Source organism: Sander vitreus, chromosome 22 (assembly GCF_031162955.1).
Source record: "Sander vitreus isolate 19-12246 chromosome 22, sanVit1, whole genome shotgun sequence".
Lineage (NCBI taxonomy): Eukaryota > Metazoa > Chordata > Actinopteri > Perciformes > Percidae > Sander > Sander vitreus.
Window position 1 is genome coordinate 13,324,692 of NC_135876.1, and position 50,616 is coordinate 13,375,307.

At 40.0% G+C, this 50,616-nt stretch overlaps 1 protein-coding gene across 2 annotated transcripts; it reads right to left on the reverse strand.

Moving 5' to 3' along the window:
* Window positions 1–40,643: 40,643 nt before the first annotated feature.
* socs6a (suppressor of cytokine signaling 6a) lies at window positions 40,644–46,685 on the reverse strand. Of its 2 annotated transcripts, none has more exons than XM_078280436.1 (4): window positions 46,482–46,685; window positions 46,306–46,323; window positions 45,772–45,841; window positions 40,644–44,714 (listed from the first exon to the last, which is right to left on the reverse strand). In XM_078280436.1, exon 4 carries the CDS (start codon window positions 44,586–44,588, stop codon window positions 42,975–42,977), a length of 1,614 nt encoding a protein of 537 aa, XP_078136562.1. In that variant the 5' UTR covers window positions 44,589–44,714; window positions 45,772–45,841; window positions 46,306–46,323; window positions 46,482–46,685; the 3' UTR covers window positions 40,644–42,974. The 2 variants fall into 2 exon arrangements, with proteins under 2 accessions (XP_078136562.1, XP_078136563.1); XM_078280437.1 differs by having other exon boundaries at window positions 46,294–46,323.
* Window positions 46,686–50,616: the final 3,931 nt, after the last annotated feature.

A 50,616-nucleotide genomic window follows, 5' to 3' on the forward strand; every position in this document is an offset into this window, starting at 1 on the left:
TGTGTGTGTGTGTGTGTGCGCGTGTGCGCGTGTGCGTGTGTAAAAGAAGAAAGAGAGAGTGCGTTAGTTCAGGCTTTACTGATCCCAGCCAGTCAACTTCTTCTCCGCTAGCCAGAGCCTCGTTTGCTCCAGCCTGATGATTGATTCTAGTTTGGGGCCATGCCTATGGGCCTTATTAAATCAAAATGTAAACTCACTCCTAAAACAAATTGCAGGGAAAATGCCAGTAGCCAGCTCCCCCTTAGGGGTGGACCTGGATAACTCTGACAAGTTAAGAACCCAATGAGCTTTCCAGAGCTCTCCTCACCTGCTCACACAGCTTGGCTATATTTCCTCGGAATAACGGAGAAATTGAGGATGTCTTCCTCTCTCTCTTTTTGTCTGTCTTTATAATTCATTGTACTGTGTAATGGATCATTCCATTACATCCAAATTAAAAACTAAAAGGGAAATCATAACGATGCCTAGAAGGGCACTTGGAGAGCATAGACCTTCGCCAAGGAATGTTCTATCTCACAAGTGTGAATTCAGGAACTCATTTTTACAATTATTTCGACACCACGTGAATGCAACACAAATCCCCTATATTAACGAAAGTGAAAAAAAAACAAAAAAACTTGTGTATCCACCCTTTGATTCCATAATCCTGCTGACGGACAAACAAACCAACAAACAGACAAACTGAACTGGAAACATTTCTCCTCCTCCTTGGCGGTGGTAAAATTAATTTGATGCTTTGCAAGAGGGTGTCGCGTTGCGTTGTGGCGAAAGTTTCCAGGTTCTGCAGTCTTGTCCGACAATACTGTTTTTCGTGGGAGCACTCTGGCGATAGTGCCACTTTGCCAGACCTGTTTCAATTACAGTGGCCTCGCCACAAAACATACATACATTCTTGTCATAAAGAGGATTACCTCCAAACTGAAAAACACCAATATCTAAATCCAGTCAAATCATGATATTCTATCATATTTCTATATTGGTGGATGGATGTCAAGAAATGCTATGCAGGCATTCATGATCCCCAGAGAATAAACCCTTCTGACTTAAGTGACCCTCTGAATTGTGCCCATAGCGCCAGCAGCAGGATGACATTTTTGGGTTTTAATGAAATGTTTTAAGGATGGATTGACATGTAATGTCTCCCATTGAAGCAGCCTCCCAGGACCAGCAAAGTGCAGATTTGGCAACATTTGTCGAAGTAAAATACATTTTAGCTGCTTAGACAGTTACATGCCTTGTGTATGACCCCCCACACCTCTTTGTTACCTTGCAAGAGGGTGTTGCATTGCGTTGTGGCGAAAGTTTCCAGGTTCTGCAGTCTTGTCCGACAACACTGTTTGTTTGTTTTTTGTGGGAGCACTCTGGCGAAAGTCTCGCTTTGCCAGACCCTCCTCCACAGCGCTGCAGAGGAAGGTCAGGCTAGTCCACACAGCATTCCGGGATGCTGGTTTATTGGCATTTCTTTAAACCAATCACAATTGTCATGGGCGGCGCTAAGCACCGGGCAGAGCCACGGTGCCTCTGCAAAATAGCCTCGGGAAGGAACTTGTTTTGGTGGAACATGTGTACCTTCAAAAGTTGTTTTAGTCGTACAACAGAAAACTCAGATTGGATAGATAGTTTAGCTAGCTGTCTGGATTTACCGTCAAAATTCCAACACAAAGAAAGCGGGTGGTAACGGACATCAAGTCGAAAAGTTACAAAGATATTTCCGGTGGCAATGGAACAATCCTGGAAATGGAACGTCGTGGATAAGGACTACTCTGGCGACACAACGCAGTGTTATCATTAAAATTAATGATGGGCTGTATTTCTTCATGTAGTTATGCATAAATAAAAAATAGTTCATTCCCTTCCTTATACAGCCTACTAATGTTTTCTTGCTGAGAGGCAGATGAAAAGATTGATACCAATTTCATATCTGTGCATTCAATATGAAGCTACAGTACAACCAGCAGACATTAGCTTAGCATAGCAAAAAGACTGGAAACAGGGGGAAACAGCCGGGCTCAGTCCTAGACTAACAGTCCTGTTAACAAAAATATAAAAATATATGAAAAATACCTTTTATATCCTTTACATGCTGATCTGATTTGACATTGCATTATGCTACTGTAGATGAATGTCCAGTTACATTTGTTAGTGTACACTCAGTTGCACATGCAAATGCAAACACACACACACACACACACACACACGGGCTGTCACCATCCCTCACTGAGCATAGCAGGGTTCTGAAAGGGCAACTTGGCTGGCCATCTGGCCTGCATATCATCAGAGGTTATTGTGTCGACATCATCATTACTGAACACATTGCTGTTTAGCAAAGGTTATCGAGAATCTGCACAATTATCTGTTGCAACACATGTAAAAAAAAACAAAAAAAAACAAGGCTATGCAATAGCAATAGTGACATCACTGTGGGAAAGCATCCAGTTATCATGATAAAAATGTGGATATTTTGGTAATACAAAGCCGCAAGTGGTTTATTAATACAAACATTCTGTTCCATATCCCACAATAACTGTTTTTAATCCAACTTTAAGTAATACATTTATTTTTTATTTCAGTTTTTAACAAATGCATTAGACTCTTGTGCATTATTTATTTCTAAAACATCCACATTCTTTAAATTCACTGAAATAAGAAACCACAACATTCAAATTAGCTAAGATTTTACCATTTCCAAAAGGTAACACTAAATTAACATTTATGCTGCCAACTATTTTTGCATCATCACACTAAATTGAATTCAAACAAATTTGGTTCCTGATGTCCAGACTTTTCAAGACATTTCCCAGTTCATAATCTCTAATGTGGACACTAACACAAACACTGATTAGTAAATGGGCTGTGTTGGGATGCATGATTAATGATGAAGAAGCTAGATATACTGTACTTGTGGAGGGGGAAAACCCTTTTTAACACCAATCTAATTTAATTTCTCCAACAGGAGCATGGAATAATCGTTTAGTTGCTGCTCTCATTTTAAAACTGTCAAAGCAACCGCAAACATGTTTGAGCTAATCACAACATTCACATGATGAGCAAAGATGTTGCTGAAGCTGTTATATATACACACACACACACACACACACACACACACACACTTAACAGTACACACAAGTCCTTCAGCAGGCTCCATTCCTGTCTGTCTTCTCACAGTAACATCATCAGAAATGAGAACCTTCAGGCTTAAACAATGAAGGGGTGGTGATGAGAAGAAGAAGAAGAAGGAGAAGAAGGAGAAGAAGGAGAGAGAGAGAGAGAGAGAGAGAGAGAGAGAGAGAGAGAGAGAGAGAGCGAGCGAGAGAGAGCGAGAGAGAGAGAGAGATATTCTTTGAGTTGTGGTATTGATATTCACACTTGGAGGCAGAGCTAAATGTGATTCCTCATTAGGCTGCAGTAAGGCTTTTTCCAGGTACAGGCATGCACCGTTGAGCTGTAGCCACTTAACACCTGATTAAAACATGCAAACAATCCCTGTGGTGTTATGGGATCTGTGATAAAGCTACTCCCCCATAATAGCATTAGCCATGTTGAAGTGCAAAGTAAAATGTCTCTTGTCTTTGCTATGTTGCTTCATTATTTTAAATGAACCAGTTGGGAATCCTTTGCCATATATTTAATTTCGCAACACTGTAATTACAAGTCCATAAAAGAGCTTTTGTTTTCTTAAGTCTTGGTTTGAATGCACTATGAAGACTTTGCTCACTTTACAATAGAGATCATACTTGCATTTTAGCCACTTCATTCCATTATTTCCCTAACTTTGTCCAAAAAAAGAAGATTTGTTAGATAAAATGTTTCAGGTTTCACCAACTAACAGAAATACCTGAATCTTGGAACTTCTAACTTGGAATAAGTCAGGTTACTAGTCTGCTAACAGTAGCATTGTGTGTTCATCACTTGTAATCAGCTCATACAGAAAGACTCACAACTGATTACCAGCACTTGAAAGGATCACTCACCTACATGTCTTACTTAGACAACAAAAGTCCTTCTGGCCCTCAGAGTCTGTCAAACCACATTTGGTCACACTGAATAAGACCACCACCAGGGAAAATGGGCAATATTTCAAATGGCAATGTGTCAGCCACCATTTCATCTGCAGCTACATATCTATCTCTGTATTGTTCTTTCATTGACATGTAGCACTTTTCTGTTATACAGTTTATATTATCACTGTCCCATGGGTTTAAAGTATAGCCTCTTATTGGCCACTTGGGGCACATTTCATATTTTGTTTGCCATTTGTTTCTGGTATTTACTCACCACTGACATCAGTAGACAACCTGTTTCAATTATAGTGGCTTTGCCACAAAACATACATACATTCTTGTCATAAAGAAGATTACCTCAAAACTGAAAAACACCAATATCTAAATCCAGTCAAATCACATTTGTTTTTGTGTCACCTATTTAGTATCTTTCTTCCAAATATTTTCTATATTGTATTCTATTATAATTCTATATTGTTGGATAAATGTCAAGAAATGCAATGCAGGCATTCATGATCCCCAGAGAATAAACCCTTCTGACTTAAGTGACCCTCTGAATTTTGCCCATAGCGCCAGCAGCAGGTTGACATTTTTGGGTTTTAATGAAATGTTTTAAGGATGGATTGACATTGTAATGTCTCCCATGGAAGCAGCCTCCCAGATCAGCAAGGTGCAACATTTGGCAACATTTGTCCAAGTAAAATACATTTTAGCTGCTTAGACAGTTACATGCCTTGTGTATGACCCCCACACCTCTTTGTTAGACTGTGTGGAAATGGATGTGGCCTAATATAAAACTGGCCAGAAGTTAGTGCCCATCAACGTAAAGCTCAATTCTAATGGAACTATTCAGCGAGCCTGCAAGAACAGCAGGACCCCCGAGACGCCCAAACCCTCTACAGTCCTGTGGATGAAATTTGGTTAATTTGGGTCCTTATCAGTATTGATTGTAAACTGAGCTGTTTTTTTTGAAGATCAGCACCAAACATGTCAATAGTGTCTTGGAAAGCATTACAAACATGCCTGCCAAATGTTGCAATTTGGACCAAGTGAGGAGCTGTGCTGACACTCTACTTTTTTTTCCAGTAGTCAATTGCACCATCCTTGAGACATGATATCAGGCCAACAAAACAGTCAGCCAAGTATTTGTATATTTGCAATAATCTATAAGCGTCCAAAACTGTAGCTGTCAATCACTTTCATAATATATCAGTTCTATAAAAAGCCCCTCACCACCTTTAACCCCTTTCTTGGCTGCTTGCTGTGGAATTCAATAAATGTTTTCACACCCCTTATCCCAATATTCCCAGTGGATATACAGATTATATCAGCAATCTTTTTTATATGTACATATTAGGCCTCTTTTAATGATCCCTGCCCCACTTCTTACATCCGGTGCACCTGCCTCATTTACATCCCTTTGATTTTAAAAATGAAATACTACTACAACCAAAATGCCTTTTGACTTCACTGAAAAGTGTGATTTTGATCATAAGTCTGAACTTTAAAATCTCTGCTCACGACATAGAATGATACAATTGGGACCTTCAGCACATATTCTCAAATGACATGATGTCAAATGAAGATGTTTGTCCACAAGTTACTTTATATGACTTAATCCTATGACAGTGTCATTTGTATATGTATTTACATGAAGATATGCTTTTATATCAATACACATACCAATACAGTAACAAAAGCTGCTGAAATCATTGCAAATAAAAGTTTCTAGTGCAGCCAAACAAACACGGACATGTTCGGTAGCCTGAATGCACGGAGGCTGGTAATGATGTGCTAACCAACTCCAACTTCCCACGTCAGGCCATAAACAAGCGCAAGGTATGTTTGAACCTGTTGCATCCAGCTGTTGGTTGCATGTATTTGTGGAGACAGTAATCAGCATGAGAGTTCTTACAGTTGAGAAAATCTCAGTGTCTCAGGCTTTAGCCTACATAATACACTGCAAGTCTCATGGACACATTTCATTCTGGTCAACTGAGGATTTCAGTGTAGAAATGGACTCTTCTGCAGTTGCTACAGTGGACTGCAGTAATAACAAAATTATAACACACTATGGTTATTTTAAATCAAACCGAACCAAATGTAAGTGCAGATAAGACTTTCGTGTGCATATTCTTTCATATCTTAGTTGTACTTAATCACTCCCACAAGGATCTTAATTGGACAGATTCCAACTAAGAACTAAACCCTGAACTTGTTCATTTGTTTATCTGATCAGTGACCCGTTCTGTTCCTTTGGTGCACTGAGAGGGAAATAACCACAGGATGGTGACTGCGTAGTTTGACTAAACAATCTCCAACCCTGTTCTGGGAGACAGCTCCACCTACAGCCACACTAGTAACAGTAAGTGGATGAATTGGTTTAATGCAACTGGCCGGAAGTGAAGTCACTTGAGTGCTAGAAAACAAAGCATCGTTCATACCGGCCTCAGCTTCTCATAATGAGCAATGGGGCCACATGAACGCAAAGGTTTTGGCTAAAGAGTGGGGCTCTGTTAAAAAAAGTGATGTCACATACTATACAGTTGTGGGGTTGTTTGCTCATGTTGCCAGCTGCCAATTAAAACTGAATCAAACCTCACCCACACAGTCTAGATGAAGCAAATTAGTGGAGTTTTGGAGTGTATACAGCTTTTAATAATAAATATGATCAAATAAATATTAACTAATGATGATTTTTTTCCAAACTTCAAACTTTGAATAGTCATGAATATTAAACTTTATAAAGAAATACTTTTCAGGGGCTTTGACACTCTACAGCAAATAGTGCCCACTAGTTGTAGATTTCATTCTCCACCGATGTATCATTGCACTCTTACTCTACTCAGTTAAAAAATAAAATTAAAAAAACAATCAAAATCAACGCATCAGAACCAGTGATATTGTCTTTTTCATTCCATGTATTTTGTGTCCTTGTCAAAACCTGGCACCTATGTACATGATACACAATTCAACTCAAGAGAATGTATTATGCTAGTAGCAGCTAAAGTAGCCCCAAGCTGCTAGCCTCAAGCAGAGATGAGGAGCGGGCTACAGAGTTCTCATAAGATCACTGCTTTTTAACTCCACACTCCCAGATTCTTTATTCTTGTTTTAAAACTTGCAGTTTTTAGCCCCAACTGAGATTACCTCAAGTGACATCACTTCATGCAGCTCCCTCTGGAGCTACAACAGGCTTTATACAATTGTTTTCACGTATATATTAGTACTACACACCTAACACCTGCAAAAACAATTTGATGTGTAAAAATCTGTGGAGTTCTCCTTTAACCACAGAATATGTGTGGGTGTGCACACAATGGCTGCTGTACATCTGGTTTCTTCTTCGGCTTTTCAACTGTTGTTGTAGTGAGACAGTTCTGTTGTCCATCCCATCTCATGCCACCCTATTCTGTATGTCCTACCCTAGGGTTCATGGTACCTTCCCATTGGCCCACATACTTCACACACTTGTCTGCCAATCAGTATGACTACATCTGCAGAACAGATGTAATTGTGGCACAAAGTTATAACAGCAACGAAACACAAATCTAATGAAATCTTGCCTTCATGTTGTGTATCTGATACACGTCTGTAGTATGGGCAGTATACAGTATCTTCATATTTTATGTTCTGCTCTAGCATGATTTATGTCAGTCAGTGAAGTTGAGAAAAAGTTCTCTCCATGTACTGCCGTTATCCTTTAATTAGAGATTGGTGTGGTGATGAAAATTTGATTTAAATTCAACTTCCTGTCTTTTATTAGGAACACAAAGAAACTTGGAACACGAGGCAGATGGAAGTGGCTTATGTCTCCTTGGTAGCACACTGAGATGAAGCCAGGATGGCAGCCAAAAACAAACACACACACACACACACACACACACACACACACACACACACACACACACACACACACACACACATAAAACACATTTGCACACACACACATGTGCACACAAACACAGTTGATATTTCACCCCTTGCATCTGCCAATTACGAACTAGATTCGTTTTTGAAGAAAACATACACAAGTCCAATCTTAGCAGTGTTCCATACACATACTGTGAGTCAGTAGTGCAAAACACAACAGCAGAGCACCCCCCAGGTGAAATCCCAGAATATCGACTGGGTGATTCAACTCTTTAGAGTCGTTTGGCTTTCTCTTTTTTCCCCCCTTTTTTTATCTTTTGTAAACACCCAGTGAAAAACCTTCACTCAGATATCCTCCCTTTCTCGTTGAAATAATCCTCTCTATGACAGCTCAAATTCATTGTGCGTGGATGACAACAGTGCAGGGTCCATTGAGAAAACCTCAGTATCTGATTCCCATGTAGCAAACAGCTTGAGGGTGGCATGGCCTTGAGGCTTTCCTCTGTCCCTCTGTCCGGGTTCGGAGACAATCTTTTGATCTGCGGAGGAAGGCTACCACATGCTAAGAAAAACTCATGCTACGCTAGGTGTGCATTCCTTTCATGCTGGACCAGAGGGGAATTTGATAAGCATTGAATTGTGAGTCTCTGTGCTACTCAGCTGTGATGTGCTCGCTATCCATGTCAGACACTTTCCTGATCCTTGTGTTCTATACCTTTAAGAATGCAGTACATTAGATTAAAAAAAAACTTTGGGCAGGAAATACACTGTTTGAGTTGTCATGCCCTCTCCTCTGCCTCAAAGCTGTTTCCTACCTTTGTTCTTTCTCATCTGCGGTGAAACTCCCAGCAGTGCAAACTTTGCTGAATTCTTGTTTATATTAGAAGCTGCAATATCTTACCCCACTCTGAGAATACATTTGCAGGAAATAATCCAATCACGTTCCATTTCCGTGGTACGTTTTATTGTTATCTGTTGTTTCCTTGTATACAAAAGCCATTAATTTCATTTTTTTTCCCCTTCCAAGATGATGTCTGGCTTTATTAAATGGATTTTATGAAACTCAGCTGGGAAAGAGAGACAGAGACACTGCTGAAACAGCTTATAAATATGTGCAACGTGCTCGCTGTGATGTAAAATTTGCAAAGTTAGAGGATCTGGTGCAAGAGCGACAATGACAGTGAATGCAGTATGTCACAGAGAGAGGGAGAAAGAATAACGGGGAGCTAAAGGAGTGCAACACAGGGGATGGGGGACAGAGTCGAGGGGGTCCAGACAAACAGCTTTCATTAATTCCATTTGTTTCTGTAAAAGGGTGTGATAGTGTGACCTTTGCAGGATCCAACCCAGCTCCATCATTTTTACTCATTATGCAAGAGCTGATAAGATCCAGGCTGACACCTGTCTCCTCAGGGGGCGATTAAACAATAAATGAATCCTCTGAAATTTTGTAAACTAACTATCTGTGTTGGTAAGTGAAGAGTAAAAAATAAAAAACAACAGGATGGGAAAAAAGACTGAGAAGCTAATAAGACTTGAGGGCATTTCAAGAACCCATAACAGCTGCCATTAGCCTTAATAGTGTGAGTTTCAATTAAGGCGAAGAGCAGTCCTGTTTGGCAAAACAAAAAAGATTTTATTCAGTGTTAACCTGGGCTACAATCCTGCTGTTTTAGCAACAATAAAAGATAGTCAGTGTAGTACATGATATTGAAGGATCTATTGAAACTCAACAGAGTATAACAGTCTACTACTCTATGATCTGTTTCTATGATTGACAGGTGTTAGGACCTATAGCACTTGATAGGAGCAAAGTATGTCTTAGTTACCATACACGTTATCTCTTTCAAATGTGAATGCAGCAATGCCTTTTCAAAGATATTTTTCAGCTCACTTCATTAATTCAAGCACGACGTTAATTAGGCAATAGATTTTTATATAAGAGACTTTCATGCTGCTGCAGCATGATGCACAAATATTCTGCTATCACTGGTGAATTTTAATCAGCTACAATGCAGCAGTTTTAAAACAACTGGCAAACTGTAAGGCTAGACTATATGCAATGTTTACAGAACCCTTAGATCATACCACATGGCACATCCCCATACAGACTTTCCCAGTGGGAATATAATGGAAGATATGGCCGATGGAAGATGTCAGTATAGTACACTCTACTGGGAGGTGCCACCTAATGGGTGTATATTCCCACTACTTGCAATAAGATGTGGCTGATTATGTGATCTCAGAACATTTTCAGTAAAATAAGCCAGTCTTGCCCCGAGGCTTAGGGGTAAGTCACCAACCATGAATGGTTAGGTTAGGTTGAACGTGAGACAGCTCTACCATGAAAAGTACCTGACACAGTAATTTTTCTGCCCATTTCTCTATTTAGGCTATTTTGGAGGATATTTTTGTTTGACGGAATAGTTCAGAAATATAAGACAATATGCATATGCTTATATATGCTTTCTTGTCGAGTGTTAGATCTATACAACTAATATGAAGCTAGAAGAAGGTTAGCTTAGCTTAGCATAAAGACTGGAAACAGGTAGCCTGGCTGTATGTGTGTGTGTTTGGGTGCTTCCAGTCTTTGTGCTATGCTAGGATGCAAGGCTAACCACCTGTTTTAATTACCTGTCAACAAGAAAGCAAATAAGCGTATTTCCCAAAACATCCTGAGTCCTTCCAGATCTTTGTTGCAGAACACTTTGTTCCAATCGATTTCCTGTGAACTTGGTCTTTGCCTCTCTGAGCCATTAAAACTGAGGAGAGGAAGTGATGTTCCAAACACTTACTGTACAAACAATCCTGTGTGGCTCCCACCGTAGGAGTTGAATAGAAGGCCATGTCACACCCCTTCTCCAGGCGTCTGGGCACCCGCTTGAAACGCATAAACTTTCACATTAGAGCCTAATAAGGGAGAGCAGCAGTAGCTTCTGCACCCTGCCAGTATCTTTCATGTGCCCAATTACTGACAGATCCCCAAAATCATATTCACCTTTTACCACCTTTAATTAGTTCTGTATCACTACTGCTTTTTCTGGATGTCTACTCCGGGCCCAATATACTCCTGTCAGCATGCTGTGAGATGACTGCATTAATCAGAAGCCGATAATCCCCGAAGATGCATAAGCATTTACAATTAACTCACGCGCTGGATTCTGGGGGGTTTCTGTCGTTGTGGGTTATCTACACTCAGCATTGTCATCACGGGCAAAAGTGCAGAAGAGACTTTAAAGTTGAATGGAATATAGAAACAGACAATAGGGAACAAGCACTGAACAGCAGAGGAACTGAAGTGAAAGGTTTTTGTTGGTATGCAAAAGATGACTGTGATACTAAAGCAAAGACAGCTATGGTTTCTTCTTTCTTCTGTTGGCTTTTGTATGATTTGTCAGATTGACAAAATATTTACAAGAAAGAGGATTTATAAAGCATCCCTTTGAATTGTTTACTGCACATCACTTAACACCTCTGCAGAGCATGTTTATTAGGGAGAATCCTGACAGCTGTTATGGATTCAAAGGGTAGGGGGAGTCAAACATGTGATAGAGCTGACATGTTTTTAATTCTACATTACCATCTTCCTGGTGGAGCCAAACAGGCTTGCCATTAGACATTCATTATATTGATCGTGCAGTGGCGTCGAGCCTCGTAGGAAAATGAGGTTTCTCTCCTTCTTGCCTGTCAGCTAATTATTGAAAACAAGATTTGCTTCTGATTAAGGAAGCAGATCGCTGTCGCTGCAGACACATTGACATGCACAAAACACCTGAGGTTGGTGGAGGGAGGTGGGTGGATATGGTTGGGGCAAGGTCTTTTCTCCTTAAGCCTATTAAAGAAACAGATGCCTGATTTTACAAGGTTTGCTTTAACAAGATGGATTAAATAGGACCATATGTCTGGATTACTTTTCTCCCATTTATAGACGCAGAATTAGTGCAAATATTTATGTAACGTCATGGCTTTGTTTGCATTCCCAGCTCTAACCCACTGACAAAGAGGTTATCTTTGCTTTCTGGGCTTTTTTTTGCCGACAGTGGAAACTGATTGAGAATCACTGACACTTTTCCAACGCTTTCCTTTGTCTCTCTGTACATGGCACACAAAACAAACACCATAAACCTTTCATGTTCAGTGCAAAGATCATGATTTCCTTGTTAATGAGTGAATGGTTGTTTTTTTTGGTGTCCTAAAATCAGCCTCACCTTCTGTCCTTTGACCTGTCCAAATGTAAATGTCAGTCCTCTCCATCAACGCCGCTCACCAGAAATAAACAGGTGACCTTTTCCAGCGCCTACCTGTAATCACTTATGGTGAGTGTCAAAATAACAGAAGAGGGGTAAAAGAAAACAAAAGAGGAGGACAATCTTGTGCACACATTGTTGACTAGTCCCCCTTTAAAACAAGAACAAATTCAAGATTACTAGACATCAACGGTCAATGATGTTTCATGTTCATATCTACAACATATTTCTTGGATATATCATGGAGAACATTGGCTTATGTGTAATAGCATCACACTATCCATATAAAGGTTTTCCCATCTCATATCAGCCCAGGCTGTATATGATGAATCAGTAATGGAGGAATTTGATGCTAGTTTGCCCTGCGGAGCTCGTCTTCCCCTTTGACCCAATGCCATAAACGGCCTCCAGTCCCAGGAGGACGAAAGTAATTGCTCATTTTGTAGATACAACACCTTGTGACCAAGTCGCTACTTAATAATTTACATGTCTTCCTGGTGGGCCTTCCCCATGAATCGCACAGCGATATTGAAATACGACAGAGAGGTTGAAAAACTCCCCTCTGAGATGTCTTTGAAAATGCACAGAATTGTTTTCTTTTCATTTTAAGACAATAAGAGTGAGTAAAGTGTATCAGACAAGAATGCATATTTTTCTTGTCTGTTGTAGAGAGTGGCGGGGGGTGATTTTGCTGTGATGTAGTGAGGGGTATAGGCCGTAGCCGAAGGTAGAATGCCAGAATGCACAATGTGGAGCTGTGGAGTAATTGATCTGCGTTGCTGTCTTTTCTCGGTTTCGCTGCAATATTTCTGGATCACACACTGTTGTACAAGCCTTTGATCAACATGCTGAATCATTACATGTAATTCTCCAGCTGAGTCATAAATCACATATAGCATGGAAGACGGAGTTAATGTTTTTTTCTTTTGTTTCACCACACCAAATTTTTAAATGTGACTCCTCACTGTCGTCATTTCGTGCTCAAAAATAGGTTCTGGGTAAAATACAGTTGCAGACATCCCCACCCAACCAAAAAATCAATAAAACTGATAATACATTGCGTAGGCGTGCTTTGTCTTTCTTTGCCTTTCTGTGCACGGGTAAAGCATCCTGGCACAGCAACCACACTCTTAGATGGCATTGTGCAAATATGAATAATGTATTTTTCATTTACATTCGCCGTCATCCCACAGTATGTTAGGGGCATTAAGACATGGTGGGATGTACAAACACAGAGGTTAGAAATTAGATGGTTCCAGAAGGACTGCACGAAAATGCTGCACATCTGTTGTTTCTATCAGGCTTTTTTCTTCTTCTGGCACTAATTAAATCTGTGTGAAGGAGGGGATGATTTCAAATATAAGCAAATGTTCTCATGTGGTGCCGTTCAGGCAGCTAACGAGCGAGGCAATGCAAGGTAGAGAGGGGAGGTGAGTATGAGAGACAATCCTCTCAGTGTTTATCAAAGTGGTCTAATCAGGTCAGTTACTCATCTCTGACGTCACCTAATCTCACACTTGTGCGTCCCTACCGCAGACTGATGACACTTTATGAGCCATTCCTCACTGATAATATTTACCCAGGTGCATTGTTAAATGCATTATGTCACCCGGTAATATTAAATCACATACGGCTCCATCATAAAGTAAGTTTGTACCCTAATGTCAGGGGAGATAGAATTCGAAGACAAAGTCTAAATTGCTGGGTGAATGTCTGTGTGGATGAATACGATGGGACAGATAAGGAAACTAAGCCAGATGTTGTATTCCTGGGTGTGTCTTTGGAGTCTCGGCTCGGTTTTTTCCTGGTTGCTGAGCTAAGCTGTTTGAGCAAAGCATCGTGGGAACTGTCATCTCCGCTGAGCGGCAGATGAAATCAGGTGGTCATCATCACGCATAAAGGGAGGTGAAACTGAACCAGACTTTGCCTTAAAAACTTTTGTTCTCATGAAGAAAAATGCCTTGAATAATCGTGTGCAATAAAGGCTTTATTTTTTGGCGAAATTAAGACAGTGTTTTTTTTCCCCCTCCCCTCACCTTTTTTTGTGCAGACTTAGCAGAATCTTTCTAAACTGAATTATGTAGCAATTTGCTGTGTCTTTGATGTGATAAATTTGAAGCCCTACTGAAATGTACACAGACTAGAGGGGTCTGTGAGCAACCATCAATGCTGTTGTGCCATACGAGTGCCGCCCCCTTCCCCTCCTGAAAACAGAAAATGAGACTGTAACTGTTGGGCCTTTCTGCATTAAAGTGCTTCGTTCAGAGTCCGGGGGCTTCTTGATCGGGGCCGATTATACCGCTGTGGCTACAAAAATGATGACTATTCAGCAGTAGAGAAGGATGCTGACTGGTAGTAACCTCAGGAAGAGGACAGTGAAATGAAGGCTGGGAAGATGTGTACTGTGAAGGGAGGGGGGGGGGTTCAGATTCATTATAATGAGAGGCTGAAATTAAGAACATTTATCTGGGATGATGTTTCCTCTGTGAAATACAAGTTGCACATGTGCCCTGCTGTTTTGCTTTGTGAAAAGATTGCAAGGATGGAGATCTGTTGTTTTCCTCTTTTTTATTCGGTCTGAACCAAAAAATGCATACGGTTCTGTGGTGTTTGTAGATGTTGCTCCATTGGTGAGTTCCTTGGTATGGGTGACACAGCTTTGCAGTTATTTGGAATTGAATTGGGGGGGGGGGGGGGTTTGGGAGGGAGGCAAAGATGATGAAGAGTATCAATCATTCTGTCTCTTGTGTGAAGTTATTTGTGGGTCAACAGAATCGGCAATAATGAAAGTTCACCTTGTTAACCACTGAGGGTTTGTGGGTAAATTTACGTTCCTCATGACACCAGACCTGGAACAAAGGGAGCGAACCCTCAGCAGAGGTAGCAATGTCAATACAATCTGAGTGATTCTTTACGAGTGTTTGTCCTCACAATGTTTGTTATGACACAAGCCTGAGGGGTTTCACAGTGCCAGAGTGCTCAGCCCAAACACAGATTGCTATATCTGTTCAGTTTTATCACCCCTATTAACAGAATCATAGCTGCTGTTATGAGTTTTTCCTCATACCTAACTGATGTTACACTGTACCTACTGTATCGCCCTACCCTTTGTTCATGACTTGTCCATGATTGCTTTCACGATCCAAACACAAAAATAAAAAGCACAATTACCTTTCATTTTTCCTCTCTCCCCTCCACCTCCCCTTTATTCTTCAGGAGAGTGATCACCCCATCCCTCCAGAAAATATTTGATAACATTACTTTGGAAGTGCCCTCTCCGCAGTCTCAGTATTAGAGAGCGTGGTTGCGAGGGAGAATAGTTTAAGTGAGATTGATTGAACCCAGCTGGTCTAGATTCCTAGTGTGTCGGAGTCATTTATGCAGGGATTGGCTCATAACCTGTCAATCAGATGGATGGATGGACAAGGCAGCGTAGCAGAGGGTGGGACCGAGAATGAGGGCGAAGTCGACTCAGATGACTGAGGATGTTATGGGGGGCGCTGCAGAATCACCCCAAGTCTGTGGTTCCCGCTGTACAACCAATATGTCACTAAATCTTTCCTGGCTTATTTTGGGCAACCTTCACTTAAAAAACATGCAACACACTGAAACCAAGAATCCTTAAGCTTAACTCTATCTGTGAATGGCTACTGGCTACCTTAACTATAGTAAACCTATAATCAATGTGTGTTAATAAAAAAAAATCATGAAAAGGCGGATTTATTTTTCTTTGCCAAAAATATGCTGGATTCATGTTAATGCATATTTTCAGACATGTTTTAATTTTTGAGAAACAAAACTGTAAACAAAAATGATCAAACAATAATTTGAAAACTCCCATTAAATGGACCTGCTGCAGGAAGCAGCTGTCCTATGAAACCAGGTGTCCATAATTGATCTTTTTGTTTTTCAGAAATTGGGAATGAAATGGCTTGTTATGAGTTGAAGGTTCTGCCATATCTTGAAGTTATAATCCTTTATTATAATCCCTGATTTTCATGAACTCAAACCCCTATTTTTGGTTACCATTTTTGCTACAGCCATTTAATGTATTTACATTCAGTAATTAGCTCTCTATATAGTAGTTTTCTCTGTTAGTGGCGAAGGCTGCCATTACCGCACTGCATTATCAAAAAAGCATTTTTATTAAGCTTAAAACCCATATGTTTATCCACTGAGTGTAAACTTTTATTTGTTTACGAGAAAACTACACAGAGCACCTTTAAATAAAACATACATCTTAGCCCTAATAGTATCAAGCCATGCATATTTTTTGGGGGTTTTAGTAGAGCTCGACCAATGGTGGATTTTTATACGCCAATAAGGATACAGATATTTTGGAGTTAAAAAATCCAATAACAATACAGATAATGAAAATAAAAGCATAACATAAACAAACATGTTTCATAAGGATCACTTAAATTTGGTTATTTAAGAAATATGACAAGGATATGTACTAAGCAGGACATTTTACACGTTTAAACATACTGACTATGTAGATTTGATAAGCTAATATAATTTATATTAGATCGGCCGGCTAATTTATAAACGTGGTTCTAGTTTTAGGCAGCAAAGATTTGAAATATCTGTCTCTTAAATTTTCATACTACTATTTTCATACAATGGAGTGAATAAATTACATTTGTGGTGCTCAAAGTATTGAAAAATTAAAAATCTTTTTGGAAACATGGCTCCTGTTACTGTGAATAATTTGCAGATCATGGCATGAACAGTTTTAAATGGAATATCATTCTACTAAAGATATAGTGCATTCCCTATTTTGTATTCAAATGAAACAGTTTCAGAAGTAGTTACCTTAAAAAAACTCAGCACATGAAACCACAATCATCATCTAGGCCAGATACCATGAGAGATATGCGTAAATGATCATTTTTCATTTGCATGGACTGGCCCTTTAATGTGCACTATATAGGAAATGAATGAATGTATGTAATATATATATATATATATATATATAATATTATGTAATCCAGGAACATCCTGGAAGTTAAAGACAATTAGGAAAAACTAAAACAGATCATGGAAGATAGCGTTGCTGTGGTAGATGTAGAACTGAAGTGACAAGTAATCTTTAACCAATGTTTTACTTACGAAAGATCATGAGACACAAACTCGTCTTATTAAAAGAGATTAAGATCTAGTCTGGCATCCATTCTTTAATAAAAGCATTTTGAGGACAGCAATTGCAGCAGAAAAAAAATTCAGAAGACCAATGTTGTGTAAATTTGTATCTGTTCCAATTTAGCAACTAATTAGAGAGGTTGATTTGCGCAGCATACATTATCACTTCACCTGTTATAATCACAGCAACCCAGCGTCGTTTTTCCGTAAAAGGAATATCAGAAACAACTGGCTGTTCTTCAAACAGCTAACTCTTTACATAAGAGGTTACAGTAATGACACCATGGGTGCGTTGAACTAAAAAGATTTGCATACTGATGGAACGCAGCGCAGACACCTCTACTGATGACTAGATGGTAAAATCTCCCTAATAACTGGCTTCATTTGAATATCAAGAGAATATTGGGAGGAGGGGAACAGAAATTAGATTATTAAATATTCCAACATCCTTTGTTTCATGTTTTCCTTTAGTTTTAAAATCTGAATATCAAAAGTGAATGGATGCATTAACATTTCTTTACTTTGGTAGTATGGATGGGAATCACTTTGAATTCTGATATACATGCGGAGAGGACTTCAGACAGGGGTGAAAAATGTGATTGGGTCTGAATGTTTATTTAAAAGCCAAAACATTTTTTTTGAGTTGTAATGACTTTTCACCAGATTTCATATTCTAATTTGTGTAGGCTGATCAAGTAGTTTACAGAAAGTCAGAAGCCTGTTGCCTGTTGCAGGATTGCTGTGGCTTTACAGCGAGTAACTAGAGTATGAGCTGATAAATGAGGTGTCTGACTGTCCAGACCCTCTGTGTTATCTCGGTGCTGCTATGTACAGCCGACTGCTCTGTAGGCGGTGAAGGCAGGTGACAAGAAGAGAGGGAGGAAAGGGAAGGAAGAAGGGGAGAAAGAGAAGTGACAGACGCAGACACATACGAAGGGTGAAGAAGACAAGAAAAAACGGGGGTAGGGGTGATGTGTAATATTTTTTTTTTCCACCACAAAATATAGTGAGGATGATATTGTGTCTGTGATGGTGCCACACCCCTGTCAGAAGGGAGTTCAGCTGTGTTTGAAGCTAATTGGGTGAACTTTGCTCCCTCACATAGGTGAAGCAAAACTATATGTGAATGCATGGTGATGTGCACAGGTAAGGACTGATTTTAGGATGGATGCATAGACAGAGGTATGGATGGATGGCATAAAAAACAAACAGTAGAAATCATTTAAATAAATATATATCTTTGCCTATTGATGGATTGATTGATAAAGAGACATTTGCTGTGTGTTGAAATATAGCTTTTCTCTTGCAACATGCAGGATTTTTTTTCTCCTCAATTTCGCAGGATTTTAATAAAACATTGGCCACTAACTGCCATCTAATCCTTCAGCAATACAGTTTCATTTGGTATGAAAATATTCTGCCAGATTCACAGCATCTTCTGCGATGGTGTGTGGCTGTCAAATAGATTATAATTCATGAGCAACAAGATGTGCAACACTTTGCCTACCCCTTACTTATCATAGAATAGCATATTAGGAAGAATGAAATGTGGAGGATTCTTGTGAATGAGCCTCTGGGTTCTGTTTTCAATTGCATTTATGTGTGACTGGGGTTGCCAATCATTTATCATGTGTGCGACATGAAAACATACTGTTGTTTTCAATGCATTGTCTTTCAATAATTAAAATGTTATTGTGTTATTTAGAATGTGTAAAGTTTTCTGGGGAAATTAAATGGTAAATTTGAAGAGATGTCTCTCTTTAAAATGTCACCTTTGAATTATATTTTTTTTAAAAAGCAGTATAGTAGTATAGGAGTATAGTAGGCAATGGCAGCTGGTGAAGCATTAAGGGCTTTCATAAAAATATAGCACCATAGTGTTCTCCACTCTGAACATTTTCAACCCAGTGTTGTTATCCCTTTTCACTATATATGTTTGGACTGACACGTTCAAATCAGTCAGCCATGGAAATTCTGGGTAAACCCTTGAGAATAGCATCTAGTCTGCTCATTATGAAATGTTATGTAACTCGGTGATGAACCCTAATATGAAAAGCTTCTTCAGGGCATTCGGCCATTTGGATGTGTGGTTTTAGAAGGGATTGCTTATTCTATACAATACTGTGCTATATTAATAACTACAGTGAGTCACTTTATTGTGCACAGACAAAGAAATATATGTGGGTAAGTGCAAGGAATATTTCAGAGACCGCTTACATCTTATGTATGATGTATTTCCTTTTCATATTTCTACACTAGCTCCTTGAGTGTGCGCCAGATTATGTGCCAGATATTAGAGGTGGCAAGGGAGGGAGAAAAATAGACAGAAGCAGATGAAAAGAAGTAAAGCTAGAGAGAGATAGGAGGGAAATGGATGGCTGTTGCTATGTAATAATGACACGCTAAAAGATAAAAAAAATAAAAAAAAATAAAAATAAAAGAGGAAAGGATAAGACAAACCCAGACTGATATGGAATAATATGGATAGTGGCAAAGAGAGAAGAAAAGGAAGGTGAATGGGTGGGCTGAAAGATAAAGAGGGTACAGTGTCTTAACACACTGCTCTTCACCAACAGCACTTCTATAAGCCTATTGTCAGAGAAGCATATAATCAAATACAAATAATTGAGTGCAGTGTAAACTAGTCAGTGCTCCTCAAGAGGTTCTTTGTCTTTGAGGAGACCCACTGACCTCTTTTCTCGCTCGTCTCCTGTGTGTGTGTGTGTGTGTGTGTGTGTGTGTGTGTGTGTGTGTATGTACAGCAGCCTGGATGTGTGTGTTTGAAGTGTGATGCAGGAGGTTGGCAGAGCTCTGAGATACACTCAAGGAGAGAGTGAGTGGGGCGATTCAGGGGCACGCCTGATGCAAGTAGAGGGGCCGATAAGTGGGGCGGGGAGGGGCAGGGGTGGGTCAGCTTGCAGATGGGCTCAGCAGGAGAGGCTGTGTGAGCCGTGGGAGAGCTGAGCACTCTGAAGCACAGCTCCAGTGCGCCTCAAAGGTAAGGGGCCCACTCACCAATGAAATATCAGCGCTCGATGTGCAAATGAGCTTTAGCGAGCGGGCGATATGGGGTATCAGGCCACCATCATGTAAAAGTGTGGGTGAATATTTTTGTTTACATCTTAAGGCAATACTTCCACGTGTTTAGGTATTAAGCTTATTAGGCTTTCTTGGCGAGAATTAAGGCTGATTTATGCTTCTGCGCCAAATCGACGGTGTACCCCCGCAGACCCCTCTGCGTCGCCGCGAACCCCTCTCCGAGCCCTCCGCCATAGCTCGACGTGCACTTCCAAAAATGTGTAACTTCGCGTCGAGGCGACGCAGACCGCAAGGACTGTGATTGGTCAACTCCTCCTGTGTGTTGATAGTCGGTGTTTCAAGCAGCCTACTGTGGGAGTAGCAACATGCTAGTTCACTGACATAAGGTTTGCGAATAAACTCAGACATATTTTGGTTACAATGATGGGGTTATGTGTTTGTAAAGTGAAATTAGCACTTCGCCAGCACGCAGTACTTTGTGGGCAGTTGTGCTAAAGTTTGCTTGCTAACATAACATAAACTGGCTGGCAGACACCTCGCAAATAACCTCAGACTTATTTTCTGGTTACAGTAACTAGGTCAATGGATTTTACTGTGTCTATTTCTCTATACTTTTTACAAAATCTAAGCAAGAAAAGGCCAAACAAATAAGATTCATATTTTAGCACGACAGTCTATGGGGTTTGCCATTCTGAGTATCGTTTCGGTGGTGAGCGACACAGACACAGGCGAAACCACACACCCCCTAGCGTTATGGCGGTGAAATGCACCGCGATGCAAAGCAACCCCAACGAAGAACTCCGAAAGGGTCACGACGGTGTAGGAGCGACGGCGTGGAGTTGATGCAGAAGCATAAAACAGCCTTTAATTGAGAAGATTGATACCCCACTCAATTCTGTTAAGTATCAAGCCACAGCCAGCGGCCGATTAGCTTAGCTTAGCATAAAGACTGGATGCAGGGAAAAACAGCTAGCTTGGCTCTGTTGGTTAAAAAAAAAGAAAAATGTTTAATCTGTACAAAAACTAAAGCTGAAACTTGAAACCTAACCCTTATTTGCAGGAAGTTACTAAGTCACTGCATGAAATAGGTCCATCACGTAACCGCCCGTGGAACAACAAATTGTTGTTTTTGTACACAGGCAAGGCATACTGTAATGTGTTCATTAGTGACTTTTTTAGAGGTGCTGGTATAGGCGGATTTTGTTCAGACAGAGTCAGACCAGCTGTTTCCAATCTTTATGCTAAGATAAGCTAACCATCACCTTGTTTTAGCTTCATGTTGAACGGACAGACATGAAAGTGGTTTTGGTCTTCTTATCGACAAGATAGCGTTTTGTTTGAGGATGGATATATGTGTGTCACACAGTTGTGTGAGGTCCAGTGTTACCTGCAAAAAGAATTTTCCACTGTTAAAAAAGTTAACAGGATGAGTCTTTAATAATGTATTTAAAATAAAACTGCACAGCATAAAAAGTACTAAAAACAAAACTCTTCCAGCCGGTCACGCTCGTGGTCCTCCTCCTGCGCACCTGTTTCATATCCATCTTTAACAAGCACATCATACTATCATGTGGCCAATCCTGAGCTGTGGAGGGGGTGTGGTCCAGGCAATCACAGCTACTTCTCATAACCTTGATTCCCAGTTCAACAAACAATTAAGAAAACACAGCAAATCCACTAAACCATGCAAATAATAACTGTTAAAACATGCAACACATCTACCAATAAAACCAAATGCAAAATACACAAACTGCTAAAACTGAAAATGGGCAATAACCAAAACATGCAAAGTTAGGATCAAGTCACATTCTACATGTGCAAATTCTGTGTGTGTGCTTAGACTTTTCTTCATACCACAATGATCCCTCAAGGAAGTATATAGCCAAAGCAACACAAAAAACTAAAAACAAAGGAACAGATATGTTGTAATTCGATAGCAACACTTATTGCCCAGTAATGGGCAAATCCAATGCAATTAAGAAGAAAATAATTAAGAAGTAAAAAATAAATAAATATACACATAAGCAAACAAGCACCCTCTGGTTTTATTTTAACAAACTTAGTAAGATTGGTTAATTCGTTTATGTTCAAATTTAACAGTGCTTGGATTCATCTTACAGCATCTCATTGTGCACATCTGTGTTTGTTTGTGTGCATCAATAGTCTATGTAGCACTTTGTTTGCAGCACATGTGGAGTAACATCAGTGGGGAGAAGTGGAAAATGTATGCCCTGACATGACTAGCCTTTATCCATGCCATCATCAACCAGGAAAACATCCAGACCATATTTGCTGTAATGTAAATGAAATCCGTCGGATCCCTTCCTTTGGCGATACAATTGCAGTACTCGGGGCTAGGTCCCGATCTTTTCTACTAGTAATAATAAGAGACAGCAAAGGTAGGTTTGGCACGATGCCTCGTATCTGCAGTGGCTCAAGCAAATAAATGGCAAAAAGGACAAAAGAGGAGCACTTAAATGGAAAACAAATTGAGTCATGTAAGCTCAAAGGTGCATACTCATCTTTACATTACATACTAAATGTTGTACTATGAGAACAAAGAGGATGTCCCTGACCTCTTATGTTGACATTGCACAGCCTCCTCCTTTGCTCTATTAACCATTATCTCTTGCACCCCGATCAAACAGATCTGATAAGGACTACGTGTTTGCATGTAGACTAACTGCGTCGCCAGTTTGGCTTCCTCTACAAATGATCACAGCTGATCTAGTCAAGGCCGCTTCACCACGATCGCCACAATCAAACAGAGGCAAACAGCAGAGCCAGAGGAAGGAGGCAAAAGCTAATTGAGAGCCAAACACTCCACAGCCCGCTGGGATTGTCTCTTTTTTTGTCCACGGAACGTGCCGAGTGCTCTGTATTTATGGGGGGAAATCAGATTCTACAAATGACATGGAGTCCCCTCCAATGGAGCTGGAGCCTCCTCGTGCAGCACGGCGCGTGGTGCTGAATGCAAGAGGAACAGCTTGGCAGCTCCCTCAGGAACAGACCTGCCGACTATCTGCAGCTGTGCTGAGAATTGTCATTTTTAAATATTCACATATTTAATCAGCTGAAAGGGCTCTCACAACACACATGCACACACTCTTACACAGACACACAGAAAAAATATTTATATTGTGATTATGGTTTATGATGCGATTTATGGGATTGTGTTAACTATCAGAGTTTTGTTGATCTTTGTCTGAGCAGCTTTTCATTACTACTATATGTAAACATATTTTTAAGAGTTAAGCACCATACTGAATGTATATTTACACTGGCAACTGCAGATCTGTTCTCCATTAGCAGTGTTAAAGCAAGTTTTGCAAATGAGGTTGACATAACTGAAAAATAGTGGCTGATTTAGATAGCACATACTGTATTGCCTTGAGTAAAACAGACATGGCATCGGGAAATGAACACATATTACCTGGCCTCTCCGTCATTGTTTTAAGACAGTTACTAAATGGAAGTGATTGCTTGACTAAAAGTATTATAGCAGAAATAAATTCTATTTCACACACAGGAGGATAAATATGCATGCTAACGGTATGAAACTGCCAAATGTTCCTGATACTGCGGTGAGATTCTGAGGCAGCATCAATTAGCTGTGTGCATTGCTTTGACCTGTCACTGGGATATCTGAGCACCTTTTATCATTGTGCACAGTGAGGAGTGTGAGAGGCATCATCTTTAATCATGTGGCGTTGTTCGTTTTTTTTTTTTTGCAGAGGTAAAAATATGTCCCAACGCCATGCAGAGTCCCCAGACAGCCATGTTGTTTACTGCCGATTAACAAAGGGAAGGGAAGTCAAGACTGTGACACCAGGTAACGGGAATGAGGTGCCACAATACCACAGCAGGAACACAGGAAGCAACGAGTCTGAGAGAGAAAGAGCGAGGCACAAACGAGGAGAGAAAGACAAATAGAAAGAAACGTAGAAAAAGAGGGCGAGAAAGAGAGACAGTGACATACCTCCCTATCAATCTTTATTGCCAAATCCTTCCAAACAGAATACAAAAATAATCTCTGTTACTGTACAAAATTAGTAGATAGAAAAATACTTCATTGTCAGGTGTTTTGCAGACATGTTTTATTCCAGATCAGACCATTTGTATTGAATAATACTGGGACAAATTTTAAGTTGAGGTCAGTTTAGCTCGCTCAAAATAATTTACCGTAAATAGATTTCAAAAGCAAAATTCAATAATTTTTGATTGGCTCTATTCAACTCATCTCCATTTCATGTATTGCAGCTGCATTTGTTCTTGACTAACTTACCTCACTAGACAATAGTTAAAATCCTTCCACAAAGGCAGGTTTGCAGCATTTCACCTGGTACACCCTTTCATTTAAATTAGAGAAGCTGGTGTTGTCAGTCAGAATATGCTATTCTATCATGACTTTGTCTTTGTCTGTTTATTTTACATTCACATGACATGTGATATATCAAAGAAAACACACGATCGCCCCCTTGGTGCCCGCATGTTCAGAAAAAGCGCAGCAAAAGGGCCATCTTGGATAACCTTGTGGTAAGATAAAACATGATAGTGCCCTCCAGTTTGCCCTTAAATGGAGAAGATGTGATGCAGTGTGCCTTTCCAGTTTAGAAAACATAATGCAGTGTCCTCTTAGGTGCCTTTCCAGTGGAGAGAAGATGATGCAGTGTCCTCTTAGGTGTCTTTCTAGTGGAGAAAGCATGATGCAGTGCCCTCCAGAATGGCCCTAAAATTGGGTAAAAACATGATGCAGTACCATACAGAATGCGCTGCCCTACATGCCAGAAAACGTTTTGTGCGCTGGTTCCCCACCACATGCAGCTGGTGACCTTTTTATTTTTTACACCCCTGCCCCTCAGACAACTTGAGTCCGTCACTGTTGTTGAAATATTTAAGTCTGGATCGAAGTGGTGGACCAACAGACCACCTGAAATACATTACCATCCATAGCACCACATTTCTAGCAGGGCTGAAATGAGCTCAAGTGAGTGAAAATGATTGCATATTTAGGGGACAAACTACCTCAGCTTGTACCTTCTTAATATTGACCACCCACTAACACACCCAACATGTAACCAGGAACATGACACACACAAATAAACAACACAGCTTGACCAGGCAAATCCTTTCCTTGACCCCAAAGCATGTGTTTGACTCTGCAAACATTTTGGGAGAAACTAATGAGAAGTGACATGACAACTAGCAGAAGCACGATGACACATCTACCCATCATTACTGTGGGCAACATCACATTTTTCTAATATCCTAAAAATAAACTTTAAACAGGATGGGGAGTCTGCCAAAGGATCAAACAGGCACAAGTGGTGCACCAGCTGGTACCGTGGAGAATACCTTGGATTCCTGCGGCACAGCGACTGACGTAGCTCTGCACAGGTCAAAGGATTAGCAGCTTTGTTAGTGACAAAGATGAGAAACAGAAAGGAGGAGGGAGGTAGAAAGTGGTTGCTTTTGTTTGAGGTGCTTTTAGCTGCTTTTTTACTGTATGTCACTGCCTTTTGGAAACAAATGAAATATCGGATTAAATATCCGGCTTAAAGAAATTAACTTTACATTCTCAGATGGGAAAACGCTATTATATTTAATTAAAGCTATAGTGCGTAGTTTCTGTCTCCCCCAAGTAATGATAACAAAACTGTCAGCACGTCCACATGATACAAGACTTCCGTGATTGCGCACCACCCTCACCCCTCCTCCACGCATTTGCTAGTAGCCAAGGAGGACACGGAAGATTAGAAAAACATGATGGACTCTTCAGAAGAGGGAACTATCTTCGCTCGATATTCTGCGTGCGAAAGTCGCCGGACGACACAATTGTCTGAACATAGCCATACTGAGAAATACAGAGAGAGTTTGCTGGAGCTCATAGTCTTAATTAGCTTTGTATTAACTCATTCAGCAATGGCTTGAATGTAACGGACGTTCATTAATATCAAAAAGTCACGCACTAAAGCTTTAAGTTCCTTTCAACAAAATGAAAAGTAAATCAGCAGTAAATATCCATTATAAAAGTGTCACACAAATTAAATATAAGAATGTTTCTGTACTTGCTTGGAGTAGCTCTGTCCTGAATAGGCCTTTCTAGAGCCACATATAAATGAGTGTCCCTATGGCTGAATCATGATTTAATAAGCTTACATATAATAACAGCATGACATGCTACATGATCTCTCTTATAATGAGGTTACAATGTCCTGTCCCCAAGGAGCCCAGTGTCAGTTGGATGAATATGGCTTATTATGTACCTCTTCTGCTCTCCTCTCACTAGATCTATAGCTCTGTGCATATCACACCTGACGGGAAACTCTAGGGCCGCAAACTCATCAAACGCTCCTATGGGTCGTACTAGAGGGTAGCCATAAGCATCCTATATAGTTGTTTATAGGACTTTTTGACAGAGATGTAATGGTGATAATTCTCTGTGGGTTCATCACTACAATCGACACCTTTCACATACATGTAGTGCATAATGTCATCCATTCATAATAGATATATTGATTATACACTGTTATCCCAAATTAGTTGACTTTACAAGAAATTTGAGTGGAAACCCGTTGCCTTAAACAAGGTGAAACTTAACAGGTCAAGTTGTATTAACACAGAGTGGTAAGTTTATGCAGTAGACAAATAAAGTTTGCATCAGTATTTCAATCAGGAGAGACTTTGTTGCAGATAGGCAAAGATTTATTGTACGAATGCATGATATGAAATGTACAGTCTTTGGAGATTAGACTCCATCGTTATGAAATTATATTATTTAAAGGGGTAGAAAGCCAGAAGATAATCCCCCGATGGAGTCTAGACACTGATGGTGGTGTGAGGAGCCCGAGACCGAACCGAGGAGCCAACGGCAGTGGCCTGCCGGAGGAGGAACCAGGAGACGTCCACGACAAAAATCGGAGTAGCAGGGGAGGAGGAGGGTTGTGCTCGTAACCTGAAATGACAACTGAGCAGCAGAGAGAGACAGGTTTAAAACAGGGATGTCATGCTGTGATTGGCTCGAGAAATTCATGGCCGCTTCTGATTGGTTAAAATAAAAGTGAATGCCTCTAACAGCTGTTCAGTTTAGAAGAGAGAGAAAGTGATTAAGTTTAGAAGTCTTCCTGAAAGAATTTACGCTGAGCTCCATTCATTACTAAAAATCATTAGTAAACTTGAATTATTATTTTCTGGAGTAATGTTGTCTAAAATAAGCATGTTAGGTTAAAGGACAATTCCGGCGCAAAACAAACCTAGGGGTTAATAATGAATGTGTACCCACTCTGTCGTTCTCTGGGACATGTTTCCATGCTAATTGATTGTGTTTGTAGCTTGAAAGAAGCTAGCGCGGACCGCTGATTAGCTTACAATGCTAGTATTCGGGGCACAGGGAAAGTAAAAATAAATCGCTATTTTGTACCACTAAAAAGGCTCAAAATATCACCAAACTTCAACGGTAGCATAATGAGGGTCCCTAAATGTTAACCGAAGCATTGAGAACTTTGTAAGTGTACAGACAGTGTTTATTGAACGAAGAGCTGCGGGAGCTCCGTGAAAGGGCTACAAGAGAGAGAGAGAGAGAGCTATGCCGCAACAGAGCCTCGTACTTTGGGAAACCAGTCATGACTTACAGCTGGCGATGCTACTAACTAAAATCAAAAGCAATTTGCTCAATATATCTGAAATAATCTCACCGATGTAAAACATAACTTGTCTAGTGTACTTACTCAGTAGATAAATGTCCAGTCTCCGGTCTGGGTCGCCGTCTCTAATTTATTTTCGGGACATGGAAAAAAGTTTCAGTACAACCCTGTTTATCAGAGAGGGGAAATCTTCAGACCGTACAAAACACTGCGTCTCTTGGGTGTTGCGACCCAACAGGTCCCATTCCGTGTAACACAGACACTCCTGTTCGGTGGCCATAGCTTCACAACGTCCGCAGGTACACCACCAGTTTCCCAAAGTATGAGGCTCTGTTGCGGCATAGCTCTCTCTCTTGTAGCCCTTTCACGGAGCTCCCGCAGCTCTTCGTTCAATAAACTGTCTGTACTTACAAAGTTCTCAATGCTTCAGTTAACATGTAGGGACCCTCACTATGCTACCGTTGAAGTTTGGTGATATTTTGAGCCTTTTTAGTGGTACAAAATAGCGATTTATTTTTACTTTCCTTGTGTCCCGAATACTAGCGTTGTAAGCTAATCAGCGGTCCGCGCTAGCTTCTTTCAAGCTACAAACACAATCAATTAGCATTAAAACCTGTCCCAGAGAACGACAGAGTGGGTACACATCCGTTATTAACCCCTAGGTTCGTTTTGCGCCAGAATTGTCCTTTAAGCATGCAAAGAAAAAAATATGAAACATTAGGCTACTAAAGTAATAATTTGTTTATATGTGGAAAGTTTTTTTTCCTTTATGGCAATACAATTTTGAGAATAAAATATTTAATAAATCTGTTCCATAAAATAAAAAGGAGAACATTCAACATAAAACATTGACATTTTTCCAATATATTGATTTCCAATCTGTGTGTTTGACACTGAAAGCTTTTTCACTGGCCAGAGGCCATCAGTCCCCAACCGGGTCTCGGTCATGGTGCAACAATAAATGTAGATAAACCTGAACACTAAATCAACCATACAAAACTAAAACCCAGATAACATAAATGCACACCCAAAACATTAACAGAACATTATTAAAACACACTTTAAGCACGGCTTCAGCGCAGAACAGTGCACTGCATACTTCAGCTGATAATTACAAACAACTAATGTGGTTTAGTAATGCATATGGTTTTTAACAAAACATGAAAGAATAAGTAGTGACCACTAAAAAGTTTAATTACAACTAAATCTGGGTTTACAGTTTAGCTGATTTAAAAGATAATTCATTGCAGTACACAAACAGCTTATGTCAAAAATTAAAAGGTCTGCAGAAATTCAAAGAATTATGGAAGCCGAATATGCTACAACCTCCTCTGTTTTCTCCGATATCTACTCCTCTATAGGAGTACACCTCGTCCAGTAGGGTAAATGATTTATTGGTGACTGAGTGAAGGATGTGGGTGAAATTGAGAGCTAATGAGTGGATTGGTACAAACAGAAGGAGGGGTGGCGGGTGATGGTGGATGAAAGGAGATCTAAGAACCCAGGGCTGGACAAGAGTTTGGATGGATGCGATGTCTGTGGAGCGGGCCTTCACTGCTCCTCCCTATCCATCATGGCTTCTCCTTAGAGAAGACGGGGGTGTTAACCCACTTTAGCCATTACCCTTACATTTTTATACCAGCCCCACCTCAATTACTTTACCTACAGTATTGTGAAAACATGAAAGGTTTACCAGAAGTAGCTTCACTGAAACATCTGGATTTTCTCATTCAAGACAAGAGTCTTAAGTTAATGAATGATCCTTTATATTAATGTATTGTGCCAACCTTGTTCATATAAAACCCTCTCTCGTTTTTCTGTGATGAGGAGGATGCTATTTGTTTACCATTCTCTGTAACTACTTCCTTTCAAAGCTTCACATTCACTTGAACTGTACAGGTGAATACCAGGTTATTTGAGCCACTTCTGAGGAAGAATGTCTCCTGTAACTGCTGTAAAATGAACAATGAAAAGTCTCTGTCCTGTTCTTGTAGGAGTTGCAGGCAATAGCAGCCTTGCAAATCCATACTTTTTGAGGTCCTTTTATATGTTTGAAAGCTGAATTTGAATAATAAGCTGGAACATGCTCTTTTATGGCTGCCATTTAAAGTATCCATTCCCTAAAGTGATGAAGGAAAGGTAACCTAAATGTCTATGAAGGTGATACCACCATTCATATTTGCATGAATGAGACACGCTGAATGTAAACATGCTCCTATATGAGTCACAGGTGCAATCACACTCAGCACATGGATAATTATACCAAGTTAAAAACATGTACACACATGTGAAATATGCTTCTACTCAGTGCTAAGTAGAAGCATATAAAGATGCAAGGCTAAAGCAAGAAAATTAAGCAACTTGTCCTCCATTTGCTCTATTTGGATTCATCTTGCAAGAGATAGCTATCAGCTCAATGATGTAGGTAGGATTTATTTATTTATTTTCACCTTTTATTTATTTATATGTAGTTTTAAATACCACCCACGTCTGCTCCACATTCCTCTTGTCTCCTCACTCGTTAAGATCTAAGCACTGCAGCACCGCAGCTGACAGTCTTTTTACCTTTGTGATTCATAGATCCAAAAGCCTTACATACTGCATATTTACTCCTCTAAATGTGGGTTTATGGACATTTAAGGCCTAACAGAGGCTTTATATGGGCCTGTGTATAACATGTGTATATCTGAGGGTGAACAATTATTTCTCGATTTCTGAAATAAACAAAAGAGAAATAAACAAAACAGCCACAGGTTGTGATATTGTGATTAGTTCCTAATGGGGAATTTCAAACTCTCGTTAGAAAGCAGTTTTTTGTCTTTTTATAATGACTTTTGGGCAATTAAAAAAACCTGTCAGAGGCTTTAACGTTTGAGATTGTGTGACAGAACTCACACACACTAAATACTCACACAAAGTTTGAAACAGTTGGGAAAGCTCTATTAAAAAATACTTTAATAGCCCTCTGCTGAGCTGCAGTCAAACTAATGAATAATTGTGATAGCTAATCATACCTTCAAAGTTAAATCTGTTACAGGCAGTCTGAGACGATTCATTTAAAACACAGAAACCGGGGATTATGATTAAACATTTTTATGTTTCTATAATATGTGTGTGAATCAGAGTGAGACGATGGCCTGTGTTTTCTTGGATCAACTTGTGTCTCAGATGCTGCAACCTCTTAAGAGGCTACAGAGGAGTTGAGTCTGCACTGCAGCTTCCAAAAGGCTTCCCTCTGCAACACACCCTCATTAAGTTCTGCAATAAATACACGTAACACAGGAGAGAGGCTGTAAAATTGTAAATTGGACCTAACTGTGACCCGATCTGACTAAAGGCTTGCATATCATATACACCTATATTTATGAAAAATATTTTGGAGACGGAAATAAAAAGTTAAACACATGCTGATAACCACCTTGAAATCTTTATTTCAGACATACATGCAATGTTGTGTCAGAATAGTCTCTTACTAAAGAAAATGTATGCATTTTCATTTTATTCTCTAAAGCAGAGGTAACTTATTTTTAGAACAGAGTCGGTGCAGAATGACTTGCTGAACAAGGACATCTATGGGTCATATAGGATAATGCAAAAATCATGGCAGGCTGATTGTACCTTTGTGTGTGGATGCAATTTTAACAATATCATTTCATAATAATCTAAGTTTGTTTTCAATAATAAATACAAAATGTCACAGTTTTAAAGCTTTTTTAATACTATTTATTTGTCACATTAATTATCTGCAAATGCATGCTTGTGACATGTATAACATATTGTACCCATCAAAATAAAAGCTCCATATTAAAAGAATTGTCATATTCCATATAGGTCACATCCTGCTGTCCCTTCCACTCATGTCCTTGCAGCTCACAGCTTGTATGATAGAAATGATTCACATCCTCCAATATAAGCTTACACAGTGTGTGGAGGAAGCAGGGATAGTGAACATTAACCTTACTTAAGCTGCTGTTTTTCTCAAGGGGATTTGGAAAGATTTTATTACTTAAAATTGAATGGCACTCTTCAGTAGGAGGAGCAGACATGCATGGGCTTAAGCTACTTACTCAATTTTTTTTTTTATGTCGTTGAAGTCATATTAAACGGTTATGAGTGTGCTTTTCTTTGGTTCTGTTTTTATATATTTTTCCTTTTCTACTCAGAAATTACATCACACACCACAAAGGCCACTTCATGTCTCTTTAGGCTCTTACTCAAACAGGAAACACTGAGGCACCCTTTTCAGGAACACTAATTTTCCTCATCAGGCTCAATCAGTACGTCGAGTGGTTTTGATTCTGATTCAAGAGGCTGCTTCGACCTTTGAGACCTGAGCAAAGAAACATGAAGGGCTTCTAAAGATAACAATATTAAATGTAGAAAAAAGTTTACACTATTGCTGTTGGGCCAAGGAAATCACTTTTGAGTCTAGCTTCATGTGTATTGTAATGACAGATTTTAGTACTTAGGTTTGTAAGTGCTGAGTCATAAATGTCAAAAATAAAAATGAAACACAACTAATAAAACAAACTTACTTTTTGCACGATTATGTACACTCAAATTAAGATTTCTGTGAGCTTGCCATCAGCAAATGATGTTTCCAATCAAACCTCACTCAAAGCATTTTCTCTTCATTTGCACTCTGACGTTAAACAAACTTACAAGTCTTTAGAGCGCCTGAGTTTGTGAGACGAATAAATAAAGGAACACTTTCTTTTATCCGAGCACATCCCTGTAGATCTGTCTAATGACAGCGGTGGATATTTAACCGTCCTCCTCAAACAGAATTATCTCAGGTCTGCTTGAGCCCGCTCCCAGTCTTCATTACTATTGCATGGCCCGTGCACTTTTACTCATCAAGACTACATTACATTATTTACAAACTGGAAACAATTGAAGGAGTGCTGTATTACTGGACTGGGAGTCACCCATTAAAAACTTAAATTTGAATTATGAATGAGCATTTCATGCACAACGCCATGTTACATTAAGCACCTTTATATGGTGAAGGTGTATTTAAGGGACTTGCCCTTCGCTCCGGCTGCTGTTTGTTTTTGGAAGAAGAGAAGTGGACAGATTTAGGACAAGATTTCTCTATTTGTCTTGATCTGGGCAGACGCTGGGCAAAGAGACACGTGCAAAGCCTGATGGGATTGAAGGATTACAAGCAGGGTCTACATGGCTGCAGGGATCCCAGAGAAGCAGGGACGGGCTGACAGACAGACGGACTCAATAAATGACTGGCTGGAGACAACGTCAGTAAGATGAGCTGATCTAACCATTGAGGAGATCATGTTAATGCAATTTAAATGACCTAAGTCATGGTTCAGATACTAAATTGGTCTTTCTCCACAATCTGATACTGTAAAATATAGCAAAATCACATCATACCTTTAATAGCTTTTGTTTCTCTGCATCATGCTGGTATCTGACATTAAAGTGCTGATTAATAACCGAACATGAGATGAAAATCAGCTGGTGAAGAGATGCACTTGTGCTGTATATCTACAAGTTTTAGGCACTGACCAATATTCCCTCACAATTCCCTTCAGTTTGGATCTAATTTTAAAAGACTTCCCTCCAGGCCCACTTTCAAGCCAGCTACCCGTGTGTGCTTGTTCAGATTTACATCAATCTTAGAGATAGAGCCCGCTCCTCTGATCTCCTCCATCAGAGGGGAGAAAACTGTGTACACAGAGGATAAACACTTTATTTTAAAGGGCAGGCCCAACCACATCACAAAGTAACATGATTTCCCTTTTTAACTAGTGGTATCTAGGGAGAGACCTAGATATAACCACTGCTGTTTACTGACACCACTCTGATACAATGGAAGAGATTTGAATTTTTGTTCGTGATGGTTAAAGCATTGTCCCAGTTACTGTAGATAATAGACCTCACTGTGGATACTTTTTGTTGCATCTAAATAGTTACTTTAACAAGACTAAGAGTCGACAGCCTACATGTATTTAGCACAGTCAGCTAACTGTTAACATGCTCACAATATAAATGCATACATGATTAAGCATGTTAAGCATGTTAGCATGCAAATGTTTGACAAAGTAGCCTACAGCTGGGAACAAAATTAGATTTTAAGATATTTGGTCATAAACCAAAGCATTAGACAAACTTGAATTTTGACCTGATGATGGCAATGGAAGAAAGGTCAGGGGATCAATAATTTACGATTAATGTCTGTACCAACTTGTACAGTAATCCAGTTAGCCAAGATATTTCACTGAATGAATGGAAAGCTTTAACCTGCTGGTGGCTCTAGATGAAAATTCAGAGGATCACCAATTAGAATGCATCCTCTAAGGATGTTGAGTATCTGTAACAAATGTCACGGTAATCCACCCAATAGTTGTCGAGATAGTCCACTCTAAACCACAAATGACAATGTCATGGTAGCGTTAGAGGTGAAGTTACGTAATTAAAAGAATGTTGGTAGTGTTAGAGGTAGAGTTGGGTAATTCAACGTCTGTTGGATTCATCCTCTGGAGACCATGAATACCTGTATAATATGTCATGGCAATCCACACAATAGTTGTTGAGATATTTCAGTCTGGACCAAAGTGGTGGAGCCATGCCATGGCTTAGTGTGGCTAATAAACACAGAGACAAAGAACATTATTTTGAGTAAACCGTTTAAGCAGTGAAAGAAAGAAAGGGTACCACTTGTAGATTTGCATCATGCAAGTTTTCAGTATCATCAATCATATTTTTTTTTAGAGATGTTGCTTTAAATGTACTCCTATGCATACTAAGATAATGTAATCAAGGTTTGATTTAAGGTATAGAAGTTTGTCAAAATTCCTGTCAAATGTCTTGGGTATGGGTAAATGAGACAAGAGGATATCTAGCCAAAAAGAAAATATATACTTTAACGTGCTATATATAAACATTTACATAGATTATGAACAGTTGAGAACAGTATACAATAAACTGAGAATATTCTAATGAATAGGAAACAACAAAAAGCGTGTCTTGGGCACCAAAAGAATCTACTAAAGATTTTAGTTCATCCCTAGAAGTTGCTACTCTCTAAAGAATTTATTTTGCTTTTGATATTTTGATGAATATCAGCCACTGATGTAAAGCAGCACAATTAGCATACATCTGAGTGATTGGACTGAATGCAGTTGTCCTGAAGCTGTGACTAAAGAGGTAAAATCTGTGAGCCTCACTGCCACGTAGACTAAAAATGATAGATACCCATTTTACTGGAGAAAATATCACATCTGGAAAGAGAAATTACATCTCTGGCTTAATTGTCTGGTATGTAATTAAATAAAGAATGGATATAAGCATATGCAAAGAGAATTAGGATGTCTTTCTTTCAGCTACATTGGACTGAGGCTCTATTTGAACGTCACAAAGCACGTCACGCTTGCTGTGTGGCAGGCAGGTGCCATGTACCAGAGGTCTGGTGGACTGAAAGATTGAGCTCATTATTGCACTAGAGGTTCAAAAGGCCATGAACTTCTGTAGCCAATGCATTAGGTGCTGCAGGAGAAAAGGATGTGGGAAGAATGTTAGCAGGATATGGCAGCAGAGGAGGGCGGGGCCCTGCTGAGTAATGCACGTTTAGAGGTGAGGGAGCTGTTAATTGCCATGCAACATCTCAGTTGAGGGAGCACTTGTGGGACAGTGGCAGTTCAAAGAGTGGGGAGTGTGACTGCAATTCAATCAAAGTACAAAATAATGGCAGGTTGGCCATTGACCAAAGACAGATTGGAGGCAGGTATGTCATTCATTACATATTGTTCATTGTCTTCTGGCAGTACAAAATAATCCAAATCAGCAGTGTACAATGTTAGCTTTCTGTGTGAAGCTCTTTTGTTTTGGCTGCAGTGTGAAGCCCATTGAGGCCTGCGAGCAGTAGGGTAGGGTAGTCCATACTGCTCTATTGGCTGTGCTTTCTCCAGATGATCTACAGGGGAACTCCATTCCTCGTTAAACGACAAACCACCACCTGTTCTCATTTCATCTCTCCTGTCCTCGCTGTGGCTCTTGGACCACTGCGAAGGGCAGGCACCCAGGTACTCCGTGAGGAATGGAGGCAAGTTTCCCATTCAAAACCTTCCCCATCCATTTACTGATGGCCACCACCTGTTCACATCCCCCTCACACTCCTTCTATCACTACACCACATCCACACACACACCTTGCTCCCGCGTGAGGGATGGGCAGATTGCTGGGAGATGAGATTGGATTGTCACTGTCACAGGGGGCGAAGGAGGAAAGGAGGTGGATACTCTGTTACTCGATGGCCCCCAAGTTCCAGATGCCACTCTTTTTAATGACATAATTATGACCGTGTTACGACTCCCCTTGGCCTTCAGTCTGTACTGGAGGCTATGCACACTGCACAAGCACACAGGCGCATAAACACATAGAATTCCTGCATATTATTATCATTCAAATCCTATGTGCTTATGCCATTCGTAATTATAAAGATGTCTTTCTGAAAGAGAGTTTATTGGCAGCTTAGGTTGCTGTTTGCATTTCCTACTGCTGCCAAATAATATCACAAAGAACACTATCATAGTTGAAAGAAAATCATACATTTATCATATAAAATGTGATCTTGACAGATTATCAATCATATATCAAACTGGCCAGCTTCTTCTTTGCTGACACCCTGTAGCTGAGGCCATCTGGATCGGCCATTTTCTGGTCATTAACCATGCTCGCTTTTTAGGAATTGTGAAGTATTTGCTCTTTCCTGAAAGAGGGACTGAGACTGGCAACTCTGTATTCACAGTTTGAACCACTTCTTTTGCTAAATTCTATCTTTGCTTGGTGTGGGAGAGATGTTGCTTTTGGAAGTAGACCATGATGAAAGGCGTTTTGATCTGGAAGCCATACAGCCCAACAGTGTGAGACACACAAAGTGGTCGCTACCAAGCTGAACTTCAACAAACATACACTCCACGAATACACAGGAAACTGTGAAGAACGGTCGCAATGAATACCACAATGAGCTGTTGTTTCAGTGGGGACCTGATAATGATGAAGGCAGTCCCTTCTCTAACAGGGCTAATTGGGGTTCAGAGGCATCTAATGCATGATAGATGGAGAAGGAGAGGATCTCAGTGGTGTATGGCACTGCTGGCACGAGATCACAAGCATTAATAGAGCTGAACCTTTCACTCTGGGCTCAAAGACATCTGTTGCCAGCAGGTAACCTCGGCTTTATCATTACCAGTTAGACCCACCGATGTTTCCCTGGCATGACAATTTAAAGCGATATATATGTTTGCTGGCTAATTCAAGCTGTCATCATCATCCCTGTTTGTAGGTGAAAAATGTGTGCACCACGCAGCGCACCAGATGGCAGGAATGGCTCATCAGTCTGAGACAGCAGACGTGTGATGGATGGATTCTCCAGAGTAAACAGTTCCGAACTAAGAACCACACTGAGAAGAAATTTGCTCACAAATGAGCACTTTTGTGTCAAGAAATGCAAATGCTGTCTTTGACCATTCATGTTTTTGAATTACAATTTACAGGCAACAATGCATGATCCAAATGCAAATAAGAATAAGAAAAGATTAAACAAGGAGGACTGAAATCTGCTAAGACTTTTTAATAGAAGGACTAACATTAGTCAACAATGCAAGTCAGATGTCTCCTGTAACAAGGCCTTAAAGCGACTATAATCAACATTTATTTTACAATAATGTATCAAAGGACAATTTTTTAAACAGGGGTCACTTGTAGGGATGGGCCTATGCCACCTGAAAGCTTCCTACACCTTCGGCTTTATGGAGCTTTATAGTGAGTTTCAGCTCATTGTTAAGCTGTCCGGCCCGCAACTTTACTGTTTAGGTTCACTCTCACCGCTCTCATAAAGTCCTTTTTCTGCCGCAGAAGCCAGCTGTCTTCAGCAAAAAAAACAACCACCCAGACAGACACAGTTAGCTTCTAGGTGGTGAACATAGTGGAGCATTTAATAAAATAGAAATAAAATACCCAATAGAAAGCAATAACGTTAACCACATTTGTCGAGGAGGTAGGCCATTCTGATAGACATTTCCTGCCTGACAGAATAAGGTACCCTCCTTTTAATCTTCCTGTTACACTCACAGATACTAACATCCTTTATCCTTGGGATCAATTTGACCCCAGCAATTTGAGCATCCAGAAAATGATTGTAATTAAATTATCACCCAAGTTTGTGTGTCAGGTACTTTATGTCTTCTTTTTGACTACCTAAATACCCCTTTAGATGAAACATAACCTAACTAGCTGCTGGCGGCAGCTTCATATTTAATGGAAAGATAGTAGTCTTAATCTATTCAACTAACTCTTGGCAAGTAAGTATATAGGCGAGCATATAAGCGCATTTCCCAAAATGTTGAACTGAAGTTAAAATGCTGTCTCCTAAATCCCTATAGTACCTTGGCGCACTCTTCATATTAAAATTGCTCTGTGTCCCAAACACACTGACACAAGACCCTGCGTAGCCTATATACTGCTGCATATAATTGTTAATAAATACACTGACATGACAGTTGGCCAGGCCATACTACGTACGTCGCATTTCATGCACATGATGAATTATTAATACGATTTAAACTGAGGGGACAAAATATGCAGACATTTCTGTTGGATTTGTTAAGATTTGTTTTGTTGTTGATGTTTGCTGAAACAGCAACAGATTTGACATTTTGTCACCTTACAGCTTCCCTTCAAAAACAAGAGAAGCACTATGGGTAAGTAGGCAACATTCTGGGTACGTGGTTGCAAAGTGAGCAGGCTGAATATCACAATGTCTGCAAATTCAGAGGCTGAGATGCCGTGTCACGTCATGACAAGTTGCACTTTCCAAGCAAAGTAAAATCTCTCCCACTAAATTCTGAATATAAACTGTTTGAAAAGTTGCAATTAAAAAAAAATAAATAACAGTAGAAGGCAGAGATGAGTCTTTTTATGATGGAGGCATCTCCATAAGACATGCGACCAGCAGTGTGTGCCATGAATAAATCATCCAGAACCGGGCAGAGAGTAAACACTTGTGTATCTTCACCTCAGATGCCTGGATAGGCCCGTCAGACACAGTAGTTAACAAAGTCTACCTCCTCATCATCATGCAGACCGTGTTTCCGCAGATCCAAGTCAAAACCTGACACCATTACCCCACCCCCATCTTCTTCTTCTCCCCCCTCTACAACCCAGGAACTCACTCCGTTTCTCCGGAGTCGATTTAAAGTTAAAGCGAGGATGGTAGCAATGCTAATCTTTCCCCAGAGTCTGCTTCACTGAGTTGGATTTAAAGAGAATATAAAGTAACAAAAAATAGCCGGTGCAACACAGATGTCTTCTCACTTGATGGTTTTATTACTTAAGGTGCAAAACAGTGACTGACGTTTCGACGTAGAGTTACATCTTCATCAGAGTCCTAGGATTTAAAGACTGCCTGGATTGTCTTTGGCAATTAGGCAACCGGAGCTATGGGATTAGCTGCCAATTTGTACCTGCTGTGGAGAGAAACTCGTTGAGACCTCCATGAGTTTATCTATTAACACAACGGCAAGAATGATCAGGCTCTTGTCGAGTGCATCACTGACTCCAAGCTTTGGCTTGACTCAAACTCTGCGTACATGGTGCTTAACCTACAGTAGTCTAATGTGAGTGATGATGGTAATGCATGAGAATATACAAAGTGTACAATTTTTTTTTTTTTTTAGAATATAGTTTTTATTTATAATTTATAATTGGCAGATACAAAAAAAACAACTCTTGAACTGTATCCAAAGTGTGCAATAAATCACTGTTGATTTTTTTCCAAAAGAAAAATACAAAAAGACCATCTACTTTGGAAAGTTGACAACCAATGTAAACTGGAGTGAACTGGTAATTCTACAGAGGGTTTACTAATCGCTACTAATGCTCTTTTAACTGACTACAGATGTTAACAAATTGAAAATCTGCTTTGTTCTCCCAAGATGATAACCAAAGTCATTATGTGTACATACATCTACATTGGTGACATTCTATTTCCCCATTTTTAAATACAAGAAAGGCAATCATATCCATAAGCAGCACAAATGTGTATAACACATTAAAATGAAAGAGTTTTTAAATTGTACCAAGATGTTCATGTGAGAGAGGGTAAACAAAAAGGGAAGGGGTGGCCATGTTGAAACAGAATAGTGTAAACGATCACCTTCACTCACGGAGATGCACAAAAAAACAAACAAAAAAAAAACAGTTGGAGCTTGTTAAGTGCTAAACAGCTGTTACTAATTCAAAATGCTTCAGCAGTCTGAACAAGCATCACAACCTCTGGAATCAAACATTGAAGGCAAGAATGATTAATGATGAACTAAATAAGTATTTAGAAAACTCACAGCAGCAACACCATATAAAACTGGTTCCTGCTCGTCAAAACTGATGACAATTTGCAAATTAAAATGGAAATACAATTAAAAGAACATTGTATTAAAAACAGACTAACATTTTACGTTCACATTTTAACTCAAACACGCATACACCCCCACAAAAAAAAAAAAAAAAAAGAAAATTTACATCCACGTTCTTGCCATGATCCCATTCCTTGACAGCCCATGAGCATTAGCAGGCTTTGATACGACGCTGGTGCCTTACCCTTTATATCCCACAGATATGACAAAAACAAAACAATCTTGTTTTAATCTAAACAGTTATATGAACACATAAGGACAAATGTGTGACTTTATTTATTTATTTTTAAACGCCATCTGAAGGACAACTCTAGGCAGGGGAGGATCCAAGCACGTTAACGGAGAATATTCAAGTGCAAAAATGTGACAATGTAGTTTTTTTTTTTTTATGATTCCCATGCTTTCTGAAACGGGTCTGCAGGCATATAAAATGGATACCTCAAACAAGCGTACATTCCTTTTGTACAGCCCCGTGCCCCAGATGGCAAATGTCACAAAATAAACTCGCTAAAAGGATTCTAAAAAGAAAAATACATGTCTTGTTACAGAATGTCCAGCCAATGTTTGTGACAAAAACAAAACATCCCTCTACACAGCCAAACACACAACCTAGATCCTTCATTCCTATACAACTCAAAGCTTTAAAATGCTAAGTCTTTAAACATGCAACACCATTAAAAATTCCTATCTAATTTCCGCTGTGCTAGATTCATGGCAACTTCCTCAGACACCGACATTTCCAGCTAACTAAAACTAGAACTATGCGCTAACGACCTACCAAAGATGTCCGAGAGACCATTTTCCAAATACTTAAAAAAAAAAAAAAAAAAAAAAGACAGTGATGTCAAAAAAAGATGCTCATTCATAATGTGAAAACAATTCCCTGTCAAAGTATCCATATAAAGCACTTATGAAGCATACTGTGTGCTCTTCCCTTTACTCTGGCACAAACAGCCAAGTAGAGACAATCTGTGGGGTAGTGCAGCTCTGTGGGGACAAGTGAATAAGCAATGGCAAAAATCGTATGTTTTTTTATGTCCTTGAAACCCATACGACACTAATGATGCCACGCAGCTGTGATGGAACTTTTGTCGTATGCTGAAACCATGGCATCACTCCAAGATGGCTAGGAAAACTTAACCCTGGCTTTCCCACATCCTTTTACCTAAGCTCACACCAGCACCTTGCTGACATTAAGAGACTTAGAAACAACCATCACTACATACAGATTCAGGTCAATTGACTAGAGGTCTGTTTTCAGTTGTCGGTTAACTGCACTTAAACAACACAGCCAAGCTCTTTCACCCTTTTACAGTGACATCCTCTCTCGTTTAGAGTAACTCTACAGTGCCCGTTATCGACTGTCTTAAAGCCTTTACTACATGCAGATTCAAGCATTACAGATAGAGACAAAGCTGTTAGGCCTGAGCTGCGGTGCAGTTTTTGTAACATTCCTAATGCAATTTTTATTTATTTTTTAAATAATGGTAACATTTCGAAAAAGGTTCATACATTTGATGCCGTTTCTACAAACGGCACATTCAAATCCAGCATTGTCAGTACCTTTAGGCTTGCACATTATTTATTGGCTACATGCAGCCATACAAGTTAAAGTTACTTTCTCTGAACAAGCTGTTAAACCGCTCTCACAGACTGGCACATTTCGGACATCTTTTGCAACAAAATGTTGTGGACCTGGTGTAAACCCTTGTGACTCTGAGTGTGATTTATACTTTTTTTTTTTTTTTGATATGGTGCCGTGGTTAGTGTTAGAACTAGACAAATGCAAAAATAAAGCCTGCACCAGTCTAAGAATATAAATGTACTTGTAGTATGTCAGCTGTAACATGCCATGACAGAGTCAAATACCTGAGGAAGAAAATGCATCCACGGGATAAGTTTTTAAGTTTGTAAATTATCAAAAATCTGGTTAACATGAAATAGGTTGGCCATCATCACTTACTATACGATGAAGCTTTGCTGTTTGACTAATTGCATAGTATGGACGCAGATGTTCTAATTCTCCATCGTGTCATGCTGACAAAGATGGTAACATTGAAGGGTAACAAAAAAGCAAAAGATGATCCAAACTGGTCAGTTTGCAGAAAGCTTAACATTTGATTTAAAAACTTTGATGTAGCAATACTTTTACATATTTGAAATGTACAATTTGGTGGAAATAAATTAAAAAGGATTTTTAACTTTAGAGTGGAATTCTGTTTTTCCTACAGGCCCATCCTTAAAGCAGATAGCAATTCTTTGAAAATCTGCTCTACTTGCACAGCTGGATGTTACCTCCCAATGCATGTCTAATGTCTGCACTTAGTGTAATCAACTTGGCTGTACACCTCTTCTATATTTGAGCAATAGATTATGTGCTGGCCTACGTTTCTGGAAGAAGAGCCTTCTAAAACCAGCAGGAAAAAAACCCCCCAAAACAGTGGAATGGAGGACTAAAGAGTGACGGAGTCACCTGGACACAAATCAAGAGCCACCAGAACCAACCGTCGCAAAACTGTGGTTGTCTGTAAACCTTGTTTCAATCTCTTAACTGAACACAAAAGTGCAAATTGCTACCACTGTCCTATCTCTGTGTCCTCAGTAGTGCTTCTCCTGCAGATAATCTTTCATCTTGTTAGGCAAGGGCAGTTTCTGGATCAGGTCTATCCTTGTGTACTGTCTAATGACAAAGCGACAGAGATACTGCAGGGAGCGCACTTGCATAAACCGAGATACTGGGTTGGTTAGTCTGACGGGGTAGGTTGCAGACCCTGGTAAGCGAGACCTGGAGTAGCAAAAAGCTCCATTCTCCGAGTCTCTGATAGAGTGTTCGATTAAGTCAACAATGGATGTGTGTCCCTCCACATCAGGCTGCTCATAGAAGCTAAAGCGTCCATTGGAGTGTTCAATGCGGGTGTGGAGGGTTTTGCCCTGGGACCTGAAACTCAGGCTGAGCAGGTACCTGTCATCTGAGCTGTCTCTGACCAGGAATGAGCCATCAGCCAAGTTGACCAGCTTTTCCTCGGCCTCCCAGCGTGTGATGGGGCCCCAGTACCAGCCCTGCCTCGCCAGCTTCTTCAGCTCCTCTGTCAGACTGGTGACGATCATGGGCCCGCTGCTCTGCACCGAGTCGTACACCCGACTGACCCCAGGAGCTGAATTTGGGTCAAAGTTGAGGTGGTGTCTTACCCTCTCAGCTACCTGGCTGTCTGAAGAGCTGAACCCTGAAAAAGTCCTTGGAATAAGTGCATTACTTATCATGGGCGGTAGGAGTGGAGAGAGGGGAGGTGGGACCTCTACTCTAGAGCTTTGGAGCACCACACCAGCGGAACCAATGAGAAGACTATTAACTGAGGTTTCCATAAAGAGATCCGGAGGCATCCCACTAACCAGTTCATGTTCCTCCTGTCCCTGGTCTGTGTGGAGGGACCCGTTATCTGCTTCAGTCACCACCTCCATAGGAGAGGAGCTGTCCAGGCAGAAGGAGTGGGACCCTTCTGGGTACATTCCCTCATCTAAAGGCATTGTGTACTGGATGTAGTCCTGGGGAGTCAACCCCAGCACCACAGGCACGTCATTTTCATCAATATTTAGATGCAACTCCCCGTTTTGTGGCTGCTGGAAATTCTTTAAGGATTCTGCTTGGTCCTGAAAGAGCCCTTCCATTTGGAAATCGTGAAAATCTTTCCGGACACCATTTAAGTTGGGACTTGGGCTGGGAGAGTGAACCATGGCTTTAACTTTTACCTCCATCTTGATACACGCCTCATCAGAGTTTACTGAGCGCAGGGGCCATGGTGAGGGGCTATAATGGTGACTCCGTAGGGATGCAGATCTGAGGGGTCTCTGGGCTTTCACCTCGTTGAAGCTGACGGGCACAGAAGAGGATGAGAAGGTGTCATCATCATCCACTGAGCCGATGGCAGAGGAGCTGCCCTTCACTTTCGCCTTCTGCTTGGCAGACAGTCTCCTCTTTAGCGATCCCATCAGGCCCTCGCTCTTTGAGCGGCCCTTATTTGGGCCTCCTTTGTCCTCTTCACCACCAAGGTCGCAGCCAGAAAGCTCTTTGGTGTAGCAGCCCCCAAAAAGTGACTCTTCCTTAGAAAACTCTGTAGTCAGCGAGGGCTGCTGGAGCATGACAAAGTCACCCTCCTCTTTGCCTGACTTTATGCTGAGGGACTTGCGGATGGTCTTAAGGCTTATCTTCTTCATTCTGACGGGCCCTCCAAAGTGGGGGCATGGGTTGGCTCTCCTGGTATCCTGATGAAAGTACTATCCACAGTGTCCTCCCATCAGGCCGCACCAAACAAGTCATGCATACAGGGGAGCCATTAAACCCTGCAGAAAGAAAAACACAAGATTATAGATATTATAATTATGTTTCTACTTCTTGAGCAGTCCCCGAGTATTTGGACAGGGATTTTCTTTGTATTCACTCTGTGAAGGCTGCAACTTTCATTACTAATAAAACAATTTCTCAAATAATAAAAAAAAAAAAACTAAAATTATAATTTACTGAAGCCCAATGTAATGTCATCAACTGTCTTGTTTTGTCAGACCAACAGTATAAAAAATAAAGACATTCAGTTTATCGTCACATAAGACGAAATGAAGCATCAAATCTAGCATTTTTGCTTAAAGATGAACAAAAACATTACTCGCTTTTTAACAGATTATTTTTCTGTTGACCAAGTTATCGTCTCAGCTCTAAATTCTGTACTCCCAGTACAATGGATTTGAAATAAAACAATGACTACAAGTGCTGACTTTCAGGTTTAATGGGATGGGTTTTCACATTCATACTGGGTGAACAGTGTACAAAATCCCCCATTTTAAGTAGGCTTGATTTAATTCGACAAATTACACAAAATAATTTTGTTTAATATCCGGTTGGAAATCCTTTGTGTCATTGACGGCTTGAAGTGTGCGATCCACAAACATTAAAGGATGCTTGGTATTTTCCCTGGTGATGCACTGTTGCCACCATTCTGCCTTAAAACATCTTGGTTGTCTGGCTGTGTGTTTAGGAGCACAGCCCTGCAGCATTGTTGACTATGGATCATACAATAGGGGCCAGACTTGGTACACTGCTGCCCCAATATGAACACCTTCCAACAGCTTTACAACTGAAAGCCAACACTTAATAAGCACAGTAAATATTTCATTTTAAATCCAATGTGCTAGTCTGTAAATATGTCCAAATATTCACCGACCACACCATATAATAATCAGGATTTTATGAAATGAATAACAATCATTGCCTTGTCATCTGTCAAATGAAAGCTGTGACAGTTCTGGCAAACCAGGATTGAAACAGTATCTGGAGACATGTGCCACTTAGAGCACCTAAATAAAGCTGCTTGATAATCAAGACAGCTGCAATCTGATTACTCACCATTATGTGCAGGAAAATGGTGACTCAGTTGGCTGGGTCAAGTTCCACTTCCACCACCTTTCATTTGATGCTGTGAAAAACAAAGCCAGCCTATTTGAAAGGTTCTACACCTTTAAATTAAACTTGATTTTATGATCGAATATTGCACAATATATGTACCTATATAATCACCTAACATAAACAGTGTGTAAAATAAAGTCAACGTTAGCAAGGTTTGTCCTGACCTGGCAAGGCCTACGGACACAACAGCATGCCTTTAGCTTAGCTACGGGTGTTAGTTTGTGACTTTAATGACAATATTCTGAAACTGTCTGCAAAAACTACGATTTAATTAGTACACTTTCACGTAAATATTAAGACCATAAGAAACAAAAAGTTGTTCGATATCGCTTGCCAATTTAAGTTGTTGGCTTGCTTGTATGCTAACATCAAATAGCTAACAGCCAGCTAACCAGTTTGTTAGCACGTCTACTTTCAAAGTAAAACTTATCTTTAAACATTAAAAATATACATGCACATTACATTGTCTCTTACCCGGTCACTTCAGCTTGTCTCAACATGCAAAAAAAAAAACAGAGGTGTTAGCATCTGTGTTGTACAACACGTTCATGAAGGTTCGCTCCTTCACGGTTGTTGGCTTAATGTTAGCTTACTACCTAAATCAATCAGCTAGCTTTGTTAACGTTTGCTGTCGAAAACATCAGCGTTACCTTCCCTTTAGTCAGCTTCTGCGCCCAAACGAAAGTATAAAGCGTTTATATCGCCGGATGTTCTTCTCTAAACGTGCGGGTTTACATTTCCGATTAGAATGACACAATTAGCTAGGTGGCCTGTTTCTGTCTAGGTTGGCTAACACTTTGTAGCTCACGGCCTCTTCCTTTCTTCCTTTGTTGCCTGTTGAATTGTGGGAGCAGATTCAGATGCAGCGAATCTGACGCACAGAAGCTACAGCAAGTTTTTACATCCTAGAGGCAGAGACAACCCAAACACTGAGAAATCATGTGGATATTATCACTAAATAAATGGAGAGAATAAAACAACAAAATAGACAGATAAATAGAGTTTATTATGTGGGCTGCAAATAAATAAAAAACATGGATTAGGCTTTAACCAAAAAAACAGATGACACGCTTCTAATGTTATCATTTGGATACATTTGTGTTTGGAATAATGTTTTGTACTTAATAGTTTTAGGTTATAAAGAGGATTTTTAATCAGATCACCTAAATCACAACTTTTTGGGCAGTGAAGTTAAACTCGTCCGTCCCTAAATAACTCACCACTGAATGCTATTCATGTGCAAAGCTGTCCAATATATTCTACTCTAATGGCTGCATACCTGCAGTTGCCAGAAGTACAAGGAAGTGGTTGTGCATGGCAGCTCCCAGGTATGAAGCAAGGTGTTGCAAAACCCATGCATGCTCTGAACCTCTGTTGAAAAAGGATGTTGAGTTAAGAAATAAATGAGACATAAAGACATATGGTCCAAGTTATTTGGACTTTTCACGAGGAGACCACGTCATGGGTAGACATTGGTGGCATGTCTAATAAAATGTCAAATTTATTTTTCAATTGTCCTAAATCCCTAATATGTAAACGACTAGTCTTTCATCATCTTGAATGTTTTTTTGTGGATAAATGTGACATTTATCATAACATAGATAGATATAGACATAGATATAGAACATAGATATTTTCAATATGCATTCATTCAATATTTTATTTGTATCATGGTTCTGTATTGTCGTCAATCTGTGCACATACAGCAACTGCATAACAATACTCAACAGTAGCCTATGTCAGAATTAAAGCTAATGGATGAAACATTTTTGTTGTTGTAGGTTTAGGTTATAGCAAATAATTTAGGGTTTGCTTGCTTGCTTGCTTGCTATTTACACTACAGATGTAATACAGTACATAACTTTCCCACAGTACAATAATCAGGAGTCCATTTTCCACTACAGATATTACATTAATGCAGAAATATCAACCACTATACTTGTTTTCCCTGAAGCTGTGCTAGCCTTTATGCAGTAAGGTCTTTCTAATTTGTATTCCAGAAACATCAAGATGACTCTCCAAGTATTTTCAAGTATTTGATATGACAACTAAAACTTGAGCACTGAAATGATACATTGGTTGCCTAATTAGTGTCAGTATTGTTCTAAAGTAGATTGTGTTTACCACTGCCAGGCTAATTTGGTCCATATACTGAACATTATATTGTTTTTCCACACTGTCAAGTGTATGGCAGTCCTTCCCCAACCTGCTTAGGGCAGCTGTGTGCAGACAGGCTCTATGCAAAGACTCTAATTACCAGGCCCTATTAGGGTTGATCAGGCTGCCTTCACTTGATGTGTTGGCACAGGAGGGGAGGGCTGGTGTGGGGGGAGGAGGGAGGGGTGGCAGCTCTTAGATATAGCACCAAGGACACTGGGAAGCAAAGATGCAATGTTTTTACAAGCTAAATTAGATCTGACAAACAAACTTTAGTCTGTTAATATTTGTTGCCAGAAAGGAAAAACAAGAACGACTCAGCTGTGGGCATAACCCAAGACTATCATGACATGATAAACAGATCAAATAGTTACTAATAGCAGGCTGTTTATTTACATGAATTAAATGGTAATAGTTTGATGGGAATTGAGTATATGCATGATGTTGTCAAACACCACATGCAGAGCACAATATATGAGGGCCTCTGCAGCACCCCTCTCTCTCTCTCTCTCTCTCTCTCTCTCTCTCTCTCTCTCTCTCTCTCAAGATCAATATTTCCAAAAGGATTAGAATTGATGTATAAGCACGACTCAAAACACTGAATCTCAAGTCAAGAAGGAACATTGCACACATAGAGTAAAGGCCACACTATTTAATGAGATACCTCCACATGTGGGGAAGCTCCTCGCTTTTCATCTTAATTTCAAATCAACGCTGTATCAGCCATAAATTATTTGCACAATATGTCTGTGCCTGCTTCGGTCTGACTCAGTTCTTTGACTTGCCTCCTTTGCTGATCGGGGGATTACGGGGGCCTCTTGGTGTCCACGTTCACATCCTCAACACTTGCAGTGGAGCTGAAGACGGGTACAGCAGGCATGTCAAACAGTGACAAGGCCAGTGGGACCACTTGGGTTTTGTTTCAGGGATGACTGTGGAATACCATAGGAGGAGTGCGAATCAAACTACAGTCTGAGCATGTATGGGAAGTATGATGACCACACCTCTGCCTTATTTATTTTATTGTGTCTATGTGATTTCAGTAGATCCATTTATTCATTTTCCTCATTTTAGTGTTGCAGTATTTTAAAATCAATAAGTTGACTCAGTCCATCATATCAATTTTGGCCTCATATAAGAGGTCTTCAAATATAGTGCATTGATTAATGTTACACCCACTGCATCCATATGCAATGTAATGACTCAGCTATAGAGGCTTGAGCTCAGTCCAAATGGCTGCCTGGTTAAAACAATAAATGAATTGCCTATATGCTTGCTTATGTTCTTCGAGTCTGTTATAATGTCACCCTTGATGTCACATTATTAATTGTGGAAGTAACTCCTTGTATTTTGTCGCCATATGGGATGCTGAATTTTGGACAACTACAATAATGATATGATTCATTAGCTGATTTGACATTGATTTATGCATGCAATGCTTATAAGGGCAACAACCAATCCTTTTGCCCAGCAGCTCTTGTGAAACATTTGGTGAAAGCCTTACTTGTACATGGCTTTACTTCAGGTTCCTCGTATTTCAATTTACAGTCACTTTTAAAGTCGTTGAATGTGCAACTGTATGAAAGTTATGAGCGGGTCAGAAAAGGGAGAGGGTTATGGATTTTTTTCTTTTCGCTGAAGGGTTGATTACTTTTTTCATACAGCCCCTACTTTGGTGATGTTTTAAGCGTGTCTTTGGAAAAGCTATACATTTATACTACTTGTACAGCTATATACAGTATGTAGTCTCTACCAGAAAGCAGTGCTCCATAATGTCTGTCCAGGACAGGTTGGCCAATATGGTCAGGCACATGATGACTCATGATCAGCTTCAACCTTGTTGAGGGTCCAGAGAATGAGATGCTTCGAGAGTAAATCTGGCTTCAAAGTACTTAAATTGGCATGAGTTCTACTCAGAGATCAGGCTTACATTCATGAACTGCCTGAGGTGGTTTCTGGCATATGAGTAATTTAGCCTGAGGTGAAATAAAAGAGAGACTTTGCGTATGATTTACAATGTTATAAATCCTTGAATTGTTTTTGAAAACACAGGCAATTAAAGATTGAAAGTGCAAAACGCAAAATGATTCCTTCAAACTAAATATATAGCTTAGAGTCACATGGTTACAAGGTATATATGAATAAAGGGATAACTGCAGTGTTTAGCATATAAGGGAAACATCTGAAAAGACGTATGTGAGAACAGCAAACCTTATGTCTGATGGTCAAAAATAAAGGGCTGAAAGTCGTACAACATACCCCATGTTTTTTATTGTATTTATTTAAAGGGAAGTTTTGCTTCCTGTCTGCAGTCTATGCTAACAAATGATCCAAGACACACAGTGGTTGTCAAATGAAATCATGTGATGTACTGTTTGAGGCAAACTCAACAGCTATTAAGACCTCGTAGTCTGACCCAGGGCAATGTATTTTTCCACCAGGTAAAGAATACCTCCTTACTGTAGCTATTTGGATGTCAGAACTCTCACTCACTCTGTATTCTTATTGTACAACTATAGAATGTCAGAAACATTCCTAAAAATTCAGCCCTATATACTGTATCAGAGGTCGGGCAAACTGGGCAAAATACATTTTTTGACCTCCACAGGTCAACGGACCCTTTGGTCT

Excerpts from the sequence above, each read along its gene's own strand:
- socs6a (XM_078280436.1), bottom strand. The coding sequence starts at position 44,588 with ATGAAGAAGATAAGCCTTAAGACCATCCGCAAGTCCCTCAGCATAAAG.